Source organism: Hylobates moloch, unplaced genomic scaffold (genome assembly GCF_009828535.3).
Source record: "Hylobates moloch isolate HMO894 unplaced genomic scaffold, HMol_V3 SCAFFOLD_2, whole genome shotgun sequence".
Taxonomy (NCBI): Eukaryota; Metazoa; Chordata; class Mammalia; order Primates; family Hylobatidae; genus Hylobates; species Hylobates moloch.
The window spans coordinates 65,275,666-65,347,754 of NW_026652277.1; the positions used below are offsets into that span (position 1 = coordinate 65,275,666).

Here is a 72,089-nt window from a genome sequence, read left to right on the forward strand (position 1 = left end):
TAACTGGCTTATGATGATACCACATATTAAGTATTCACAGTTCTTTTCTATATATACATTGGAAGTGTATGTTTCTAGGGAATCTTTAAGCAAATGGCACGTGGCTGAAAAAAATCAGAAAAGCTTTTAAAAATTCCATACTTAATATCATCAACTATGAAAATTATCTTACAGTTAAAATATACCTAAGGGAATATAGTAATTTTAAAATTATTATCCACAGTAGACTAATAATAGGAGAATAAATTATGTAAATAGATAAGTTCTTCTTATAAAGCTTATCAATATGGTGCTCTATGGATTTATACAATTTTATACAGGGAACACTGTGTTGCATAGTTTACACAGTCATTATATTTTTCTGATCTTTCTGAATCCTGAGGCAGATTTAGCATTGTATGAAGATACAATTATTTTTCACACTGAAACCACAGAGGAATATTGAAGTTTCTAGATGGCATTATTTTTAATTGCACTACTTTAAGGTGGTAGGACACACCCTAGATACAAGTTAAATAAAATAAGTATTTGAATTATTTGTACTTTGAACTCTTCACAGGAAAAGTGTTCTACAAATTCAAGTTGTTACTTGGGGGTCAAGGAAAACATATAATTCTCAAACAAACAAACAAAAATTTTAAATCCTAGTTTTTAAGATAGCTCCTAATATCCAAGACAGGATATAGGACATGAGATACTGGCATTTGACTATTCAAATTTATATAGGATTACAGTACTTTGGTAAGTACAAAGAAATACTTTTAAAAATACAGGTATATAAATTAATGAAACTGGCATCTAAAAGATTTAATACAAGGAAAAAAGTATTGTATAGCGGTACCAATTCTCAATACAAATTATTAAGCATAGTTTATATAATTCCAAAAGTTATTAACATTATTGCTCGATACCACAGTTGTATGGAACAAGTTCTTGACACACCTTAAAACTTGTATAATTTCTGGTTTATAAAAACAAAAATTTACACATAGGTCATTCACAAATCTAAAAGTTTAAAAATGCATAGAGATATGCACAACAAAAAGGAGAAAAAATTATATGTATTTGTGTATATGTATATTTAAAAGAAACAAGCTCATCTGATTTAACATGTATGTCACACTCTCAATCAAAACAAGTATACATAACTGTACTGAAAGTGAACTAGTGGATAAAAATAGTACTAAATGCATCCTCCATTTCTTATTAACAATCTTTTCTAAATATCAATGGGATATTAAACATCAGCTTACTTTTAGTTCTAGAACTTTTGCTTTCTTTCAAAAACTTTTCAGAAACATATATCCATTCTATAATTGTGATAGATTGGAAGAAATATTTTCCTTAGAAATTTTGTAAAGGAATACTTCCACTCTTTTGTATGTAAGATTTGATAAACAATAAAAATAACCCAAGTAAGGCCATTATTATCATCTTGATCAAAAATATACACAGATCGTGATGCTACTATATTTTATGATCCTGAGTTCTAGTAACCACTAGATACATGCATACCATTCACTGATTTGTCTATTCTAATAAAAATTTAATCCTGTCTTACTACCTTTGAAGACAGAAATACTTTTAAAACTTTTTGATAGGTCTTCATAATGTTACAGATTATCTGCCATAAACAGAGCATTAGGAATTGTATGAGAAAGGGTATGTTAGGTTCCAAAAGATTATTAAAGAAAACTTACTATTTTAAAATAATGACAGTATCAAATTTTAAAAGAAAGAAAAAATGATAGAAAAAGTGTGATTGCTGGAATAGGTAAGTTGAGCCTTACAAAGGTGTTTTTCTCTGTGAAGGAATTTATAAATAAAGGACTGTGTGTACCTTGGTGACAAAATAAAAAAGGCTGGCCACTTTTTATGCTAAGTTCAAATGTATTTTTTTGATAATACAAAAAAGTAATTCTTGAAAATCAGAATACATAACAGAAAAGAGCACAATAACTTAAGTATTAAACATCTGTATGAAATAACTGTTGCAAAGATTGACAAAAATGCACACTTAGAACATGCGGTTATTTTAAAAAACAAACAAACAAACAAAAAAAACACCACACGACTCTGTAGAACCAATGTTATGTCACCACCAGGAGAGCACCAAGCAAGGCACCATTGGAAAGACAACATACTTGGAAAGTCTCTATAAATAAAGTAAATGCTAATCTGGTCGAAAAATCGGTGTCTTTGGTAAAAATTCTATGAGGATGACCTGTAAAAGGAGAAGAAAAAGTTTTTAAAAGATTTAAACAAAATTTTTTCTTAAAACTTCAATTATATGCTATCACAATTTTTTTGAAAATCCATTCACATTTTAAAACTGCAACTTTGCATTACTCAAACAGATCTTTATCTGATAATGCAGAGTTCCATCACTGATAATTTTTCTTTTTATTTCTGGACCTTTACCAAATACACGAAATACCTTGGCTGTATGAAAAGGAAGACAAATAAGCAAGTAAAATCACCAAAGTCTGAGAAGGGTGATATAGATGGTGCCCCTGATACACTGGAGGAGCAAACATGCATACATGCACGCTCCCCTGCACTCATGAGAAAAGGGGCTAGTATTTATTTACAACTAACTATATACCAGGTGTTCCATACTACATTGGGTCTCTTTAAACCCAACAACTTTTCTATGAGGCAAGTATTATAATCCTTATTTCACAGATGAGGAAACTGATGATCCAGAGAAGTTGTATCACAATTGATTGTGGAGTCACTGTTTGAATAAAAGACTGTCTTAACTCCAAAGCCTTGCCCTTTCTACCACCCTATGTGACTGCAGCTCACCCAACATTTTTCTTCAGACTTTCTCCTTTTTAATCAACCCAATTACATGAGTCTTCTCTAAGTTCTAGAGTTGCTCTCATTTTACTCTACCAGAATATGTAATCTTTAGATAAAAGGTCCTTTATCTCTCAATTTTTTAAAAAGTCCATTTCTTCTTAGGTTAGCAAAATTAAAGGCTAAAATTTGTTCCAAAAGGCCTTTTAATAGGAAACTAAAGGAAAACCAACAAAAACAAAATATGGTAACACAGAATTACACAAAGTGACCAGAGCTAATTTTTCCAAATTTGAATTTTAAATTACAATCAACTCTTTCTTTTGCTCCTAATTTGTATTAAATAGATGGTGACTTAAAAATTATTTGATTTTAAAAGTTTCTAAGTCTGGTGAACTCATCATTCTTTTTCAGAAACTGTGTCTTGCTTGATATGACCTCCAGATTTCAATACTTCTACAAATTAGCTGTCTGGGCCAGGAATCTTTATTTTCACTCTTCAGTTCTCCTGGCTTTTGATCTGCCTCAATAAAGGTGATACACTTCTATACCTGGCTCAGAAATATTCCTGTCCTACTCTAGGTATCCTGCACTAAGCCTTAGCTGTCACATTTGCCACTCTCCTGACCTGTGATTTGCCTACAAAATATTCACTAGCTCCCTTTTAAAATATTTTCTCCTAACTAGCTTCATTTGAGCTAGATTTTCCTGTTTCTCAGGTTTCTTATCTATAAAATAAAGGCATCGAACTAGATAACGAGATTCTTTGCAGCTTTAAAATTTGACAATTAAACGTTTAAACTACTTAGGAGTCAACATTAAATAAATTATTTTGTATTTCAAGTATGTCCTCAATCAGTCTTTATTATTTTAGTCCCCAGGTGTGGGCATCCCCACACTTTACAATATATACTATTGATACATAACATAAAATAAAGGCTATCTTTGCCTACATTTGAACTATTAGTTTTTAAATAATATATTCTACAAATTTTTCCTTCAGAAGCCACACATAGAGACTGGCCACTTGTCTCATTTATTCTAAATCATCCATCTCTATCATATCTGAACAAAGAAAAGTTAGCACCAGGGTGGTGTATGTATATATATATTTTAGTATCTCCAATGTTCAAATTATAATCAAGGATAATTATTTTCTTTTAACAAAATTAAATTTCTATAAGTTAAAGAAAGTTGAGGAAAAGAGGGACACATGGTTAAAAAGGCCTAAATTCATTAGATAAAATGAATTTTATTTGCTAGTTTAACTTTTAAAATTCATTTTTATGAATTTTTTAAGCTACATTATTCTCACTTTCAACTATCACAAATATATATATACTCTAAGAAAATCTAGCAAAACACATTTTTTCTCCCCAGCATTTTTTTTTTTTTTTTTTTTTAAGAGAGGCGGGTATTGCTGTGTTACCCAGACTGTCTCTGTACTCCTGGACGCAAGTGATCCTGCTACCTCAGCCTCCCCAGCTAGACTACCGGCATGCCCACTACACCCAGCTTTTTCCTAGCAATTGAAATATTTATTTTATCTTTACTACTCTTCTGGATATCTTCTATGATGGAGTGAAAATAATATAATGGCTTTAGCAGAAGTGCTTAATTATCTAAAAATTCAAGGAAACTTACTTTACAAACAAAGCATATAGTTCAGAATGTTTTGGAAGGTTACTAAATTATTTTATGAATAAATTATAGTCATATAGTTCTATCTGGAAATCATAGCATTGGGATAACTTTTATGTTTTCCTTTCCAAAGTAAATTTAGAAATGCACGAAAAAATTAATACCTCAGTTTTAAGCTTAGTGTTTGTGTTATAAATGTAGTAGATATGTTTTTCACTAAATTCTTTACATCTCCTATCCATCCCTCTCCCCAAAATATATACATAAACCCTCTTACTAAGATGAAAATACAAAACTAGTATCCTCACCTCAAAACGAGTTACTCAAATGTGTTATGATTATAAAGAAGTATCAAGTGTCTTTCTCATCACCATAAATTAACATGTTTGATATAGTAAAGATAAAATCTACATTATTTTGTTCATTGAATAAAGCTAGTCTAAGACATTTTAAAAATATTTTTTATGTTCAAGGCTAGAAATAGGATTTGACTGTGTGATAATGAAAGAACAGGAAAATGCTAACAGAGAAAAATGATTTTATGATAATTTACAACTAAACACTGTTTTAATCAATATTTTACACATACACACACACACATCGATGATGGCTATATTGTTTTAAAGAACAGACAAAATTCCTCAGAAATGTTATAACAGGTACTTCACAAAGGCTCTGAGTTTTATTTTCAACAATTAACTTTTCCTTAGATCTTTTCTTTTAAAGTAATAACCTGGCCATATTTAAAATAAAATATCCAAGCTCAAAAGAGAATTAAAATTCTTAATTTTCTAGAGTATTCTGAAATTTTCAAAAGGAGAAAAACTGTTCAAGTAAATCATGGAGTCAGTAAATTAAATCCCATGCTGAGTAAGTTCTAAAATTCATTGTATATATATGCCAAATTAGGTATTTTTTAACAAGTAAACACAAGATGATCAACATCTCATCTCCTGCTTACTTTTAATTTTTACAAAGCAGTATTCTAATAACACTTTAAAAGAGATTCTTTAAAGGGCACTGAGGTACGGGCAGTTAAAATCTATAAAGGGTAAAGGTTTCTTAAGCTCCAATGGCTTGGCTGAAAGGTTTTCTTCCATACTTGGAAACTTGATTAGCATTATATAAAAAAGCCATATCTGACTTGCTGCGTAACCAAAGTTGTGGTTATTCTTTATACAGCATCTAAAATTTCACACTCCATCAACACATGTTCAGGCTATTTTATCTTGGCAATTAATTTATTATTTTTCAGAACACAGTGAAGCCTTGTTTTCAAGTCATTCATAACTTTATAAATCAGTCTTGCACATGAAACCATGCATCTGTGAACCGTAGAAAATCCTTGCACTCAGGAGATTAAGCTCCTGACACCTTTGCTGATTAATAATCATGGAAAGAATAAGATCAGAAGCAAAATAAATGATCATTTAATAGAGAAACTCACAAAACAGCCCTTTAACTTACATATTCCATCATGTTATTCGTTTCACATTTCCTTTTGCTCAGTCTCCAATGCAAGCACAGCTAGACAAGTAGGAGAGTAAAAGAAGAAAAATGAGCTCTATTTTATTGCAGCACACAGACTAACCCATTTGTCCACCTTTCATATTTTTAGTTCAACAAAAGCATCTGTTTCCATACTGTGCAATTCAGACCCCAACAGTACGAAGCTGCTCCCTGTGGTACTCACCTTGTGGTATAACCTATTGTTTTCCCATTCTAATAACTTCTCAATCGATCTTCGTGTCTGGAAGACAAATGAGAAAAAAGTTTACTCTTGACTGGTTTTAGAAAACTTTGTTTTGCAGCTGCTTTTTCTGTGAAAAGGGGAGAGGTATAAGACAGTGACTGAGTATAGTGTGGTGTGCATCACCATCGATGTTCTAAGCACTAAATGGTAACCTGAACACAAAGAGTACTCTTTCTTAAAAAAGATATGGCTTTATTTTTATCATATGAATCTTTACTAGCCTCTGATTTAAAACTATCAAGGTTTAAAAAGCTAATGTCATCTGCCAAATAAAATTAAATCCCCACTTCTTTCAAAAATGTTTCCAATACTTAAGTAGTAACGAAAGTTCCTTAACACATATTTTAAAACAAAAGTAAATATTAGTTAACAAAATGCAAATGGCCTTTCAGTAAGTTCCAAAACAAAAAATTGGAAGTTAGTACTAAAAAAATCAATAAGTTATAAAATCAAACTAATTTTCACATCATGCTTAAAATAATGCCCATATTTAAAAGCCAGCTTACTGATTATTCTACCAATAGATTTTTTTGAACAGAGCCAAAATTTTATTTAAACCAACATAAAAGTGTCATCTGAAGTAAAATCAAACTCTTAATTCAATATTACTGTTTCAGGAATCAACTGAGAATTTACTTCAGTTGGTTGTTACAAGATATGCTATGCTGCATGAAATGCTTCTTGCTTGAGAATATGAATAAAAGAGGATAATTCACGGTGCCAGGTGTTAGGATGAGACTGACACAACTGCAGGTGCAAAAATGACAGTGTTGCCACCAGGATCAACTTGCAACTTGGTTCAGCTGCACTTTTCTTGCAAGGGAAAGAAAAAACATCTTACCGCTATTAATGTGGTATAAAGAAGTACTAGTAATCAAATATGAAAATTTGCGTGTCAAGCAAGGATTAGCTAGGTGAAAAACTGTTAGAATCAAGCTGGGTTTGAACAGTTTAATGTTACATAATAAAATTTTAATATGTATTTAAAGTATCTATTTTAAATTGTTACATTACCTTTTAGCATATTAAACATGCTAAAGACACACCAAAGTCACATAGATGCCAATTATAATTCATAACTACCAATGAATTACGACTACTGCCTTACATTTTCCAAGCTTATGTCATAAAAATCAGAAAATCAACTACTTCTCTGGGTAATAATATGCCAGTGACTAATTTATTACATTACTTTTTTTGAAGAGTCTTTTTGGCAAGAATTTTAAAGAAAAAAATGTGCCCTTGTTAACAATGATCAGCAGACCTCACTTGTTTCTTTGTAAAGATAGCCTTTTAGAGGCAGCTCTCCTTTTAAATGAAAATAGGGCAGCAGTTATGGTCACACTTTTTGTTAATTTAGTTGCCAGTCAGCCCCAAATCAAAAGAAAATAAGGCTGCAGAGTGTAATTAACATTCAGTTCGGTCGTTTTGTCCCTTGTCTAGCCCCCAAGCTTTGTTAAAATTGCCATCTGAATGCTGAAGGCTGTAGGGAAATCGATTTGATTCTAATCGCACCATGAAAAGAACATGATCTAACTGCTTTCAGCCCTCCGTAAATCTGTACTAGGTCTTTAGCACAATGCAACTTCCAATTTAAAAAGCACTGAATGTCTCGTCAATGACTTTGTGAAGAAAAAAGAACAAGGAGCAGACATAAAAATTCCAATAGTTGTTTAAGCATTAAAGTTCATTTGCATCACAGCGAACCTGAAAAGGGCTGACCTCTCAAACCGCCTCTCAGGTCTATGAAGTTGTAGCCTTGACAAGCTCACATTGACAGAGCTCATTGACTCTGAAAGGCTACTCTATCAATGGTGAAAAATGGCAATAGGTTCTACTCTGAGCAGGCATCTGCCTGCCCACCCGCTGCTAAACCAATGGCAAAACCGATTCAAAACCTGAATCTACCTTGTAATCTTTCTTTCTAGGGCCTTTTAATAATAGATTAAGATTGCTATACAATTTGAGGTTTTACTTTTACTGATGATTTTGGGGGTGAGTGGATGATGAAAGAACTACAGCGGAACAAGTTTTCCAAGTCCATTGTTTTATATTAATGTATAAAATAGTACCCAAAACCTTAATACTACATTCTGCAAATACTTATTACTTAAAGAAAAAAATGTAGTTACCACCATCATTTCATCAGAAATTTAAATCCATGCTATAATAAGAATAGATCTCATTAGGATAGACACATACATACACACAATTTTAAAACTTAAAAATATTTACTTTAACTTAAATCAACTACTAGTATTTGTATAAAAGGTAATTATAAAGTATAAATCTTAAATTCCAAAATATTTAAGTAGGAATTCTGAATTTCTTATTTGTTTATAATCAGGAGTTTAATGATAGGGCTTGGTATAATAATTGTATCTTACAATATTTAAGAATTCTAAAACAAACAAGCCCTGATATGCCACATTCTGAATAAGCATATAAATATAAAATATTTCTACACACTTCACAGTCTGAAGTAAAAGCTGTGAATTAGTACCATCTAATCTTGCTATAAGACTTCTTTCCTGCTTGACAGGTGAAAAAAAAAAGCACTTGCACGTGCAGCTTAATTAATCATTGCACTTGACATCTCAATGATTTACAGTGAGGAGCAGGTGAGAACATACAAAACCAGAAAGGAACCCTTGATTTGAGTGGAACATTTCTAGCACACTAAGGTGACAAGTATATAGATTCTAGCAGTCATTTAAAAAAAAAAAAAGAAACTGTGCCACAAATTATTTGTTAGTAACAACAAAAGCTCAAATTAAATAGAAAAAAAAAAAAAAGGTTGAGCTACTGAGAATGTTTAATACTATGCAATTATTTTTAGTTAAGAATATCAAAATATATTTTCAAGATTAAATACAATACCAATTTGGCAGATACTAAAAAAAAATGACACTTCAGCATTTATAAAAGCTACTTAAAAGCTTTTAAAAGAAAGCACTTTATAATTGTAGTCATCTAGATAAAAGTTAAAGAGTTTATGTCCACAAGGCTGTCAGGTAGCTATTTCTAATGAAATGTAAGATTCAACAGTGTCGAACTCTACACTTGCTAACTGTGGACAAGCAAATCTAATCATAGAACAACCTGTCCTTGGTTTTTAAATGTGTATTTCAACTCCAAATTCAAAACAAGCTGAAGCAAATTAACACGCATCAGAAAAAAATAATATGTATGGGATCTGTCAACATGAAACAAAGTACCAAAAAACACCATCTTTCAGTATTCCAGGCCAGTTTCTAAAAAATAAGTCATCTTTAATTTTCCTAAGAGAATTTAGTGCTTGTGAAAAGCACCAGATTGATAGTCATGGGAACTAAAAATCTATTTAGCTGAAAGAACAGGGGAAAGGGCAGTGCAGGCTTTAGTGCAAGCTTCCCTACAGTGGGCCTTAATCCTTTTCACTGCTCACACCCTGGGGGTGAGGGGACAGGTTAGCGGTTCTTTACCAATGGAATTCTCGGTCTTTCTGCAAAAGATGATCAACAAGAAATGTAATTTTATCAAGTATTCTTATCTTTAATTAGAAGGACCAAGACCACCAACTCACAACATGCAGGCAAAACAACTTTTTTGTGTGAATGGCGTCATGTTACTAACCTGGTCTGGAAGTAGACAGCTCCAAGCATCTGGATCCCACCCATCTCCCTCAGCTCACTTTAAATAACCCTTTTTCTTGAAAAAAAAACAAAAAAAAAACAAAAAAACACATTTCTTCATTTCCACACATTAGTGGTTATATTTTTCTCATTGGTGAACTAGTTTTAATACAGCCATTCAGCTTTGTGAAAGTAAAAATTAACAGGAGATTAAAAAAATATAATTTCAATTACTAAATAGGTATTAAACAGACTTAAGTTGAGCAACAAGTAGTAGTAACATAAGAATAGAAATTTTGGCTTCTATTTATATTGCCTTTGGTCCCTTTTAGATTTTTGGTAGAATTGTGAAAATAAGGAAAAACATGAAAACAGAAAGAGAACTAAAAGGGCCTCAGTAATTCATAAAATGGCTAATAAGGTAATGATTAATCAGTAATATTAGATAAGACATACCCATATAAGACATACCTTCCAAAGAAGCATCTAAAGTAAGCTTATAACAGCAAAGCACACATATACCTAGACAAACTCAATTACTGCAACAGAAAACTAAGATTTCCTGAAAATTCAAATTTGAATTATTAGGTACTTTTGTAATTTTTCCTAAATACTGTAACTTTCTTAGGAATAAATTATTAATGTTTTTCCCTATAAACAAATTAAATGCCATTAGACATAAATAAGTCTTCCAGGACAGCAAAGAATCATTTAGAAAATCTTTAAGGTATTAATCTCCTACTTTGCCACCACTATTACTTAAGAGTTTCCTAATTCCCAATGACTCATTTATTCACAATCAATTGTTTGAAAACATGGTTTTACAAAGAAGTGGTTTTCTAGACATTACTAATAAAACCAATGGAAATCTCATGAATTTTAGAGTACTAAGAGCCAAAGGAAAAAAATGTTAAGTGTAGAAACTGTAACAAAGTTTATCTTAATATTTCCCAATAAAATAGTATTGCCAGTCTTTAGAACAAAAATATGCTATGATATGCTAATAAAATGTATAGAATATCTCACTAATAGCTATTTATAAAAGTTCATCTATTTAAACCTATAATTAAAATGTATTTGAATTGGATTTATTCATACCATCACAAAATGGGAAAGCAAAATTTCACATGTTCAATTCCCTACTTAAATTTTAAACTCCTAAGTCTATAATGCATTAATTAACCTTTAACTAAAATAATGTTTTGAATGTATTCATAATCTTGTTTTTAACTTATAAATATTTTTCAAATAAGAATGCTATTTATCTTTAGACATCTGTGTAAATTGAATTTGTTAAGTAAAACAATGTTTTTAGCTGTAAGTTATTAGGGAGAAATCATATATAATTTAAAATGAATTATTTTAACATAAGAGAACAAGAGAAATTATATTATTCACTTCTGTTCATTCTGGATTAATATGAAATTTTATATTCCAGTAATGTGCAGAAAATTAAATAATTATATCACAGTATTATGCTACGTGAAAAACCTAGATTCACCAAAAAAATAGACTAGAATATGATTTCTCAAAAGGATTTTTAAACAAATTCCCTTCTTGTACATTAAAGCACCTTTTAAAATTTTAATATGAACATTAACTTTTAAATAATCTAGATATATTAAAACACTCACTGAAGTATCATGTACTGTTTGTTAAAAGTAATATTTTTAGATAGAAATACGCTAAAAAAAATTGCTAAAATTTTGTGAATCAAAAATATCCTCTTAGTACTGAGCAGTGTCTTAATAGGTGCTAATCTTAAACAGAATTTCATCAAGTTTACGATCTAGGCTAGTGAGAGAATATTAACTTGTTTAGGTTATACTGGCTATGAATTATGAAAGATAGGGATTCTCTCTCTTGAGAAAAAAAAAAACATGTACACAAACATGCACAATTTAAAGGGGGTTATCTACTAACTCTGAGTAACCATTCAGAAAATACTAACATTTTAAAAAACTAAAATTAAGTTTTGAGGTCCCCATCTGACCCACCTTCTGCCTGACCTATTTCCACTAAGCAATCTTCCCACTTGGTCTCAAAGGGTTTTTTGGTTTCAATAATCTAGTCAAATAAAAATGCGCTTGGGCCGGGGCAGGGTGCAGGAAGGGTCTCCTTGAATTTGGGCAGCAAATATGTCACTATTATTGTTAAAAAAAAAATTATCCAAAAAATTAAAAAATAAAAATAAATAAATATAGTCTCAACTGACCACAGAATATTAGAAAAACTGTTCATAAGACAAAGGAATTTCACTAAGCAAATAAAATAAAAAGTACGGCTATCAGGAATTTTTAAAAATATATGTAATTACAAAAGGAAGAATCAGTGCTTACTGTCAGGCCTCTGAGCCGAAGCTAAGCTATCACATCCCCTGTGACCTGCACATACACATCCAGATGGCCTGAAGCAACCGAAGATCCACAAAAGAAGTGAAGATAACCTTAACTGATGACACTCCACCATTGTGATTTGTTTCTGCCCCACCTTAACCGATCAATGTGCTTTGTAATCTCCCCCATCCTTAAGAAGGTTCTTTGTAATTCTCCCCATGCTTGAGAATGTTAGATCCACCCCCTGCCCACAGAACACTACTCCTAACTCCATCGCCTATCCCCAAACCTGTAAGAACTAATGATAATCCCACCACTTTTTGCTGACTCTCTTTTTGGACTCAGCCCACATGCACCCAAGTGAAATAAACAGCCACGTTGCTCACACAAAGCTTGTTTGGTGGTCTCTTCACACTGATGCGTGAGACATTTGGTACTGAAGACCCGGGTCAGAGGGACTCCTTCGGGAGACCAGTCCCCTGTCCTCGCCTCACTCTGTAAGGAGATCCACCTACGACCTCAGGTCCTCAGACCAACCAGCCCAAGGAATATCTCACCAATTTCAAATCAGGTAAGCGGTCTTTTCACTCTCTTCTCCAGCCTCTCTCACTACCCTTCAATCTCCCTCTTTCCAATTCCAGTTCTTTTTCCTCTCTAGTACAGACAAAGGAGACACACTTTATCCATGGACCCAAAACTCCGGCGCCAGTCATGGACTCAGGAAGACAGCCTCCCCTTGGTGTTTAATCATTGCAGAGACACCTGCCTGATTATTCACCCACATTTCATTGGTGTCTGATCACTGCAGGGATGCCTGCCTTGGTCATTCACCCACATTCCCTTGGTGGCAAGTCAATTGCGGGGATGCCTGCTTTGGCTGCTCACCCACATTGCAGCCCAGGGCTGCTCCCCACCCCTCTTCTCCGTGTCTCTATCTTTCTCTTTAAACTTACCTTCTTCACTATGGCCAACCTTCCGCCCTCCATTCCCCCTTCTTCTCCCTTAGCCTGTGTTCTCAAGAACTTAAAACCTCTTCAACTCACACCTGACCTAAAACCTAAATGCCTTATTTTCTTCTGCAATACCACTTGACCCCAAGACAAACTTGATAATGGTTCTAAATAGCCAGAAAACGGCACTTTTGATTTCTCCATTTTACAAGATCTAGATAATTTTTGTCGAAAAATGGGCAAATGGTCTGAGGTGCCTGACATCCAGGCATTCTTTTACACATTGGTCCCTCCCTAGTCTCTGCTCCCAATGCGACTCATCCCAAATCTTTCTTTCTCTCTTGTCTGTTCCTTCAGTCTCCACCCCAAGTTCTGAGTGCTTTGAATCCTCCTTTTCTACAGACCCATCTGACCTCTCCTCCCCAGGCTGCTCCTCAACAGGCTGAGCCATGTCCCAATTCTTCCTCAGCCGCTGCCCCCCCACCCTATAATCTTTTTATCACCTCCCCTCACACCCATTCCGGCTTACAGTTTCATTCCGCAACTAGCCCTCCCCCACCTGCCCAACAATTTCCTCTTAAAAAGGTGACTGGACCTGAAGGCATAGTTAAGGTTAATGCTCCTTTTTCTTTATCCCACCTCTCCCAAATCAGTTAGCATTTAGGCTCTTTTTCATCAAATATAAAAACACAGCCCAGTCCATGGCCCATTTGGCAACAACCCTTAGATGTTTTACTACCCTAGACCCACAGGGGCCAGAAGGCTGTCTTGTTCTCAATATACATTTTATTACCCAACCTATTCCCAACATTAAAAAAGGCTCCAGAAATTAGATTCTGGCCCTCACACCCCACAACAGGACTTAATTAACCTCGCCTTCAAGGTGTACAATAATAGAGTAGAGGCAGCCAAGTAGCAATGTATTTCTGAGTTCCAGTTCCTTGCCTCCACTGTGAGACAAACCCCAGCTACATCTCCAGCACACAAGAACTCCAAATGCCTGAACTGCAGCTGCCAGGGGTTCCTCCAGAACCTCTTCCCCAGGAGCTTGCTTCAGGTGCCAGAAATCTGGCCACTGGACCAAGGAATGCCCGCAGCCTGGGATTCCTCCTAAGCTATGTCCCATTTGTACAGGACCCCACTGGATATCAGACTGTCCAACTCGCCCAGCAGCCACTCCCAGAGCCCCTGGAACTCTGGCCCAAGGCTCTCTGACTCCTTCCCAGATCTTCTCGGCTTAGTGGCTGAAGACTGACGCTGCCCGATCGCCTCAGAAGCTTCCTGGACCATCACAGACACTCTGGGTAACTCTTACAAGGGAGGGTAAGTCCGTCTTCTTCTAAATTAACATGGAGGCTACCCACTCCACATTACCTTATTTTCAACGACCTGTTTCCCTTGCCCCCATAACTGTTGTGGGTATTGATGGCCAGGCTTCTAAACCTCTTAAAACTCCCAACTCTGATGCCAGCTTGGACAACATTCTTTTATGCACTCCTTTTTAGTTATCCCCACCTGCCCAGCTCCCTTATTAGATAGAGACATTTTAACTAAATTATCTGCTTCCCTGACTACTCCTAAAGTACAGTCACACCTCACTGCCACCCTTCTTCCCAACCCAAAGCCTCCTTCACGTCTTCCTCTTGTATCCCTCCACCTTAACCCACAGGTACGTGACACCTCTACTCCCTCCCTGGCAACCGATCACACGCCCCTTACCATCCCATTAAAACCTAATCACCCTTACCCCGCTCAATGCCAATATCCCATCCCACAGCACGCTTTAAAAGGATTAAAGCCTGTTATCACTCGCCTGTTACAGCATGGCCTTTTAAAGCCTATAAACTCTCCTTACAATTCCCCCATTTTACCTGTCCAAGAACCTGACAAGTCTTATAGGTTAGTTCAGGATCTGCGCCTTAGCAACCAAATTGTCTTGCCTAGCCACCCTGTGGTGCCAAACCCATATATTCGATCCTCAATACCTCCCTCCACAACCCATTATTCTGTCCTAGCAAACCTAGCTGACCCCATAGATCCTAATTCCTTTCACCACTCCTCTTTCCGTTCCTTAAAAACAGCCCTAGAAGCTGCCCCCTAACTCATCCCAACCCTTTTCATTACACACAGCCCTAGAAGCTAGCTCTCCCTAACTCATCCCAACCCTTTTCATTACACACAGCCAAAGTACTGGGCTCTGCGGTCAAAATTCTTACACAAGAGCCGGGACCACGCCCTGCAGCCTTTCTGTCCAAACAACTTGACCTTACTGTTTTAGGCTGGCCATCATGTCTCTGTGCAGAGGCTGCCGCCGCCCTAATACTTTTAGAGGCCCTAAAAATCACAAACTATGTTCAACTCACTCTCTACGGTTCTCATAACTTCCAAAATCTATTTTCTTCCTCCCATCTGACGCATATACTTTCTGCTCCCCAGCTCCTTCAGCTATACTCACTCTTTGAGTCCCCCACAATTACCATTGTTTCTAGCCTGGACTTCAATCCAGCCTCCCACATTATTCTGGATACCACACCTGACACCTGACCCCCATGACTGTATCCTCTCTGATCCACTTGACATTCACTCCATTTCCCCATATTTCCTTCTTTCCTGTTCCTCATCCTGATCAAACTTGGTTTATTGATGGCAGTTCCACCAGGCCTAATCGCCACTCACCAACAAAGGCAGGCTATGATATAGTATCTTCCACATCTATCATTGAGGCTACCGCTCTGCCCCCTCCACTACCTCTCAGCAAGCCGAACTCACTGCCTTAACTCAAGCCCGCACTCTTGCAAAAGGACTACGCATCAATATTTATACTGACTCTAAATATGCCTTCCATATCCTGCACCACCATGCCGTTATATGGGCTGAAAGAGGCTTCCTCACTATGCAAGGGTCCTCCATCATTAATTCCTCTTTAATAAAAACTCTTCTCAAGGCTGCTTTACTTCCAAAGGAAGCTGGAGTCATTCACTGAAAGGGCCATCAAAAGGTGTCAGATCCCATAGTTCAGGGCAACGCTTACGCTGATAAGGTAGCTAAAAAAGCAGCTAGCGTTCCAACTTCTGTCTCTCATGGCCAGTTTTTCTCCTTCTCATTGGTTACTCCCACCTACTCTGCCACTGAAACTTCCACCTATCAATCTCTTCCCACACAAGGCAAATGGTTCTTGGACCAAGGAAAATATCTCCTTCTAGCCTCACAGGCCCATTCTATTCTGTCGTCATTTCATAACCTCTTCCATGTAGGTTACAAGCCACTAGCCCATCTCTTAAAACCTCTCATTTCCTTTCCATCGTGAAAATCTATCCCCAATCCGCCACTCTTGCCTCCCTCTTGGAGTGGATAGATGATCTTTGCTGACAGGACACACTCCAATACTTTCACCCTGATGAAGTCCTATTCTTTACTTTTATACTCACTGTTATTCTTGTTCCCGTTCTTATGCCACCCACTACCGCTCCCCAGCTATCTCCATCACACTATCAATCTCACTCACTCTCTCCTAGCCATTTCTAATCCTTCTTTAACAAACAATTGCTGGCTTTGCATTTCTCTTTCCTCCAAAATCACTGAGGCCCTGACTTACTCACTGCTAAAAAAAAGGGGACTCTGTATATTTTTAAATGAAGAGTGTTGTTTTTCTCTAAATCAATCTGGCCTGGTATATGACAACATAATAAAACTCAAGGATAGAGCCCAAAAACTCGCCAACCAAGCAAGTAATTATGCTGAACCCCCTCAGGCACTCTTTAGTTGGATGTCCTGGGTCCTCCCGATTCTCAGTCCTTTAATACCTGTTTTTCTCCTTCTTTTATTCAGACCTTCTATCTTCTGTTTAGTTTCTCAATTCAGGCCATCACCAATCATTCTATATGACAAATGTTTCTTCTAACAACCCCACAATATCACCCCTTACCACAAGATCTTCCTTCAACTTAATCTCTCCCACTCTAGGTTCCCACGTTGCCCCTAATCCCGCTCAAAGCAGCCCTGAGAAACATCGTCCATTATGTCTCCATACCACCTGCCCCCCAAAATTTTTGCTGCCCCAACACTTCAACACTATTTTACGTTATTTTTCTTATTAATACAAGAAGACAGGAATGTCAGGCCTCTGAGCCTAAGCTAAGCCATCACATCCCCTGTGACCTGCACATACACATCCAGATGGCCTGAAGCAACTGAAGATCCACAAAAGAAGTGAAGATAACCTTAACTGATGACACTCCACCACTGTGATTTGTTTCTGCCTCACCTTAACTGATCAATGTACTCTGTAATCTCCCCTACCCTTAAGAATGTTCTTTGTAATTCTCCCCACCCTTGAGAATGTACTTTGTGAGATCCACCCCTGCCCACAAAACATTGCGCCTAACTCCACTGCCTATCCCAAAATCTGTAAGAACTAATGATAATCCACCACCCTTTGCTGACGCTCTTTTCTGACTCAGCCAGCCTGCACCCAGGTGAAATAAACAGCCTTGTTGCTCACACAAAGCCTGTTTGGTGGTCTCTTTGCACGGACTCATGAGACACTTAGGACCAACAGGTAGAAAAAGGGTAAAGGCCAGGCACAATAGCTCACGCCTGTGATCCCAGCACTTTGGGATACCGAGAAGGGCGGATCACTTGAGCCTAGGAGTTCAAGACCAGCCTGAGCAACATGGCGAAAACCCATCTCTACAAAAATTACAAAAATCAGCCAGGTGTGATGGTGCACACATGTGGTCCCAGCTACTTGGGAAGCTGAGGTGAGAGGATCACTCGAGCCTGGGAGGTCAAGGCTGCAGTAAACGTGTCACTGCACTCCACCCTGGGCAACAGAATAAGACCCTGTCTCAAAAAAAAAAAAAAAAAAAAGGAATTGTTTTAAAAAAACAAGCAGAAAGGGGTAAAAGAAAATCACCTGCTGATGGATGATAACAGACAGCTGGAGAAACAAGAAGCGATAAGGAACCAGCATTTGTGGATCCTCACTTTGGGTCTGACCCCACGTTAAGTGTCTTGCTTTTATTACCTTAATCTGCACAACAAGCCTATATGGTGGCTTAGACTACTTTCTTTTTACATATGAAAACTAAAGCTTACAGAGGTGAAGAAACATAAATCTATACTAGGAAATGATGGAGCTCGGATCTGAAACCAGGATTAAATGGCCTTCAATTTCCTGTTCTTCTCATCATGCTACAGAACTATGATAATACTATCACAAAAAAACAATTTTTGTAGGCTGGGCACCTTGGCTTATACCTGTAATCACAACACTTTGGGAAGTGGAGGTGGATGGATCACTTGAGGTCAGGAGTTTGAGACCAGCCTGGCCAACATGGTGAAACCCCATCTCTACTAAAAATACAAAAATTAGCCAGGTGTGGTGGTGTGCACCTGTAGCCCCAGCTACTTGGGAGACTGAGGTAGGAAAACTGCTTGAACCCGGGAGGTGGAGGTTGCAGTGAGCCAAGAGTGTACCACTGCACTCCAGCCTGGGTGACAGAATGAGACACTGTCTCAAAAAAAAAAAAAGAATTTTTGTCAAGAACTTTTCTTTTTTACAGATATGTTATGGATATTTTACAGATACTATTCTGAGACAAATAAAGGAATGGCCCTAGTATACATCTACTAAACAAAGCTGGCAAATAGAGATAATTCTTTATACACCTCCTCCTCTGCCCTTCACCTTTTTATTTCCTAGTACACCAAATTCTGACAGTTTTTGTCTTTTAAGTATCATTTTAATCTGTTTACTTCTCTTTCTTGTCTACTTTTATGCCTTTCTCTTCTTGACTAATGCAGTCACTTCACTGAATCCACCCTTCTTCCCTTCACTTCAAAATCTTAATGGTTTCATTTCAATTATATTTTACATACATTTGTTGTCAAGGCCATTCATGACTTTGTAAAGAAAAATTTGTGTAAATCAGAACTTTTTTATAGATATTATCCTGAGACAAATAACATATCTATGGCATGCAAGTTATCTAAGCCACTAACAAGGCTATCGGCCTTGAATAATCAACTTACTCTAAAACTATGATTAATGTGTTCAAGAAAAGAAAGTAGAAAGCTGGATGAAAAAATGAAGAATTTCAAAAGAGAACTGGAATCTATTTTAAAAAACAGCAGATGGACACCCTAGAATTGAAAAATACAGTATCTCATATTAAAAACTCAGGTCACAGAAGAAGATAGGTGCGAATCTTTCTATAAACCACCACACCAATACTATGTTCTAAATATTTACAGAGAAATGAATGTCAGCCAGCTGTTGACAAAACACATTTTCTAAGGATTCTAGCATCGTTAGAGTGCTACCTCTGCATTTTTAAGGCTCAAAGTTTACATTTTTATGAGTATCCTCTTTCATGATGAAAACTTAGTAACACGGTTTAATTTTAATTAAAAACAAATTGTCACTAGTGTTCATAATAATGGCAGTAATTTACATAAGAATCTGTTCAAGTTTCAAGGCCAAAGCATTCTTTAAAATGGAATGGTAGTAAATGTATTCGTCTAGTTATGAGAAATCTTTTATGTAGGATCCCTTTTGTAAAGGGACTGAAATAAGATTGCAAAAAGGTCCAACCTATTTCATTATTCTGTATCTTATAATAGGGAAGACAGTGAAGAAGGGGCAAGAAACCACAAATTAAATGCCTAGGGCTAGATAAAGAAAACCCAGTTCTTTCATTCAGAGTTCTTGTCCCATCTTCACTGCATTAACTCATTACATGTCATTCTCAATCTCTCTAAAAATAAATACACAAGTTTCAAGAAAGGATCTAATACTAGAAGAAAAATAACTTTACCAGAAGTCATGTAAACTTATTTGCTAGGGAGTAGGAACCTAATAAATAACTTTTCGAAGACAGGATGTTGATTTTCATTTGTTTTTATAAAAGCAAAACAGAAGCAAAAGCAATATATCAACTCTTGGTTGTCCAACTATAACTTTGTATAAAATCTGCTTAAAATGTATATTTTTCTCCTATACCCATTTTACCTGCTTTACAGCTTCTTTCCTTTACTGTTTGTGTCTTCAAGAAATACAAACTTATTTAAATATTAAGAAAAAATACTTGCAAAGATAAATCTGCTAAAAAACTAAAGTACTTCAAAAGTTAATATAATAATGCTTGGATATTGTTACCATTTATCAATCAACTGGACAAATTAGGTAAATTATAACCCCTAGGCCTGAATTTCCTAACTCATCAAATCTTTTAAATTCCTTCCAAAGCTCTAAAACCTATCTCTCTGCTGCTAGGTATAAAGTCAAATTTTAATAATAAAAAATAGCTTGATTTTTGTAGCTCTTTAAAATAGTGGGAAAAGCATGAGATTTTGAGCTGTAAGATTGGAATTCTAGTTTGGCTTAACTTTATAAACTGGGAGATCTCAAATAGGTTACTTGACTTCTGAGCCTCAGTTTTCTCATCCTTAAAATAATCTGAATATCTGCTTTTGTAATTTTGTAAGAATACAGTACATGTAAATTGATTAACTCCATCCCTGGTAAACAGTGAGTAAGGACTCAACTTTCTGATGTTACCATGAAATTTTCCACATAGGGTGTTATGAAGATTAAAAGAGAATGTATGTAATGTGCCTTGCTAATAGCCGGTATACAGTAATTATCTTTCTCTTCATTTGTTCGTTGCAGTCTATTATTTCATTGCATATCAACACATATTTTCCATTTTATAGCAACATCTTTCAAGTTAAACATCAGGAATTTAGCCATTTGGAATAACTGGTATTATAAACTAAGTGTTTCTATCTTAAATTACATTTAAGTAGGTGCAAAAGTCAAACATCGACTGGGTGCAGTGGCTCACACCTGTAATCCCAGCACTTTGGGGGGCCGAGGCAGGCAGATCATGAGGTCAGGAGATGAAGAGCATCCTGGCCAACATGGTGAAACCCTGTTTTTACTAAAATACAAAAAATTAGCCGGGCGTGGTGGTGCGCATCTATAGCCCCAGCTACTCTGGAGGCTGAGGCAGGACAATCACTCGAACCGGGGAGGTGGAGATTGCAGTGAGCCAACATCGCGCCACTGCACTCCAGCCTGGTGACAGAGCGAGACTCCATCTCAAAGAAAAAAAAACAGAAGTCAAACATCAAATATGATGTGAAAGTTTTTATTAAGTGTAACAATAAGATGTTTCTGATTTAAATATAAACCATAACTCAAGTTTCTCTAAATTTACTCGACAGAAATTTCTCTAAGTTGTGTTTTATATTGCTAAGTCTATCACTGTACATTAGAACAGTAAAAACATCCCCTGCACAAGAAAGATCAGGTTCCTGAAAAACCTCTGTAATAAAATCATATGAAAGTCAAGAAATATAGGGTAATGAAGATTAAGACCATTATTGACCACATGAATATTTGTTATATTTACCAAAATAAGGCAAATTGGATAGCATCTTAAAAAAATTGCATTGATTTTCCACGTCTTCAATCAATAATAATAGCAGTTATAAGACTACATTTCATTCATCATTCCTTGTTCACTAGAAATTACTCGGGATTCTCACTTCACTAGAATTTCAATATAATTTCAAATTTGTTCTGCCTTGTTTCAGTATCTGTAATATGTTGTATGTTAGAGGTATTTTTCTTTATCTGATTCTTCATCCAAATGTTCCTTTCTCATTTTATGACTCAGAGTTACTGACTATAAATGGTCAATCCCAAACACAGAGTAAATCAGTTCTGAAAGTTTTGGATAACTTTTAATACATCGGTATAATTGAATAAGGATATTTTATATTCCTCCCATATACTGATATTCTTAGCTTTCTGCTTATGATTCCCCCAGGTTCACTTTCCTTTGAATTTCTTTAAGTCTTACAAAGTTGCATTCTAACTTAAAAACAAAACTTTACTATTCACTTCTCCCATTTAGATTCTCAACACTACTATACCCCTAACCAGAGTAAGTCACAATTACTAGATAACTAAACTTGAACTTGAGAGCAAAGATATTCAGAAGAAACATAAGTAAACTAGCATCTCAACTAAAAAAAAATACAGTGACCTGGATTACCATTTATTTGTATGCCTGCAAAATACTTTACATGAGAGAAATACAGGCATCTTAGCCAAAGTTTCAAAAACTAAATAGCAATTATCTTTTAAAAAATTCAGAAAAGAAAAAATCTAAGAAACCTATATTAAAGTATTTATTACAATGATGGCCAGGTGCGGTGGCTCATGCCTGTAATCCTAGCACTTTGGGAGGCCAAGGCTGGAGGACTGTTTGAACCCAGGAGTTAAAGACCAGCTGGGGTAACACAGAGAGACCTCATTTCTACAAAAATGTTTTGTTTTAAATTGGCCAGGCATGGTGGTGTGTGCCTGCAGTCCCGGCTACTTGGGAGGGTGAGGTGGGAGGATCACTTGAGCCCAGGAGGTCGAGGCTGCAGTGAGCCATGATCATGCCACTGCACTCCACTCTGGGCAAGAGACTCCCTATCTCAAAAGAAAAAAAAAATATATATATACACACACACACACACACACACACAAAATATATAAATGTATAAATCTATAAAATATATATATATACACACATATATATGTTTACATTTACTAAAATGCCAATTTTTTTTTTTTTTTTTTTGAGACGAAGTTTTGCTCTTGTTGCCCAGGGTGGAGTGCAATGGCACAATCTCGGCTCACTGTAACCTCTGCCTCCCAGGTTCAAGTGATTCTCCTGCCTCAGCCTCCCAAAGTGCTGGGATGACAGGCGTGAGCCACCGCACCTGGCCTAAAATGCTAATTCTTAGGCTTTAAAATAAAAATTAACGTTGAGAATTTTTTTTTTTTTTTTTTGAGACGGAGTCTCACTCTGTCGCCTAGGCTGGAGTGCAGTGGTGCAATCTTGGCTCACTGCAACCTCTGCCTCCGCCTCCAGGGTTAAAGCAATTCTCCTGCCTCAGCCTCTTGTGTAGCTGGGATTACAGGTGCATGCCACCACCACGCCTGGATTCTTTTTAAAGCATGGAAATAGAAACAGTTTATAGACCTACAAAGCTCAATTTTCAGAGGAGTACACATTTTTGGAACCGGAAAACATCTGAAAAATCAGCTGGCCTGTCCTTTCCTCAGATTAAAAGGAAAGGAAAAAAAAAAAACCTAATGCTGAGAGAGGTTTTAAGCGACTCTCTCAAGGTCACCCAGCTTCAAACATTGGTTTACTATCCTTTATACTGTATCACACTGCTCCTACAGCAGTAGGAGCTCCTATTACTTATTCTAAAAGGCAAGATGCTTCTATTTATCAGGGAATCTTCTTCTGATTAGTAAGTACCATATCTTATGAAACATTATGATCTTACTAATGCCAGGATTTTAAAGGCCAGATGAATACATTCATTCAACAAATATTTATTGAACACCAAGTAGATGCTAGGCACTGTGAGAGCACTGAGGATACAGTAGTTAAGAAGACAAACACTGAGAATAATAATACTAAAATAATAACAACAATAACTACATTGAACTAAGCACCTACTGTGGGCAAAATAATATATTAAGTAGCCTACATGTACTTGCTTTTTTTTTTTTTTTTTTTGTGAGACAGAGTCTCACTATGTCGCCTCAGGCTGGAGTACAGTGGTGCCATCTCGGCTCACTGCAACCTCCACCTTCTGGGTTCAAGCGATTCTGCTGTCTCAGCCTTCTGAGTAGCTGCGATTACAGGCACACGTCACCATGCCCAGCTAATTTTTGTATTTTTAGTAGAGACGGGGTTTCACCATATTGGCCAGGCTGGTCTTGAACGCCTGGTCTCAAGCAATCCACTTGCCTCGGCCTCTCAAAGTACTGGGATTACAGGAGTGAGCCACAGTGCCCGGCCCACTTGCTCTAATTCTTAAAACAACACTACAAAGAAGGGTTTAGAGTGAGTGGTTTGATAAGTGTCACAGTCCAATCCAGCTAGTTCTAGCACCAAAATACAAGTTCCAGCCACCACATGTTACAGGCCACTTCCCTATTCCTAAATGAATGATTTCCTGATATAATTTTAAATATAAATAAAAGCACAAAGGAAATGAAAATATGCAATATTTTTAATAAATCCATATAGAGACCACTTTTAGAAAGTGGCATAATTCTGGTTAGCATATCTAAAAGAGTAAAGCATTTTTATAAAGGAGATAAGACAACCAACAAAGTTAAGAAGTTGGTGTATAAACAGCCTAAAACTTAGGGTTCTTTACTCAGATATGATGAAGGCTGAAAGCATATATAAACAAAGTCTATAAAGTCATTAAAGTTGCGATAGGAAATAAATGTACAAAATCTTAGAAGACTGAAGACTGAAACTAACAGTTGCTTAGGATGGAAGACAAACCAAAACAAAAACATAATATGACACAGTATATAGTAAAATTATGAAACATTTCTTCAGAAAGTGAGCAGGCTGAAGGCACATACAATATGTGATATCCATTTAGTTGAATATAAATTTTCTAAGCTATAATACTATTAATTCAGGTACAGCCAAGAAGCAAAGTATAATAAAAATAAGCTTTACAAAGAAAATGTCATAAAATTTAATAAAGCTGAAGCATTTTATTCACTTGTAAGTTTCTCAGGTTCTTACAAGGAAACCTACTAAAAGATCAAAGTTTCCTGTTTTACTGACTTCCAAGCGTTGATTACTCTTTGAAACTATCTTGAATTTATTTTCCTGCTTTTTTCTATCGTTTAAGTCCACAAGAGAAACCATTTAACCTAGGCATCTGAAACAGTACCAAGCCCACAGTGCTGCTTCAGGAATATTCACTGAATCAATCAACAAATGAAATGCACACTAGCAGCATAAAGAAATGGTAGCCAAACCTAGCAATTTCATAAGACGAATATGCTTATCTTCCTAGATTATCAACTTTACTCAATGTTAAGTCATTTTAAACAGTCTATTAAAACAAATATATACCATGTAATAGAATGTAAAATTCAAATGAATGTTTAAGATATGAGATTTCAAATATATTTTGTGACTGCTGGTGGCTATTTCATATTTCCAGACCCTAAGGACACATTTTTATTGTCTTCTGTTATCAGAGCTACTTCATGAAAAACAAGAAAAGTACCTACAAGCTTACACTATCTCTGTATCCACGTAGCCAGCTCTCTAAATAGACTATATGCTCTTTGAGGAGAACATTCGTGTAACCCTTCCTTACTCCCTCCCTCCCCCCCTCCCTCCCTTCCTTGAGGAAAACATTTGTATAACCCTCCCACCCTTCCTCCCTCCCTCCCTCCCTTCCTTCCCTCCCTCCCTCCCCATCCTCCCTTCCCTCCCTTCCCTCCCTTTCTTCGTTTCTTCTTTTCTTTGTTTCATTGATTGATTGATTGATTGATTGATTGATTGATTGAGACAGAGTCTCACTCTGCCACCCAGGCTGGAGTGCAGTGGCACGATCTCGGCTCACCGCAACCTCTGCCTCCTGGGTTCAAGCGATTCTACTGCCTCAGCCTCCTGAGTAGCTGGGATTACAAGCACGCACCACCACATCCAGCTGATTTTTGTATTTTTAGTAGAGACGGGGTTTCACCATGTTGGCCAGGCTGGTCTCGAACTCCTGACCTCGTGATCCACCCACCTCAGCCTCCCAAAGTGCCATGATTATAGGCATGAGCCACTGCGCCCAGCCTTAGTATAGACTTATACTATCCCTGGCACCTAACATAGTACATATATGTCAAGAACACCTCTATAAAAAGAGGATGTTTAGACTTCCATTTTCAGCCAAGATGTCGCAATGGACACCAGATTTACCTTCTAACTTGAAACAACCAAAAAAAGACAAAATATCTGAAATAGTTTTCAGGACATGGAAAAGGAAAGACAGTGATCCCTGAGAAACCAGAAACAATTTGGACAAGCCCTAAAATTTCCCAAACTCCCTGACTTAAAGCTTCCAGGCCACAGAAAGCAGGAGAAACCAGGCAAAGCCTAGGGACTCCCTAAGTTAAAAAGATAGAAGTGAAAGAATAGGAAGACCAGGGGAGCTAGAAGTCACAGAGCGAGTACCAGAGGAGAGTGCTGAACAGAGAATGAACTCCAGAGATCTGCAGATAGTCCTTACTGAATATCAAGGTGAGTAATGACCAAGTAAAGAAACTATCAGAGGCAGATAAGATCCTGTGTAAGGCAAAGCATGGTGGCTCATGCCTATAATCTCAGCACTTTGGGAGGCTGAGGTGGGAAGATTGCTTGAGCCTAGGAGTTCGAGACCAGCCTGGGCAACATGGTAAGACGCCATCTCTACAAAAAATAAAAATAAAAAATAAAAAAAAATCCAGCATAGTGCCTCTTTCCACCAGCCAGACTAGAAAATGTTTTAATTCAGAGTACCCAGGAGGGTCTTACTTCACAAGGACACTATTCTGGATCCTCAAGAAGTGAAAAACAGAATTACCATATCTCTAGGTATATACACAAAAGAACTGAAAACAAGTACTCAAACAAATACATGCACATCCATTTTAATAGCAACAACTGCTAGTGGAAACAGCCTAAATGCCCATCAGTTGATGAATAAATAAATTGAGATATACATACAAAGGAATATTATTAACCCATAAAAAATGAAGTACTGATACATGCTACAATGTAGATAAACTTGCAAAAAATTATGCTAAGTGAAAGAAGCTAGACACAAAAGGTCATATATCGTATGATCCATTTATATGAAATATCCAGAATCAATAAATCCATAGAGATAGAACACAGACTGGTGGCTGCCTGGGGCTACAGGGAAGGAGTAATGGGAAGAAATTGCTTGATGGGTAAGGGTGTGATTCCGTTGTGGAGTCATGAAAATGTTTTGAAACTAGATAGAGGTGGGAGTTGCACAATACTGTGAATATACTAAACATCACTGAATTGCTCACTTTTAAATGGCTATGTTACATGAATTTTACCTTACTAATTATTATTTTCAAAAATAAGAAGGCAGGCCGGGCACAGTGGCTCACACCTGTAATCCCAGCACTTTGGGAGGCTGAGGCAGGCACATTACAAGGTCAGGAGTTCGAGACCAGCCTGATCAACATGATGAAACCCCATCTCTACTAAAAAAAAAAAAAAATACAAAAATTAGCCAGGCATGGTGGTTCATGCCTGTAATCCCAGCTACTCAGGAGGCTGAGACAGGAGAATCACTTGAACCCAGGAGGTGGAGGTTGCAGTGGGCCAAAATTGAGCCACTTTACTCCAGCCTAGGTGACAGAGTGAGACTCTGTCTAAAAAAAAAAAAAAAAAAGAAGGCAAAAAATAAGGCCGGGTGTGGTGGCTCCCGCCTGTAATCCCAGCACTTTGGGAGAACAGGGCAAGTGGATCACTTGAGGTCAGGAGTTCGAGATCAGCCTGACCAACGTGGCGTAACCCCATCTCTACTAAAAATACAAAAATTAGCCGGGCATGGTAGTGCATACCTGTAGTCCCAGCAGCTGAGGAGGCTGAGGCAAAAGCATCACCAGAACCCAGGAGGTGGAAGTTGCAGTGAGCTGAGACTGTGCCACTGCACTCCAGCCTGGGAGACAGAGTAAGACTCTGTCTCAAAAAAAAAGAGAAAGAAAGAAAAGAAGTGAAAAAAAGAAAATAAGGCAAAAAATGAGAAAAAAATGTAAATTTAAAATCTGATTTTAAAAAAAACAGCAAAATGAAAGACGAACCTAGCCATAATGATGATCACAAGAAATGTAAATGGATCAAAATCCCTAATTAAAAGGCAGAGATTGTCAGATTGAATAAAAAAGCAAAACCCATCACTGCCTATAAGAAACAAACTTTAAATAAAAGGAACAAATAAGCTAAAAAAGTAAAAGGATGGAAAAAGATATACCATGCTAACATCAATCAAAAGAAATGGAATGACTATGAATATTAGACAAAGTAAATTTCAGAGAAAAATACAGGTCAATTTTACAATGATAAAGAGGTCAATCACAAACATCCTGAAAATTTATATACCTAATTATAGAGTGCCAAAATACATACAGCATAAGCTGCATGAATAAATACACAAACCCACAATTATAGACAATCCACAGAAATGCATTTAAGGAACTGAGAAACTGCCAAAAGTGGAAGTACTATTATTTTATGATCTCACACTACCGTAGAATAGATTCTGTTCTGCTACATCCTTGTCAACATTTAGTATAGTCTTTTATAAAGAGTTTGGGTATGTGTCCTCTCTAAATCTCATGTTGAAATGTAATCCCCAGTGTTGGAGGTGGGGCCTGGTGGAAGGTGATAGGATCATGGGGGCAGATACTTCACGGGTTGGTGCTGAGTTCTCTCAAGATCTGGTTTTTTAAAAGTGTGTGGCACCTCTCCCAACCCCCTTGCTCCTGCCCCACCATATGACATGCCTGCTCCTTTTCATCTTCTACCATGATTATGAGCTCTTTGAGTCCTCCCCAGAAGCTGAGCAGATGCCAGTGCCGCCATGCTTCTTGTACAGCCTGTAGAACCACGAGCCAATTAAACCTCTTCATTATAAATTATCCAGTCTCAAGTATTTCCTTATAGCAATGCAAGAACAGACTAACATAGTCTTTTTAATTTCAGTCCTTCTAATAAGTATGTAATGTTATCATTATGGTTTTAATCTGCATTGTTCCTAATGGTTAGTGATGTTGAGCACCTCAAAAAATGCTAATTTTTCATTTACATATCTTTTTTGGTGAGGTGTCTGTTCTAAATTTTTGCTCAATGTTTTTTGAATTCTTGTCTTATTGTTCAGTTCTGAGAATTCTTTATATATTCTGGATAAAAGTATCTGCTTTGCAAAGATTTCTCCCAGTCAGTAGTTTGTCTTTAAATCCTCCAATAGTTTTCAAAAACAGAAATTTTTAACTTTTATGGAGACCAATTTGTCTGGTGTTCTTTTAGGGATTGTGCTGCTAATGTTATACCTAGTAATTCTTCCTAAGCCCAAGTCACAAGGATTTTTCTCCTATGCTTTCTTCTAGAGTTTTACAGGTTTAGGTTTTACATTTTGAGTTAAACTTTCTATTAATATACGGTTTAATGTACAGATTGAAGGATTTTTTAAAAATATATAGCTATTTAATTTTACCAATTACATCTCTTTAAAAGACTGTTCTTTCTTTACTGAATTGCCTTTCTACCTTTGGTGGAAATCAGTTCATAAAGGGGTCTATTTTTTGGCTCTGTCTCTTCTGTTTATCTGTTTATCTTGATGTGAGTAGCACACTCCTTTGAGTATTGTAGCTTTATAATTACGTCTTGAAATTAGGTAGTGTTGGTTCTTCAACTTTGTATTCCCTTTTCAGAGTTGTTTTGCTTTTGTAGGTTGTCTGTATTCCACATGAATTTTAGAATCAGCCTGTCAATTTCTACAAAAAAAAAAAAAAAAAGTCCTGCAGGGAATTTAGTTTGGATTGCACTAAATCTATGGATCAGTTTGGATAAATTGGCCACTTAAAAGTATTTCCTCGCCAGATGCAGTGGCTCATGCCTGTAATCCCAACACTTTGGGAGGCTGAGGTGGACAGACCACCTCAGGTCGGGAGTTCAAGACCAGCCTAACCAACATCGAGAAACCCTATCTCTACTAAAAATGCAAAATTAGCCAGGCGTGGTGGTGCATACCTGTAATCCCAGCTACTCGGGAGGCTAAGGCAGGAGAATCGCTTGAACCTGGGAGGCAGAGGTTGTGGTGAGCTGAGATCACGCCAATCCAGTTCAGCCTGGGCAACAAGAGCAAAACTCCATCTCAAAAAAAAAAAAAAAGGTATTTCCTCTTCTGACAGATGAACCAGTATTTTCCCCCATTTACTTAAGTCTTTTAAGTTTTTTTCTGAGTGGTATTTTGTAGATTTTAGTGTATGTGTCTTCTATATGTTTTTTTCAGCTTTCTCTATAAGTACTTAGTATTTTTATGCTATTTAAAAATTGTATTTTTTCATTTTAATTTTTTATTTTTTGTTGATAGGGTATAGCTTTGCTAAACTCACCTGTTAGTTTCAGGAGTTTCTTTAAAGATCCTATTGAATTTTCTTCATAGACAAACATGTCATCTGCCCATCAAGACAGTATTATTACTATACTTGTTGCTTTTTCTTGCCTTACTGCCCTGGCTAGAATCTCCAGAATAACACTGATTAGTAGTAGTTAGAATATACTCTTGGTTTGTTCTTGATCTTAGAAGAAATGCATTCAGACTTTCATTATTAAGTGCCATGTTAATTGTAGGGTTTTTGTAGATATCCTTTATCAGCTTGAGGAAATTTATTCTCTTAGGTTGTGAGAGTATTAATCAAGTATAGATGCTGGATTTTGTCAAATGCCTTTTCTGCCACTTTAGAGATTGTTGTGTGGTTTTTCTTTTTAGTTTAGAAATATGTTGAGTTACATTCAGTGCATTTTTGGATGTTAAACCAACCTTACTTACCTTCCTGGGAAGGACAATGTACTTGGCCATGTGTGTTTTTCTTTTCATGTTTTTGTTGGACTTGATAGGCTAAATGTCTGTTTAGAAGTTTTATATCTATGTTCATGAGGAACATTTTTCTGTAGACTTTTCTTTTATAATATCTCTGTCTGGTTTTGGCCTCAGGGTAATGATGGCCTCATAAAGTGAGCTGGGAAGGGTTCTTTTCTCTTGATTTTCTAGAAGAGTTTGTGTAGAATAGACATTATTTCTTCCTTAAATTTTGTAAGACTATACCAGTAAAGGCATCTGGGCCTGGAATTTTCTTTGTTGGAAGTGTTTAAACTACAAATTCAATTTACTTAATTGATATGGGACTTTTCAAGTCATCTATTTTATCTTGGTTAAGCCTTATAGTTTTTGTTTTTCAAGGAATTTGTCCACTTTAAGGTGTTGAATAACAGGCATACAGTTTATAGTATTCATTAGTCATTCTTTTACTATCTTTAAAACCTCTTAGTCTCATCACCTGTTTCATTCCTGAAATTTAATTTATGTCTTCTTTCTCTTTTCCCCACTCTGGCTAGAGATTTATTAATTTTATTGATCTTCTCAAAGGTTTGATTATTTCTATTGATTTTATGCTTTATATTTCATAGGTTTCAGTTTGACCATTAATTTTTTTCCCCCTCCTTACTTTGGATTTAATTTGCTCTTGTTTTTCTAATTTCTTAAGGTGAAAACAGAGGTCATGGATTTGAGGCTTTCTAGTGTAGACTTTCAGTGGTATAAATTTCCTTCCTTGAATACTGCTTTAGTAGTATCACACAAATTTTGACATTTTGTGTTTTAATCTTCATTTAATTCATTCTGCTTTTAAATTTCCCTTTTGATTTCTTTGACCAATGAGTTATTTAGAAGCATTTTATTTAGCTTTCAAATATTTGGGGATTTTCTAGTGATTCTTCATTTACTGATTTTTTTTTAAATTTTTTTTTATTTTTAATTTTATTTTTTTTTATTATTATACTTTAGGTTTTAGGGTACATGTGCACAATGTGCAGGTTTGTTACATATGTATCCATGTGCCATGTTGATTTCCTGCACCCATTAACTCATCATTTAGCATTAGGTATATTTCCTAATGCTGTCCCTCCCCCCTCCCCCCACCCCACAACAGTCCCCGGAGTGTGATGTTCCCCTTCCTGTGTCCATGAGTTCTCATTGTTCAATTCCCACCTATGAGTGAGAACATGCGGTGTTTGGTTTTTTGTCCTTGCGATAGTTTACTGATTCTTTTCAAGTACATACAGATCACTGAGATAGTTATTATTCAAAGTAATTAAACAAGTCTCAGTAAATTTAAAGGGATTCAAAACATACAAAGTAGGTTATCTGACCACAATAAAATTACATTAAAAATCAGTAAATGATGTTTTCCAGTTTCATCCATGGAAAACATCATTTACTGATTTTTAATGTAATTTTATTGTGGTCAGATAACCTACTTTGTATGTTTTGAATCCCTTTAAATTTACTGAGACTTGTTTAATTACTTTGAATAAGAACTATCTCAGTGATCTGTATGTACTTGAAAAGAATGTGTATTTGCCTATTGTTGGTTAGAGTGTTTTATAAATGTCAATTAGGTTAAGTTGGCTGATATTTGTAGGGATTTTCTGTCTACTAGTTCTATCAGTTATCAAGACAGTGGTACTAAAATCTCGTTAGGCTGTTCTTGCATTGCTATAAAGAAATACCTGAGACTAGGTAATTTATAATGAAGAGGTTTAATTGGCTCACGGTTCTACAGGCTGTACAAGAAGCATGGCACTGGCACCTGTTCAGCTTCTGGGGAGGACTCGGAGCTTATAATAATGGTGGAAGATGAAAGGCAGCAGGCATCTCATATGGCAGAGCAAGAGCAAGGGGGTTGGGAGAGGTGCCACACACTTTTAAAAAACCAGATCTTGAGAGAACTCAGCACCAAGCTGTGAAGTTATCTGCCCCCATGATCCAATCACTTTCCACCAGGCCCCACCTCCAACACTGGGGATTACATTTCAACATGAGATTTAGAGGGGACACATACCCAAACTCTTTAAAAGACTCTACTAAATGTTGACAAGGATGTAGCAGAACAGAATCAATCCTACAGTACCGTGAGATCATAAAATAATAGTACCTCCACTTTTGGCAGTTTCTCAGTTCCTTAAATGCATTTCCATGGATTGTCCCACCACCACAAAAAAAAAAAAAAAGAAAGGAAGCTAAACATACACATGACATATGACCAAGGCATTCTACTCAGGAATTTTTACTCAAGTAAAAAAAAATTTAAAAAAGTGTATGTCCCCAAAAAGACCTGAACAAGAATATTCACAGCAACTTTATTTATACAGACCAAAATGTCCATCAACAGGTAAACAGATAAACAAATGTGGCATATCCATATAATAAACATTATTCAGCAATAAAAGGGAATGAACTACTGATGCAACAACATTGTTGAATCTCAAAATCATAGTAAGTAAAAGACAAAAAGGGGCTGGCCAAGCATGGAGGCTCACACCTGTAATCCCAGCACTTTGGGAGGCTGAGGTGGGTGGACTGCTTGAGCTCAGGAGTTTGAGAGATGAAACCCTGTCTCTACCAAAAATACAAAAATTAGCCAGGCATGGTGACGCGCACCTGTGGCCCAAGCTACTTGGGAGGCCGAGGTGGGAGAATGAGTGGAGCCTGGGAAGTCTGGGAAGGCTGTAGTGAGCCATGATCATGCCACTGAACTCCAGCCTCAGTGACAGAATGAGACCCTATCTCAAAAATAAATAAATAAAAAATAAAACAAGAAGACAAAAAAGAATGCATATTGTATGATTTCATTTAGATAAAACTCTAGAAAATGCAAACTAATCTATAGTGCCCAAAAGCAGATCAGCACTAGCACAGGGAAGTTTTTGGAAATGATGAATATGTTCACTATCTCGATGCACACAAGTGTATCAAAACTCATCAAATAATATACTTTAAATATGTGTAGTTTATTGTATGTCACTTACACTTCAATAAAGCTAGTAAAATATAAATAAAAGTTTTGAACATGCCATTACCAAAATACACTGTATTCAAGGCCGTAAAATAAAACACATTTAAAAGAACTGAAATCACACCAAGTATATGCTTTCACAGTAATAAAATTAAACTAGAAATCAGTAACAGAAAAGTTTCTGGTAAATCTCCAAATATTTGGAGGTTAAACAAACTTCTTGATAATCCATGAGTCAGACAGAAAATCACAAATACTTTGAACCAAATGAAAACAAAAATACTATATAAAAATGTGTAGGATATAGTCAAAACAGTGCTTTAGAGGGAAAGAGCATTAAATGCTTATATAAGAAAAAAAGAAAAGACAAATAAATGACTTCTACCTTAAGAAACTAAAAAACAAAAGTAGATTATATCTAAAGCAAGGAGAAGAAATAATAAAAACAAAAAATCAATGGAAGTCAAAACAGAAAAACAACACAGAAAATCAAGAATAAAGCAAGGAGTTTGCTCTCATCACTCCTATTCAGCATTTTATTAGAACTCCTACACTGTGAAAAAGAGAAGGAAAAGAAAAAGTACACAGATTGGGAATAAAACTGTCATTATTTTCTGACAACATAGTTATCTCTGTAGAAAATCCCAAGGAATCTACAAAAAAGTTCCTGGAATTTAATAAGTCAATTTGGCAAGGTTGGAGGACATGATGTTAATATACAAAAATCAACTGTATTTTATGTACTAGCAGTGAACAACTGGAAATCAAAATTTAAAAAACAATACCATTTACAATAGCACCAAACCCAAAGAAATACTTATGTATAAAGCTAATAAAACATGAGCATAATCTATATGCTATGCAAAAAACTACAAAGCTCTAACAAAAAAAAAAGTCAAAGACCTAAATACATGGAAACTATGTCATGTTCTTGGTTTAGAAGACTTAATATTGTTAAGATGTCAATTCTCTCCAATTCATCTGTAAATTGAATGTAATTCCAATCAAATACCAGTGTTTCTTATAGATATTTGACAAGCTAATTCTAAAATTTATAAAGAAAGGTAAAGAAATTAGAACAGCCAAAACAATCTTGAAAAATAAGAAAAAAATTGAAAGGCTCAATCTACCTGATTTCAAGACTTACTATAAAGCTACAGCAGGCTGGGCACAGTGGCTCACATCTGTAATTCCAGCATTTTGGGAGGCCGAGATGAGAGAATTGCTTGAGCCCCGGAGTTCGAGACCAACCTGGGCAACACAGCAAGACTCTGCCTCCTTTTTAATTAAAAAAGAAAAAAAAGCTAAACTAGACATTGTGATATTTAATCAAGATAGACATATAGATCAATAGAACAGAATAGAGTATGGAAAGAGACCTACACAGGTATTGTTGACTGATTTTTGACAATGTACAATGACAACTCAAGGGAAAAAGGATAGTCTTTTCAACAAATGGTACTGGAAAACCTAGAAAGTGATATGCAAAAAAAAAAAAAATTTCACCCATACCTCACACTCATATAAAAACCTGAGTCAAAATGGGTCACAAACCTAAAAGTAAAGTAAAGAGATCATAGGAGAAAATTTTCATGACCTTGGTTTAGGCAAATTCTTAGATATAGCACTAAAAGTACAATCTATTTTTTTTTAAAGCAATGAATTCATCAAAAGCAAAAACTTTTGTTCTGCTGAAGACATTGCTGGAGAATGAAAAGACAGCTACAGACTGCAAATACACATTTGTACATATCTGCCAGGGAATTATTTTCAGAATTATATGAAGAACTTTCAAAACTCAACAAGAAATAATAACTTTTAAATAGGCAAAATATTTCAATGAGCACTTTAACAAAGAGGTACAAATGGCAAATAAGCACATGAAAAGGTGCTCAATATCATTACTCATGAGGGTAATGCAAATTAAAACCACAATGAGATGCTATTATATATCTTTTAGAATGACTATAATTTCTATAACTAACCATATTAAGTCCTGCAAGGATGCTAAGCAATTGGATCTCTCATGCATTGCTGGCTGGAATACGAAATGGTCCACCCACTTTGGAAAACAGTTTGGAAATTTTTTATAAAATTAAACATTCACTTACCATATAACCCGGCAATCCCCTTCCTAAAAATGAAAACTTGTGTTCACACAAAAACATGCATGTGAATGTTCATGGCAAGCTTTATTCAAAAACTGGAAACAACTCAGTGTCTTCAACTGATAAATGGATAAACAAACTGTGATACATCCATACAATGGAATACTACTCAACAATAAAAAAGAATAAACTATTAAAACATAAAAGAAAATAGATGAATCTCAAATGCACTAAGCTACATGAAAGAAGCCAGACTCAAAAAGTTATATATACTATTTTATTCCATTTATATAATATTCTAGAAAAGACAATATTGTAGGGATAGACAACAGATCACTGGTTGCCAGGGTTTAAGAGAGGACGAGGGTTCAACTACAGAGGGACAGCACAAGTAAGTTTTTTATGGAAAACTGTTATGTATCTTGATTCTGGTGGTGGTTACAAAACTATGCGTTTATCAAAAATCACAGAACTGTATACAAAAATTTTACTGTATATTAAAAAACAATTTTCAAAAATAGGCAAAGGTAGTTAAGAAAAAAGGCAATTTGGAAGGTCTAAAAAATAATCAAAATAACAGAACAGGCTGGGCGCAGTGGCTCATGCCTGTAATCCCAGCACTTTGGGAGGCAAGCAGATCACCAGAGGTCAGGAGCTCGAGATCAGCCTGGCCAAAATGGTGAAACCCCATCTCTACTAAAAATATAAAAATTAGCTGGGCACGGTGGCTCATGCCTGAATCTCAGCACTTTGGGAGGCTGAGGCGGGCAGATCACCTGAGGTCAGGAGTTCAAGACAAGCCTGGCAAACATGGTGAAACCCCGTCTCTACTAAAAATACAAAAATTAGCCGGGCATGGTGTCTTGCACTCCAGCCTGGATGACAAGTGTAAAACTCTGTCTCAATAATAGTAATAATAATAATAATAATAATAATAGAACAGAATAAAAACAAGGTCTTGGGAATAATAGGTCATAAAAAGAAGGCACTAAGTTGGGGATAGATTTTTTTTTTTTGAGACAGAACCTCCAACTCCCTGGTTCAAGCGATTCTTCGGCCTCAACCTCCCGAATAGCTGGGATTACAGGCACGTGCCACCATGCCTAGCTAATTTTTATATTTTTAGTAGAGATGGGGTTTCACCATGTTGGCCAGGATGGTCTCGATCTCCTGACCTTGTGAGGGGATGGATTTTAAAGGCAAGACAGAACTGCAGTTTTCCAAATCAGTGAATAATGTCAAGAAAGTAAAAACACTGAGCTGCATATCAAGTATGGCTTTGGTCCTGATTCATCTTAGAGTCTGAGACCATTCTAACCATATAAGAGGATTTCACATCACAAGAAAGAAAGCAGAAGTTCACAGGCTGGCAATTTTTTATACTCATGCCTCTCGATCGAGGGTTCTTAACATACAGTACCTAGACAGAATTCTGGGAATCTGTGAAAGTGAGTGAAATGAAAATACATCTTTTTAAACACTAACTGAAATGTATTACATTTCCTTAGGTTATGAATATATGCAACTAACTGCAATAGACTAAACAGGACCTGCACCTTCATCACTTAAAGAAATCACAGATTCTTCCTATCATTACCATGGATTTGTTGCTCTTATTTTGTATGCATTAATAAACATATTTATAAATCACACTGAAGTTTTCTAGTATTTTGATAACTATATTTTATATAATTGGTTTCCTTTGTAATCCATGTATTTTACCTTATACATTTAGAATACATTAAATATTTTTAAATATATATAAAGCATCTAAGAAAGCATTCATAGGCTTCCCTAAACCATCAGAAGGATTTATGGCAAATAAAACATTAAAAATCCCTGCTCTAGAGCGGAACATCACACACCGCGGCCTGTTGGGGAGTTGGGGGCTAGGGGAGGGATAGCATTAGGAGAAATACCTAATGTAGATGATGGGCTGATGCGTGCAGCAAACCACCATGGCACGTGTATACCTATGTAACAAACCTGCATGTTCTGCACATGTACCCCAGAACTTAAAGTATAATTAAAAAAAAAAAAAAAAGGAAAAAAAATCCAAATTACTTTGCCCCCATCTTACAAAGCACCTCTTTCTCCAGGGCCTGTAATATCCTTCACACATGCATGAAGTGTCACTCTTACCATGGTTATGTAACAGTTTACACCCAAGGACAGATATGTATGGCTTCTTTAAAAAGCAAGTCATGTTTGTTTATGCTCCCTGGATAGTAGTCCATATAAAATTAAATGCATCAAATAAAATTCCATCTAGTCATATAAAATACAAAGAGAGAACTTACACTAAACACTACAATGCTAAATGAAATGTACTTTCAGAAACTACAGATGAAACTAGTTTAAAAAAGTCAATCTTACATCTCACATAAGAAGGAATTTAATGAAGGCATTTCAAAAAGGATCCCAAGTTGATAAGAATGCAAAGTTTAACTCATTTACCTTTGCTTTCTAAATACACCGTACACACACTGCAATATCCTGTTACTCATTTAAAGGTTAAAAAAAAGGGTATCAAAACAAAACCAACACAAACAAATAAGCCAGATCTCAAAGGTATCTACAGTATTAATACTCCTAGGATTTTCTGGGTTACATGATGACAATTACCAACCAAGTGAGACATAGCAGGCATTGAAACAATGGAATCGCCCACATAGCAGAAGGGAGTGAGGGGATCCAAACTACAAGAGCAACAAAATCAACTGTGGATCCAGAGACAAACAAATGTTCTGTAGTGTAAAGGTAATCTGGTGAAAATGATGAAAAAAAAAAAAGGACCATTTTTAGAAAAAAGGAATATTAGAAATATTGAAGTAAATATCACAAAAGTCATTCTATTACAAAGGCATTAACTCCTTCCTAACAATAGAATGTACCAGTTTAAAAATTTCTAGTAGGAATATATCTTTTATTTTATAACAGAAATCAAGGGACAAAGAGAATTTGCTCATCCATACTTCCTACTCTTATTGGTTGTCAAAACGTAGCCACATAAAACTGTTCATTCATTTTCAACTTAACAAAATATCATTTTTGGCTGGGTGCAGTGGCTCATGCCAGTAATCCCAGCACTTAGAGAGGCCAAGGAGGGCAGACTGCTCCAGCCCAGAAGTTCCAGACCAGCCTGGGCATAGAAATCCTGTCTTAGCCGGGCGCGGTGGCTCACACCTGTAATCCCAGCACTTTGGGAGGCCAAGGCGGGCGGATCACGAGGTCAGGAGATCAAGACCATCCTGGCTAACACAGTGAAGCCCTGTCTCTCTAAAAACGCAAAAAATTAGCCGGGTGTGGTGGTGGGTGCCTATAGTCCCAGCTACTCAGGAGGCTTGAGACAGGAGAATGGCGTGAACCCAGGAGGTGGAGCTTGCAGTGAGCAGAGATCCTGCCACTGCACTCCAGCCTGGGCAACAGAGTAAGACTCTGTCTCAAAAAAGAAAAGAAAAGAAAAGAAAAGAAAAGAAAAGAAAAGAAAAGAAAAGAAAAAGAGCTGATCACTCAGCAGAAACTCTACAAGCCAGAAGAGAGTGGGGGCCAATATTCAACATTCTTAAAGAAAAGAATTTTCAACCCAGAATTTCATATCCAGCCAAACTAAGCTTCATAAGTGAAGGAGAAATAAAATCCTTTACAGACAAGCAAATGCTGAGAGATTTTGTCACCACCAGGCCTGCCCTAAAAGAGCTCCTGAAAGAAGCACTAAACATGGAAAGGAACGACCGGTACCAGCCACTGCAAAAACATGCCAAATTGTAAAGACCATCAAGGCTAGGAAGAAACTGCATCAACTAATGAGCAAAATAACCAGCTAACATCATAATGACAGGATCAAATTCACACATAACAATAATGATCTTAAATGTAAACGGGCTAAATGCTCCAATTAACAGGCACAGACTGGCAAATTGGATGAAGAGTCAAGACCCATCAGTGTGCTCTATTCAGGAAACCCATCTCAAGTGCAGAGACACACATAGGCTCAAAATAAAGGGATGGAGGAAGATCTGCCAAGCAAATGGAAAACAAAAAAAGGCAGGGGTTGCAATCCTAGTCTCTGATAAAACAGACTTTACACCAACAAAGATCAAAAGAGACAAAGAAGGCCATTACATAATGGTAAAGGGATCAATTCAACAAGAAGAACTAACTATCCTAAATATATATGCACCCAATACAGAAGCATCCAGATTCATAAAGCAAGTCCTTAGTGACCTACAAAGAGACTTAGACTCCCACACAATAATAATGGGAGACTTTAACACCCCACTGTCAACATTAGACAGAGCAACGAGACAGAAAGTTAACAAGGATATCCAGGAATTGAACTCAGCTCTGCACCAAGTGGACCTAATAGACATCTACAGAACTCTCCACCCCAAATCAACAGAATATACATTCTTCTCAGCACCAAACCACACCTATTCCAAAATTGACCACATAGTTGGAAGTAAAGCACTCCTCAGCAAATGTAAAAGAACAGAAATTATAACAAACTGTCTCTCAGACCACAGTGCAATCAAACTAGAACTCAGGATTAAGAAACTCACTCAAAACCGCTCAACTACATGGAAACTGAACAACCTGCTCCTGAATGACTACTGGGTACATAATGAAATCAAGAAATAAAGATGTTCTTTGAAACCAACGAGAACAAAGACACAACATACCAGAATCTCTGGAACACATTCAAAGAAGTGCATAGAGGGAAATTTATAGCACTAAATGCCCACAAGAGAAAGCAGGAAAGATCTAAAATTGACACCCTAACATCACAATTAAAAGAACTAGAGAAGCAAGAACAAACACATTCAAAAGCTAGCACAAGGCAAGAAATAACTAAGATCAGAGCAGAACTGAAGGAAATAGAGACACAAAAAACCCTTCAAAAAATCACTGAATCCAGGAGCTGGTTTTTGGAAAAGATCAACAAAATTGATAGACTGCTGGCAAGACTAATAAAGAAGAAAAGAGAAAAGAATCAAACAGATGCAATAAAAAATGACAAACGGGATATCACCACCGATCCTACAGAAATACAAACTACCATCAGAGAATACTACAAACACCTCTACGCAAATAAACTACAAAATCTAGAAGAAATGGAGAAATTCCTCGACACATACACTCTCCCAAGACTAAACCAGGAAGAAGTTGAATCTCTGAATAGACCAATAACAGGTTCTGAAATTGAGGCAAAAATTAATAGCTTACCAACCAAAAAAACTCCAGGACCAGATGGATTCACAGCCGAATTCTACCAGAGATACAAGGAGGAGCTGGTACGATTCCTTCTGAAACTATTCCAATCAATAGAAAAAGAGGGAATCCTCCCTAACTCATTTTATGAGGCCAGCATCATCCTGATACCAAAGCCTGGCAGACACACAACAAAAAAAGAGGATTTTAGACCAATATCCTTGATGAACATTGATGCAAAAATCCTCAATAAAATACTGGCAAACCGAATCCAGCAACACATCAAAAAGCTTATACACCATGATCAAGTGGGCTTCATCCCTGGGATGCAAGGCTGGTTCAACACACACAAATCAATAAACGTAATCCAGCATATAAACAGAACCAAGGACAAAAACCACATGATTATCTCAATAGATGCAGAAAAGGCCTTTGACAAAATTCAACAACCCTTCATGCTAAAATATCTCAATAAATTAGGTATTGATGGGAGTTTTCTCAAAATAATAAGAGCTACCTATGACAAACCTACAGCCAATATCATACTGAATGGACAAAAACTGGAAGCATTCCCTTTGAAAACTGGCACAAGACAGGGATGCCCTCTCTCACCACTCCTATTCAACATAATGTTGGAAGTTCTGGCCAGGGCAATCAGGCAGGAGAAGGAAATAAAGGGCATTCAATTAGGAAAAGAGGAAGTCAATGTCCCTGTTTGCAGATGACATGATTGTATCTCTAGAAAACCCCATTGTCTCAGCCCAAAATCTCCTTTAGCTGATAAGCAACTTCAGCAAAGTCTCAGGATACAAAATAAATGTATACACCAATAACAGACAAACAGAGAGCCAAACTATGAGTGAACTCTCATTCACAATTGCTTCAAAGAGAATAAAATACCTAGGAATCCAACTTACAAGGGATGTGAAGGACCTCTTCAAGGAGAACTACAAACCACTGCTCAGTGAAATAAAAGAGGACACAAACAAATGGAAGAACATTCCATGCTCATGGGTTGGAAGAACCAATATCGTGAAAATGGCCATAGTGCCCAAGGTAATTTATAGATTCAGTGCCATCCCCATCAAACTACCAATCACTTTCTTCACAGAATTGGAAAAAACTACTTTAAAGTTCATATGGAACCAAAAAGAGCCCTCATTGCCAAGTCAATCCTAAGCCAAAAGAACAAAGCTGGAGGCATCACGCTACCCAACTTCAAACTATACTACAAGGCTACAGTAACCAAAACAGCATGGTACTGGTACCAAAACAGACATAGAGACCAATGGAACAGAACAGAGCCCTCAGAAATAATGCCACATATCTACAACTATCTGATCTTCGACAAACCTGACAAAAACAAGAAATGGGGAAAGGATTCCCTATTTAATAAATTGTGCTGGGAAAACTGGCTAGCCATATGTAGAAAGCTGAAACTGGATCCCTTCCTTACACCTTATACAAAAATTAATTCAAGATGGATTAAAGACTTACATGTTAGACCTAAAACCATAAAAACCCTAGAAGAAAACCTAGAAATACCATTCAGGACATAGGCATGGGCAAGGACTTCATGTCTAAAACATCAAAAGCAATGACAACAAAAGCCAAAATTGACAAATGGGATCTAATTAAATGAAAGAGTTTCTGCAGAGCAAAAGAAACTACCATCAGAGTGAACAGGCAACCTACAGAATGGGAGAAAATGTTTGCAATCTACTCATCTGACAAAGGGCTAATATCCAGAATCTACAATGAACTCAAACAAATTTACAAGAAAAAAACAAACAACCCCATCAAAAAGTGGGCGAAGGACATGAACAGACAGTTCTCAAAAGAAGACATTTATGCAGCCAAAAAACACATGAAAAAATGCTCATCATCACTGGCCATCAGAGAAATGCAAATCAAAACCACAATGAGATACCATCTCACACCAGTTAGAATGGCAATCATTAAAAAGTCAGGAAACAACAGCCGTTGGAGAGGATGTGGAGAAATAGGAACACTTTTACACTGTTGGTGGGACTGTAAACCAGTTCAACCATTGTGGAAGTCAGTGTGGCGATTCCTCAGGGCTCTAGAACTAGAAATACCACTTGACCCAGCCATCCCATTACTGGGTATATACCCAAAGGATTATAAAATATGCTGCTATAAAGACACACGCACACGTATGTTTATTGCGGCACTATTCACAATAGCAAAGACTTGGAACCAACCCAAATGTCCAACAATGATAGATTGGATTAAGAAAATGTGGCACATATACAGCATGGAATGCTATGCAGCCACAAAAAAGGATGAGTTCATGTCCTTTGTAGGGACATGAATGAAGCTGGAAACCATCATTCTCAGCAAACTATCGCAAAGACAAAAAACCAAACACCGTGTGTTCTCACTCATAGGTGGGAATTGAACAATGAGAACACACGGACACAGGAAGGGGAACATCACACACCGGGGCCTGTTGTGGGGTGCGGGGAGGGTGGAGGGATAGCATTAGGAGATATACCTAATGCTAAATGATGAGTTAATGAATGCAGCACACCAACATGGCACATGTATACATATGTAACAAACCTGCACGTTGTGCACATGTACCCTAAAACTTAAAGTATAATAAAAAAAAAGAAACCGTGTCTCTATTTTTTTAAGTATGTTTTTTTAAAAAAAAATTTTATTTTAAAAAAATTTTTAAAAAATATCATTTTATACATATAAATACAATTTTTAAACATTTTAACAAAAATATAATACATTTAATCTATAATAATTTGTCATATCTCTACCAACATCTTAAAATTTTGTTTGTTTGTTTTTTGAGACAGAGTTTCACTATTGTTGCCCAGGCTGGAGTGCAATGGTGTGATCTCAGCTCACTGCAACCTTCACCTCCCAGGTTCAAGCGATTCTCTTGCCTCAGCCTCCTGACTAACTGGGATTACAGGCACCTGCCACCATGCCTGGCTAATTTTTTGTATTTTTAGTAGAGACAGGGTTTTACCATGTTGGCCAGACCGGTCTTGAACTTCTGACCTCAAGTGATCTGCACCTTGGCCTCCCAAAGTGTTAAAATTGCAGGCATGAGCCACTGTGCCTGGCCAGGATTTTTTAGTATAAGCAGTCAAAATAATGAGTCTTGAAAATTACTTTTTCTGATTACAGAATCACTTTGTGTTCACTACAGGAAACTTGTAAAATATAAAAAGAAGAAAAGAATGTCCCATAATCTTACCAACTAGAAACAACCATTGTAACCATTTTATTTCTTGTATGGGTACTATCTTACAGTTAGTAAGAATACTATTAATTAATACTTATTAACCACTTCCTTTGAGCTATCCAGCTAAGAGTTTTCCAAACATTTTCATTTTACCTTTACAATAATCCTATTCAAGTAGTAAGTGAACATTTTACAGTTGTGTCAAGTAGGGTTTAAAGAGGTTAGGAAATGTGCCTAAGGTCACAGAGATAAGTGGTAGAGCTGAAGCCGGCATCCTTGATCACTATACTATACCACACCACCATCAATGTACAGATAGAGACAATGCCATACACTACTCTTTGCTCCTAAAATTATAAACACAATTTTTAGATGGCTATTTAATAACAGCACTTGGATATATAGTAACTTTACTGACTCACTCCTCTCCTGGATCAGATTATTTTCATATTGTATTCAGTATAGTGTGATTCATTCAATATAAAAAATAAAAATTCCATAAATGCAAGACTTGCTTGTCCACTTCTAAATTTAAATTCAAATATATAATTCAACTTACTCTTTTACTGAGGCAAATAACTGGCCACATACTGCAACCTAATGTGCAGCAGCAACAAAGGCAGCCACAAAGTAGCCAACGTACATTAACAGGAAGGTTCTTCTTAAGACAACTGTTAACTCTGTTGATGCTGGCTTTAAATTCTTCAGGAGCTACCTAAAGAAAAATTTTAAGAAATAATAACAATGCAATATTAATGTCAAAAAACATAACTGATGAGCATACTTTTTTCTAATTTTCTCAGAAAAAAACTTTCATTTTGAGGCATACAAATAGTACATAAATGAGACACTCACTTTTCCAGTTAACGAAGAAGGGAATTCTGATTCAAATTTGTTGCTCAGTCCAAATCTGTTTTTAAAAATAAGAAGAATATGTTATTACATGTTATTGTTGCCAAAAATGTAGACCATTTAATTTAAAGGTCAAGTCAATAGAAAGCATTTTCACATACAGAGGAAGTTTGAGACATAAAACGGAAGTTTGAGATAAAATAACTGTAATAAGCAATTTATGAAATGTAACAAGCAATTATTTTAGCAGTTAAATGGAAACTTTTGCATAATGATAAGGGGCTGAATGTTAATTAACCAGCAGTATGTAAACAAAAATAAAAATGGTTCATTTAATTTGAGCTACCTACCACCTTTATATCTTAAAAAGTAACTACAAAGCATATTATTTTAATGGGTGGGATAGCGATTTTTTCCAGCTTTTAATGTTATTGGCGGAAACAAACAATAGCTGTGAATTTTAGCAGGTGTTCTACACAAGCAATAAGATGAGAAGGAAAAATGCAGGAAAAAGAGTGGGGAGGGGAAGAATAAGGAAAAAGGGAGAGAAAAAATAAAAAAAGTAGGAATGGACAAAGTGCTACCAAGAACTGTCTTAGGTTCCATTCAACACCTATTTGTCAGTGCATTAAATGGTATGATAGAAAATGTAGACGTGTACTATACCGATATCTATTCCTATTACCTAAAAGACCTTTTCTTGAATCATGGTTAAAATATTCCATGGCTTTAGAATTGATAAAAGATTTAAACTATTTTCAAAGAATGGTAAATATAACAAGAAGATAAAAGACATAATAAAAACAACCTATTTTGCTTTTATCTATTAGAAGTCTACCAGTACTTGGAGAAAAGAGAATTCATTCAAATCACAACTACTGAGCACATTCCATGCAACACTTCAGTACAGGCTTTTATGGCTTTTACAGCTTCCTTTGTTTCCTTAAGAAACCACACACGAGACCAATTTTACTATAATTTGAGATAATTTTGAAAGTTCATGTAATACAATGTAAAGTTTTGAAGGGGGGACTCCAACTTTACACCTAAATCTAAATAGAATCTTCAAACAGGCTTGTTTTACTCATATCCCACATACATCCATTTCACTATCTCTATATTCCTCCAGTCTATAGTCATAACTCAGTGCAAACCACTCCAATCTGTTATCCTGCTTTCTCATGATCATCAAATTCAAGTTTATCTTTCCTGATAGACCTTTTCCATTCCAAACTCCTTTAACATTTTCCTCTGAAACCCTCAATCTGTTGATCTGCAGGTATCAGGATACCTCCTTATATCTTATCTTAAAAAACAAAACAAACCTTAAATACATACAGTCATGTGCCATCTAACAATGTTTCAGTCAGGACATACTGGAAGGTGGTCCCACAAGATTTTAATACTGTATTTTTACTGTACCTTTTCTATTTTAGATACACAAAAACTTACCACTGTGTTATAACTGCCTACAATACACAGTACAGTAACATACTGTACAGGTTTGTAGCCTAAGGGCTATGGGATATACCATATAGCCTAGATGTGTAGTAGGCTACACCATTTAAGTTTGTATACACACTCTGTGATGTTTGCACAATGATGAAATTGCCTACCGACCCATTTATCAGAATAGTCCCCATGGTTAAGCACCACACACTTGTATATATCTTCACTTTAACCACAAACCCTGTTGGAATGCCACTCTTTCCTTAGAAATCCTCAACTACAGTTCACTCCTGACCTTATCTATTCTAAAGAACTTTACCTCCTGCACCTCCATCTAATTCAGCAACCTACTCACTGTGATACATTCTGCATACTGTCATCACTTGGGACTGTATCACCTCTGAAATTCTGAACTGTAAAATTCTTCTCTTACCACTGCCATCAATCATTTCATTTCTCCCATCCTTACTAAGTTTGTTTTTTGGCCTCTGGTTGTAATTTATTGCTTGCCACCCCTCCATAGCTCCCTGCGACTCCATTTTCTTCCTTATTTGCCAGAACTACATAGTCAATCATTTTGAACATACTCCAACAAACACCTTTAATCATCTCTACAGTGTCCCTTGCCAACACAGGTTCAATTAAATTGTTTACTTTCTTCACACTGCCTGGAGCTACTGGAGAAAAATCACACTTATAAATGTATCACCATTAATAAATATATACATATAACATACATATCTTATTTCTAACCTCAGTGAGTATTATTATAACAATCTTTATCATCCCCAATAAGTTCCCTTTTCCATGCTCCGTAGTTGTTGTGCCTGTCTTTAGGTACTCCACTTTACCCTCACAACTAACATTTTTTTGCAAATAACCACAGTTGTCAACTCTGAGAGAAAAAAATGTCATTGAATATAAACTGCTTTACCTTCCCTCCCTTTTATTTTTGGATTTACTTATATATCTTCAGTATTTTTACCATCTCTCAATGGAGGAAAGCTTCCAAAAACTAACCATTTACTTCTGGGTGCATCTCCTCCAGTCTCCTCTGCAATTCACTGCATTTCTACCTCACTTCAGGCTCCTTAAACATAGCCGACACACCTGAATTAGTCTATCCATCAGAGGATGTGAATCCCTATTTCTTCTTCTCTCTCAATGTCTGATGGCATCTATTTCTTTCCTTCCTCAATTAATGTTTTGAAAGACTCCTTTACATTAACTATCTTTACATTATTCATTATTCAAACTACCACAATCCAGGCTTTCCTACACACTTCTTTACTAATAAGACTGTTCTCATCAGAGTAGTTGAAAACAACTCTTTTCAGCAAGTCTTCTTTCATATAGCATGCTTTCTCCTGGCAAAGAGCTTGAATGTCAGAATTTCTTATTTGGCACAGGCCACAGCAAATATCTCCTTTGCTATGTTTTTCATCCCTGCCAAAACCTTCTTTTTTTTTTTAATCCAAATCTAGACCAACCAAAATAATAGTATCAGGTAGAATTTTAGCAAGACCATCTTATTTTATTAAATGGATAAGAAAAGCCACACTTCTTGTTTGATAATATAACTGTAAAATATCACCTCTAATGATTTACTTTTGACATAAACCACTTAATTTTGACAATACCTTAGTTCTGGCTTCTTTTTTAAGTTCAGCAGGAGGCAGAGATTGTTAGAATGAAAATGGCATATATGTTTTGTTTTCAATTGACAGCATTATAAATGTACCTACAAGTTTACATAAGTTTTTGTATATGGTAAAAATAATTTCCTTTATTCTAAGATAAAGTACAATTGGCTCAGCACAGTATTAGAAAGGCCAAGTTTCATCCCATAAAATAATAATTTGATGTACTTGAAAGAAGAGCAATGATTCCTGCATTGAGTAGGAAGCTGAACCCCCTTCAGACTCTAATAACCAAACATTCTACTAATCCAAAAGCTAGAAGTAGCACTTGGATAATTTTTAAAAATATGATTTAAAGTAGGTGGCATCTTAATTCAGTTATCTACAAGACTAATTAAATTTAAAAAAATATTTTATGTTGGCAAGAAGGTCAAGATGGAAAAATATCACACACTGTCAATGGAACTACAAATTGTTACAACCATTTCAGATTAATTTGGCACTGAAAGTATTTATACCTTTGTCATAGTGTTTTCTCTTTAGAAATGTAATATTACCTTAAAAATAATTTGAAATGTGGATTAAATTTATGCATAAACAAGTTCATTGAATCTTTATTCACAAATATAAATATGTATCTATTTATAGCATTTTAGGAATGGTTAAGAAAATTATCTTATCTCAATATAACAGAATATTAAACAACCATTAAAAATGAAATTTGCAAACTAAAAACATGGAAATACCATTGAACATAAACTTATTTACCTTCCCTCCCTTTCATTTTTAGATTTACTTATGTATCTTTAGTATTTTTACCATCTTTCTCAAAGGAGGAAAATGTTGAAGAAGAAAATTCAATATACCGTGATATTAACTGAAAAGAACAAAACTCTTGCAAGTTGATAGAATTTTCGGAAGTGCCATCTGGTAGTATGTAAAAGGGGGTCTTAAAAAATATTTCTACCCTGGCTGTGTGCGGTGGCTTACACTTGTGATCCCAGCACTTTGGGAGGCCGAGGCGGGTGGATCACCTAAGGTCAGGAGTTCAAGACCAACCTGGCCAACATGGTGAAACCCCGTCACTACTAAAAATGCAAAAATAGCTGGATGTGGTGGTGGGCACCTATAATCTCAGCTACTCAGGAGGCTGAGGTAGGAGAATTGCTGGAACCCAGAGGCGGAGGTTGAGGTGAGCCGAGATTGCGTCACTGCACTCCAGCCCAGGCCGACAACAGTGAGACTCAGTCTCCAAAAAAAAAAAAAAAAAAAATTCCTACCCTTTGATCCAGTAATTCTACTTCCAGAAATGCATCAGGAGAAAATAGCTGCAGTGGCACAGATATGTTAATGAATAATCAAGTATTCTGTAGTGTTATTTTAGGGAGGGAGTATTAAAGACATTTTGTGTCATTTGTTGTTTTTTTAAATAAGAGCTATTTTTCAGTAATGTATAGTTGTTGCTAACTAAATAACTGACGAGTATTTTATTTTATTTTTTTGAGACAAGAGTCTCCCTTTGTTGCTCAGGCTGGAGTGCAGTGGCGTGATCTCATCTCATTGTAACCTCTGCCTCCCAGGTTCAAGCGATTCTCATGCCTCAGCTTCCCAAGTAACTGGGATTACAGGCACTCACCACCATGCTGGGCTAATTTTTGCGTTTTTAGTAGAGACGTGGTTTCACCATGTTGGCCAGGCTGGTTGCGAACACCTGACAAGTGATCCGCACGCCTTGGCCTCACAAAGTATTGGGATTACAGGCGTGAGCCACTACACCCGGAAGACAAATATTTTATAATGTACAATATCATCCTAATTTTGTTTTCTTATTTGAATATTTTATTTGGTAGTAACTAGGTATTTTAAGATAAGTAAACAAGGAAATTCAGGTTCACTAATCAATAGTTTTCTTGAACGCATTTCAATGTTTTCCATAGTGCAAGTACATATAATCCTCTGTCCTTCTTACTTCAGTTTTAACTTCTTCTGTGTTCCTTGTATCTCCTCATATTAACAATGTCTCTTGGCATTCACTACTGAACTATCATTTTAAATTAAGACATGTTTTGAACTCATAACGAATTTTGCTTTTTAAATGCAGAAATGCAAGAATCCACTGCTTCAACTTGTTTTGCCCTTAATCAAAAATATATGTTCAATGTTTCTTCTCTTCTGAGTTACAGTGGTATTTTTAACAATGAAATTTTTAAAACAGAAATATCTTATAATTAAATTAATTATAATACAACAATCTAAAAAGATGCTACACAGCTCAAAACCATGTATACTAAAGAGAGTAGTCTGTTACTCCGCATGCCTAACTAGGAACTCCCTATACTTTGGCTAATTAGATCACAAGTGGGCATCTGCTTTAAGAACAGCTAATCCCTGGGCTGGGTAGCAGCACATGGAATGGCAAGGCCACAGTCCTGCCTAACTTAGATAACATTAACTAATTCAATCAGCTCTCTCTTGAGGTATCTGAACATAAGACAAATAGATGGTAACACGCAGCGCTGACAGAGAGAGGGCTTAAATTGAAGTCAAGATGTAGTAAAGCCATCGATAATTAGAAGTCAAAATAAACTGAAGCCAATAGTAAGCAGAAACTGAGATCAGCAGACAAGTAATGATGGGCCAGATCGGGGAGGGTCTTGTAGAACATTAAAAGGACTCTGAAGGAGATGGGGAACCTTTGAGGGGCCTGATACAGAGAAAAGACTTGAACTGACTTATGTCTTAAAAGGATCACTATAGCAGATGTTACCAAAATGATTGTATAAGAGGAGAGGCAAAGGTGGAAAGGTGGAGACAGGGAAGAAAAAAATATATATATATATTTTTTGTAATTTAGATAGATTCTTGCTATGTTGCCCAGGGTAATCTCAAACTCCTGGGATCAAGTGATCTTTCTGCCTCAGCCTCCCATGTAGCTGGGATTATAGGTACATGCCACCATGCCTGACTTAAGAAATACATTAAGTGTAAGGCAGAAGGGAGACTGGCAATTCACTCCAGCCATGTAGGTGGCAAAATAGGGCCAGATTTTGAAGACAGAGCCAAGATGTCAAGACAGAATGGATGCAGTGAAAGAGAAAGAGGAAAATCAAGAATACATCAAAAAGTTTTTGATCTAAACAAACAGGGTCCTCGATCTGCCATCAACTGAGAATGGAAGGCTGCCGTTGAAGCTGATTTGGGGTGTAGATTATGAATTCCATTTTGGATATTCTGGATTCTGAGACATTCAACCCGTACAAATCTATAGATACAGAGAATTTTTTATGTTCCTACAGATATGACAAGACCTATGAGCATATGAACTAGAAATTTCAAACTGAACACACTGGTTATGCAGATGGCACATGAAGCGAGTGCTTATTTCCTAATGTTGAACTTTGAGCTCAATGAACTCAAATTTTTAGCTCGTTTTGGAGATAAAGTCATAACTATGGAAAAAAATTAACAGGCTTTGATGCATATAAATCATGCTTTATCTGGTTGATTCAACATATGTCTGAATATCAATGTAGCTCAAGGAGGATGGGATCTAACTGAAAGTATACTCTATTTATCCAAAAGATACAGAAACCCTGGAGTTGGAGATGTATATTTGGGTTTCAGAATAATTCTAAAAATTTTAACTCATAACCACATTCTGAACAATATTTGAGTTCATCTGGTTTTATGAAAGTTTAATCTCATTCAGGAAACTAGTGAAATCAAAGACTTAATTCTCTAAAGCATGTGTTAAATTTACTCTATCATAAATCTCATTATTACACATAGTCTTATAATAATCTAGCATTAGCATTTTATCAATTTTTAATTATTAAGGTTATAATTTCCACTATTAACAGATTAAATATGTTGTTAAGCAGTGAAAGTTATGTAAGTGTACACCAATGCACAGTATAACTAACTTCTGGCAATATAGGGATGCAGCTGATCTAACTTAACAACTTTTAAATTTTCTGTACTAAAGAAAAAAGGTTTTTGTATATCTGATTTATACATATTTTAGAATATTCTTCATACTTCTATAAATCTTAAGAGCAAAATAATGATGCTAAATTATGTTCATTTAAGCAAAATATATGGTTGAATTGGTTTACAATATAGACTAACAAAAATATTCATTTCAAGTAACATTTATAATTGAGTAGTTTAGAAAAGACCAAGAAAGGAGACTGGGTACATAGGAACTCCACCACTGAACTAACCAAGGCCCACGTTATGACTACAATGCAAGATCAAAGAGAATAAAACAAGAAGCTCTTGCAGGAAGCTCACTATATATAGTACATTCACTTTTTACCAATCAAAATAACAAAGTTAGGTTACCTTCAAGTCCAACCAACTCTATCCTAAGTAGATAGTGGGACAGAAAAAATGCTTCAGAACAAAAAAATTATTCTTCAGGGACACTGTGAGAACATTTCAGCTCCTATGGATGCAACTGGGTTTTAAATGTAAGATTCAAAAAACACAATTTTTTCCTCAAATCTAATGAATCATGTACTGAGGGCTGTCACATACCACACACTTTATAGCTAAAGGATATCACGTTTACGAGGGTTCCCACTTCAAAATCTATGATCTTGTGGGAAAGACTCTCTACTTTTGGCATGTGCTATTCTCTCGGCAAACTAGCTGCCCCAGCAGCAGAACAGAAAGTGCAGGTATGCCATCAAAATCATTCCCAGTGAACAGTAAGGGTAGCCAGTTATTTAACCTCAGCCTACACAAAGCTAAAATTAAAAAATAGACCAAAACACACATAACAACTGAGGAATTAGACAGCAAAAGTGGCCATTGCTATGTATTTCCATACCTCATAGGAAAAGCTGTGAAATTTGATGGTTTATACCCAGAACTGTAATAACTCCTTTAATCTAGAGATCAACACCCTAGCTGGGGCCACTACCATATCTTATGGAGGCTGCTTCAATAACCTTCTAAATTTCATCCTAATCCCTTTACAATCCTTTCTGGCCCCTACTGAACTCTCCAACCTCATTTTAAGACATTATCCCCTTTGTTCACTATATTCTAGCCATAATATAGAGGCATCCTTTCAGTTCCTCAGGCAAGTCAAGCTTGTTTTGGCTTGGAGTCTTGGCACCTGCTGTTCTCCAGATCCAGGGGCTCTTGACAGGACTCTTATCCTTCCTAAATGTTAGCTTCCTCAGAGAGGTTCTTCCTAATCACATTATTTTCAATCACAGGATCTCATCCATTTCCTTCACTGCAATTTTATCAGATAAAATTTGTCTATTAGCTGTAAACTCCATGAGGGCAGAAACTATGTGTGTTTCATTTTGGGTTTCATTATATACCCAGAGCCTTGTGCAATACCTGGCAGAAAAATGGGCATTTAACAAATACTCATTAAATTACTTATCAGGAAACCTCAATAAGACAGCTGATAATCAAAGATTAAGCAAAAAATACTCTGAGAAAACAAAATAAATATTGTAAAACCCAAGTACTAAAACCCAAGCATTGAAACCCAAGCATCTACATTCAACAATCAGAATGAACTTCTCTTACTTTATATGCAGTTCTAGTAAGGCTGGTTGGTTGTTTTGCTTCCAAGTACAGCTGACCAATTACAAAGACAGAAGAAAGCAAACCAAAAAGAACAGCCCACATATGAAATTTAAATGAAAGTGCCATTTAGAGAAGGTTCTCAAACTCCAACATACCTCAGGTCCACTAAGGCATCACTGTGTATCAATCTGATAGACGCTTTTGATTAAATGATTCCTCTAGTCAATTAGATAATTCTGATCTATGCTCAGAATATTGTTTTAAAGCAGAAAAGCATACATCACATTTTAGACTGACTTCCCACAAAATGGTAAAGAGTAACCAAAAAATGTGCATGCAGGGTTAAACATCAAAATATGTCATAAGTAATAATTTGTTGAATGCCTATTAATTAGATAAATTCTGACTCTCACATGTAACCTCTAAGGTGGATATTATCCTCTTTCGCAGATGAAAAAACTGAAGTTTGGAAAGGTTAATTTGCTTATGGTTACTGTTAGGAAGTGACTGAGAATTGAAACCAATTTGCCTGATATCAAAGACCACACTTTTTCCACAGTACCATCTATTACTTTCCAAATATGTCTGATAGAATCACATAACACTCTCACCAAAACTAAAAATCCCTAGACTCTTCCCTTCCAGACCCAATATTCTGATTGGGTCAAAAGTCACATATACACACACACACACACACACACACACACACACACACACACACACACACACACAATCTCACACAGAAGACACTAGAAGGATACTTAAGAGCATCTGTTGCTACATGTTATATTTAAAGCTTAATTTTATTAAGAATAAAATCTAAACAGCTTTATAGCAGATTAGAAACCTAAGCCAGACATAGCTATTAGAGATTTGAAAGATTTCTTTCTGAGTATACAGTTGGCCTAATATCCTGGACCTTTAACCTGCTGACAATATAAACTCCAGCTGGAATTCTGCTTTAGAGTAATACTATTATTTAAATTATTTAGAACAGTATTTGATTATTTAGTATCATAATAATTACATATAATTTACTTTTCACCATTTAATCCCTATTTTCCACTTAGCTAGTCATATAAAATTTTAAGTACTTATCAATTTCATATCCCTTGGTAGGCAAAAATCCAACACTGAACTCTTTGGACCAAATGTCATATAAATTCTCAAATTCAAATACAGTAAAAACTTTGAAACCTCAGTTAATTATCATATTTCTCATTTCTTCAAGAAAATCTATGCATTAAGAAGTTTTAGTAGTTGGTACAAATAAAATGCATAGAATTTTTTCTTCATATTACCAAAGATATGTATTATATCAAATTATCAAATTATAATCAAATTAATTTCCTCTCAAACTATATGGAATAAGAAAAATCTCTGGGAAGCCACCCATGGTGGTTTATACATACAATCCCAGCATTTGGGGGAGCTGAGGCAGGAGGAACACTTGAAGCCAGGAGTTCAAAACCAGCCTGGGCAACACAGTGAAGCCCCATCTCTACAAAAAAAAAAAAAATTAAAAAAAAAATTAGCTAAGCATAGCAGCGTGTGCCTGTGGTTCTAGCTACTTGGGAGATTGAGAAAGGAGGATCACTAGAGCCAGGAGGTCAAGGCCACAGTAGGCTGTGATCAGGCCACTGCCCACCAGCTTGGGTGACAGGGCAAGATTCTGTCTATAAAAAAAGAAAACAAAAATCTATGGAGAAAAAAAAAAAAGAGTTATAAAAAAAAAACTACCTTAATTTGATAATTTCCTCACAATTACCAGATTTCATTTTTTAAAACAGAGGAGCCATTTTCAATGTGGTAAGTATTCTATAATAGAATATTGTTTGCCTTTGTTAGGAGGTGCAGAAAGAGAAGAAAACAGTGATTCATTTGGCAATTCTAACAAAATCCAAAGACGTATACAATTACTTCATTCATTTAGGAAATATTATAGGAACTATAATATTCTGGACACTATATTAAATAGTAAAGAAAGATCAATAAACATGACCTCTGCCCTCAAGAACTTACAGCCTGTGGAGATATATCAATGAAGCCTTCAAAAATTTCAAAACAGAAAGCTTAATCTTTAGAAATAAATAGAATATGTCTTAAATATTATGCTGGGTGGGAGAAAGAAGTAGGAATTATAAAGTTTAACAAAATTGTTTTATTGAAATGATTCTGTAATTTGGCAACTCACATTCAGGTCTCTTACTGCTAACCACAGCATCTAGTAGCAGTCCTGAAATACTGACACATTTCAAGACAATTTTTTACTAACTCTACCATTTGAAAGATCAATAAACACTAAGGTGTACTTGTGATGTCTCTTATTCAAAAATCATATTCCATCCCAATGTAGTTCCCAAACATTTTCAAGTCACATTTCTAAATCTTTAATCTTCCATAACATATCTGGAATGAAAACAAGCAAAAAGTGGTTTCCGACAGCCATTGATAAAAACTAGTGTTGAAGGATAAGGAATTATTTGTGGAGATGGTGAGATTACACCTCAGAAGAGAGTACATGAAGACATGGTAAAATTACAAGAGAATAACATCCGAAACAAATCTCAGCAAAATAATTTGGCTCTAGGACAGGGCTTGAGTTAGAAGTCAAAGATTATACATACTCTAGGAAAGCCCCAAGTTTGATTCTGATACAAGAAGGGTAGAAAGTGGAGATGGGAGCAAATAATGTCTGTTATAATGATAGATTACCTAGGAAATATTGGCCTAAAACTACTTATAAATTCTAACTTTTAGACTGACACATCCTTTAGAGTTATCACTGTGACAAATGAAACTCTTCAATAATGATCAACATATTTTGCAAATATATTTTGAAGCTTAAGGAACTCCATAATTTTAAAATATTAACCAATCTGGTCAAGACTACCTAATAGTCTTTTTACAGTATTACTGTTTATTTTAGAAACTATTTTTCCTCATCGTCAATTATATAAGAAGTCACCACGAAAGCAAAAAGGAAATCTACTTTTAATTGAATGGTGAGTGTAAGCCTTTTAGGTTACATGTACCTAAATATTACGCAATAATAGGAATTTATCATTTATTTTCCTTCCTTCCAATACCACTTTCCTCAAAATACGCTTCTGCACAAGATTTCCCCATATTGCTACCTAGAAATCTAACAATGAAGGGAAATACACTTAAACAGAAGAATGTCAGAAAAGAATACTGACCATGAGAGAGGTATAAAAAATAAGTCTGATTTGGGGGTCAAGAGGAAAACATTTGTATTTAAAAAAAAGGAAAACATTTGTATTAAAAGCCACTTTAAAGCAGACTTTAGGCAAATTAAACGTTGCATCCTATGTCACAAAATCTGATTATGCCTAGAGACTAACCTAGAGAATGAAGGCAACTTACTTTCTCACATCACCACAATGACATGCCAATCACATCACGTGAGAATACAAGTTTCTAAAATAAACAGTAATATTGTAATATATTAAAGTAGAAAAAAAGAGCAGAAATAGTCAACTGTAAAGGGCTACTCAAAAGTTACATCTGTGAAAAACATATGGATTGATCTATATCCTTCTAGACTGATCTAGACTACAGATGATTCAGTTTACATGGTCAATTATTTTCAAATTGGTAAGGGAAGACTGCTCTGATCAGCACCTAGTAAAAAAAAAAAAAAAAAAAGGTGGGGGAGGGGGTGTTAAATTTAGCCAGTCTCACTACAACTGTTCTAATAGCTCTTCCCATTTATATTTAAAGCAAGAAAAATTGAATGTGCTCAACAGTTATAGTAACACATATGCACCAATTCTAAAAACCTTTAGAGGTGCTAACTGGGCTACCCACTGGCATGGTGTGCTAGTGTGCCTGGGAATTATGCATGACAGAGCCATGTTTAAAAAAAAAAGTTTTGTATTACTACCTCTGTCTCCACAAAACAGGCTTAAGTTTTCAATGCAGAAAGATCCTTATTATCATCAAAATACTTCAAACCAGTAATTTAAGCACGTACACATTGCTTAGATATGGAAAAATAAGACTAAGGTGAATCACTGTTATGTTTGACAATGGCAGTTCTAATTTTTCAGTACTTTGTTTTACACCTGTTTCTCAAAGTGGAAAACTATATCTGAGGAGGAGAATAATAAAAACTAGTATCTATTGAACATAGTACCACACACTGCAATAAATTCTTTTCATGTACTATCTCATTCAATCCTTAATAATCTTAAAAGGTATCGACTGTAACTATCCCCATCTCAACTAAAGGTCACGAATAAACAATTTATCCAGGAAGTAGCTGAGATAGATTTTAACCCAGAGCCTAGAACCAAGATAAATGGGAGAAGAAGGAAGTTGCTGAGGAAAATCAGAGATTTAACTCACAATATAGAAAGGCATACTGTTTATTGATGATAGATAGTCCCTCCCTATAACCTGGAATAGTTTTCAATCTTGGCTACACATTAGAATCACCTGTGAGATTTTATTTATTTATTTATTTATTATTTTAACTATCCATGCCTAGGACCCTCGCTTAGTATTTGGCCTTCAACCGGCCCGGGGTGGAGCAAAAACAAGGGTCTTTTTTGAAAGACACCCAGGATTCTAATGGACGGCTAAGTTTGAAAACCATTAATAATTATTTTCTACCCTATTAACCTCTCACGTAGCCAACTACAATCAAGTTTACTGATTACCTAGGTTCTGAGCACTTTGCCCACTATTGCATTTTCCACTTGCCCAACAAAGTGCTTAGCTTTTCTTCTCCTTAACAGAGGAAACATTACAACTACAGTGGCGCCTTTTTAAATGACAAAATTCTCTAGCTTTTCTTTGACATGAGGAATGTAGAAGGAGGGATAGATGGCATGACAAAGTTTGGAAATCACTTCTTTAAGTATCCACATACTCCTTAGGCTTAAAACAATGCAAAAAGGTCCTAAAAGTCAAAATAAAATCAAATGGCAGGTTATGAATTCTGTGATATATGTTAAAAGTTTAATATCCATGATATTTGGTTATATTTCTTAAGCTGGTGACAACACTAAGAAAGTATTATTGTGGTGAATTAAATTCCACTGTCTTGTCACGGTGCTGTGATGGCAATTATGCAGTGTTTTTACCCTGTTAAGTCACCTTAATATAAACTAACAGGTGCTAAAAAATCAAAGCATTACATAAGCATACTCAAACAACAATATGGCTGGTCATATGAGAAATGCAATTATTTTGCTGACAAACTTATATGAGAAGTCTTACTGTTTCCCTAAGTTATTCACAGCACATCCCACTCACTCTTCACCAAAATATAATGAAGACTATTCCAGACATTCTCAGACTTGCTGGCTCTTTTATTTTACTGAAAAGGTGAAGAAGTACACAGATACCTGACAAGTATGGAAGTTTGATCTATGATTTGAACAAGAGATCTAAAATGAGAGAGTATCAATATATCAAGTGGTCCAAAACTGTGGACTTCATAGAGAAACATTACAAAACTTCCTGCTTCCGGACAGCTCATTATTTGGTTCAAGTCTTCACATTCCTTTATTTGTCATGGTCTTTCCGAAAGCTTTCATTCCTTATTAACACCAGACTTTTAATGCTACTAGTGGGACTTTCCAAATTAAGAAGCCCCAAGTTCGTGCCCCAAGGAGGAGCTTCAGGACTACAATTTTCCCTCAGTAACCTGAGCAGAGTGTATGTCCCTCATGCAGTTTTGTTGTTGTTGTAAACATATTTCTCTCTGTATATCTTAAATTTGTGTTCAACTATATATTTTTATCACGTACAATTGCAAGAACTTGCATTAGTTTTGCGGAAATTTGTGGAAAAACTGGGAGACCTGTGGGTATGTGTGAAATAGACGAAACGGAGCTTCGCTGCCAATTGTCACTGGGGTCTCACACGGCCCAGATCTGGCCTCTGAGCCATGTCACTGGGTGCAAAGGCACAGACAACCACAGGATAACTGGGCGAGAAAACAAGGAGGCTCCCCGTCAATACACGTACTTCTACCTTGAAGGGGAAAGGTGGCCCGCAGGGCAGACCCTAATGAAAACCCGTGCCTTCTGGGATCGTCACATCGCCCGGGCCTGTAGGGCCTGCTAAAGGGGTGTGTGGAGGAGGAAGGACAGCGTCCGTCCCCACTTCGGAGACGCAAACAAATGAAAATAAGCCAAGTTCTCACTTCCTGGTCGCCTACTCTTTCCGAAGGCCCCCGACACCAGACGGACACAGGGGAAACGGGGCTCCCGTGGAGTAACGGGGCCCACCCCAGCCCGCACCTCCCGCCCTCGCCCTCCTCCGGGCCTTACACGGTGACGTGACCGGAGCCGCGGACGACCACCGGGTCCGGCGAGTACTTGAGCAGCTGCTCCTCCAGGGCCCGCTCCTCGTCCTCCTCTTCCTCATAGATTTCGTCGAAATCCGCCATCCTGAGCCTCCGAGCTCCCCTGCCCAAAGGGCCTGACTCCTGGGGTTGGCGCCGGGGTACCGGCGGGCGAGACGGCGGAGGCTGAGGGGAGTCGCCGCTGCCGCCGGCTCCGAGGCCGCGGAGTTCGCTGTCGGCTGTCTAGGCTCCGGCTACAGAGGAGATGGGGTCTGGACCGTTGCCGCCACCGCCGCCGCCATTACCATCAGCAATAACAACAACACAATGTCAACATCCGCCCAGAGGCCGACACCTCCACAAGCACAGCCGCCGCTGCCGCCGCCGCAGCAGCAGCAACTCAGGCAACCACAGCAACAGCCCGAGCCACCCGCAGGGGAGCAGCCGGCTACGGCATCGCGAGACTTCCCGGGCCAACGGGCGAGCGGGCGCGTGCGTGGGCGCGTGGGCGCGCGGACCGGCTGGCGGGCGGGCGGGCGCGCGCACGTGCGGCCTCGCGCGCTCCCAGGCCGCCGTCTTTCCTCTGCTTCCACCAGCCGACGGCGACTGGGGCGAGCGCTCCCGCCGGCGCGGCCCCGCCCGCCGGCTTCTGGGTGGCGTACCCTGGGGGCGGCGGCTCCGCTGACTGGAGGCCGCGACCTGCGACTCCGACAACGCAGCTGGGAGTGTCCAGTGGGACAGGCAGTTCCCCAAAGTCATCTCTAACCAAAACAAACAACTGAAAAGAAAAGCCCTGGCTGGAATAGACACATTTTTGTGCGTGTCATTGCCAGTTTATCTAATAATCGCATCTCGCTTTTCCTCAGGTTTTGCGTCTTAGGATGAGTACCAGAGTCTCTTTTTTCTCAATTTGAGGAGTCCAGCAGAGACACTGCAAACATTTGTGCCCACCACAGGATTTTCCAAGACATCTCCAAATTCAAACATCTTGTCCCTTGATCCACTTAAGTATAATCCAATATATGAGGCCAACGATGCTGGTATTTTTTTTTTTTCTTACAAGAAATCTCACCGTAGTCATGCTATGAAAAAAAACTGATAAATTACCTGGATTCCATATTAGAAGATGCAGTTTCTTGCCCCAACTCCCTCACCAAACATAACCTGGTTTTTGTTGTTGTTTCCTTAAAATCTTAGGGAATTCCTCTCCTTTTCTTACCAGTTCCTACCACAAAAAAGACCTGAAAGAAAGGGAGGAGGAGAAGAAAAGGAGGCAGGAAGGAAGAAAGGATAGAAAGAAGGACGAGAAGAATGAAAGAAGAATGGGAGAGAAAAAAAGGAAGAAGGGGAAGAAGGAAGGAAAAGGTTTAATGGAGTCTACTTAGCTGCCTCGTAACAGTTGAAGGGTCACTTTGGGTCCTTGGTTTCATTAAGCATATAAACAGTACAGGGGAAGGAGTGGGCTTCTTAGAAGAGAATCCTGGACAGTGAGGATACACCATGGGAGAAGAAAGGATAGTTCTACTGAGCCCAGCGCTGGTCAGGCTCTTCTCCAAGTGCAGTGTTCATGTCACAGTAGTCGGCTTTAGATGGGTCACTGTTGACGTGAAGAAAGTGCAAAGGAGGTCAGTGAGGACAGCGAGAAATGCCAACCTCCTTTTGAAAACAACTGAAGGAAATGAGTGTGGTTAGCCAAGAAAAGATGAAGGAAAAATAAAGCAGTTGTATCAGACTTATTGTATCCCTCCCCTGGAGGATATTTGTTCATTCAACAAATATCTACTGAACTCTAGCTATGTGGCAGGCACTGTGGGCGTGTGTGAATGAGGCACAGGCCCTGCCTTCTGGTAGCTTATCTATTGTTAAGGCAAGCAATTGTCATCTCTGCCAGGGGCTCATGGAGGAGGACACAGGGAGTGTCAGTGGGGCACACAGGAGGCACCTTGGTCTGGTGTTTAACAATGTGTGTTCTGGAACCTGACTAGCTGGCCTTGAATCTCAGCTCTGCCACTTACTGTGTGACCCTAGACAAGTCACTTAACCTCCCTGTTCAGTACCTGCCCCACTGGGATGCTCAGCAGATTCAAGGGCTTAAGATCTGTGAAGTGCCTAGAAGAGGCACTATACGGGGTGATAATAGGTGATGCTTAAGGCTCCCCAGCTTATCAACCCTATGAGGGTTACCACAGTATTATGTAATATTTTACTGCTTATAAAGCACGTAGATAATATATCATTTAACATTCCCCCAAGAACCTGTGAGGTAAGCAAAGAGGGTGTATTTATTTTCAGATATGCTATGTTTCAGAGATGCTATGATATGCTATATTTCAGAGATGCTATGTGGCTTTCTAAAGGCCATGTGACAATTTAAGATTTAATGGTCTAATTTAGTGTACTGGTGGGCCAAGCTTTCCTGAATGTCTTTTTTTTTTTTTATAAGACAGCGTCTCACTCTCTCACCCAGGCTGGTGTGCAGTGGCACCATCATAGCTCACTGCAGCCTTGAACTCCTCAGCTCAAGTGATCCTCCCTCCTTAGCCTCTGAATTTCCTTCTTGGCAGGAACCAGGAGACTAGTGGCTGCACTCAGTCAAAGGAACGGCTGCAAATGGGAAGATAAGAAAGAGAATAAGAGGAAATAAGGTCATATGTCCTGGCACAGCCCACACCTGGCTGTGGCTGAGAATTCACCTTTATGTAGAAACAGTGGCCAAGATAAGGGGCTAGTGCCCCAAAGTATCTAAATCATCACATAGCTGACAACTTCCCAAAGACAGAGGAAGCCACACAGAGCTCCTTAGAACTCTAGCACCTTCCACAGTTCCTGCTTCAGAAAAGGAGCTTAATAAATATTATCTGAATTGAGATATAGTGTTACTAGTGCTCTTTCCAGAACACTATGACTTAGTTAGGCTTCAGAGGACTGTGAGAACCTCACCCTTATCTTCACACCGGCTCGATGTGGGAGAAATGTTCTTATTCTAAGATCTATTCAACAGAGAGATCTTTGTAACTCCCACTGCCTGGGTATACGGTGGAGGGAGGGAATTGCCTTTTCTTTTTCTTTTTTCCTTTCTGTGTGTGTGTGTGTGTGTGTGTGTGTGTGTGTGTGTGTGTGTGTGTTGTGTGTGTGTGTGTGTGTGTGTGTGTGTGTGTGTGTGTGTGTGTGTTTCTTTTTCCTGCTCTGAAAAACCTGTCAGAGCCAGCAAAAGGGTGTGGGACCTAGGAACAAGGCCAAAGGGGTGAGCGAGCATGAGTCAAACATTTTTCTGATGAGAGTTGACATCATAATTCCAATCACCCACCTCCGCCCCGCCAACCTTCCAAGATCCAGTTTCCTGTAAAACTCCTCCCCCAATTTCTTCCTGGAGATAAGCCGCTTTTCCAGGATCCTCTCCCTCTGTGTCCAGGTACTCCCCTGCACGCTGCTAAGTGCCCATCCCTCCATAGCCTCTTCTTCATTGGGTTTCTCTTTACATTCTTGCCTCACATATTTTCATATTTACCTTCAGACCAAATGGCTCAAAACCAAACTGGATAATGTCTCCAGGCCTCAGGAGTCAGCAAGACTTGTTTTTAAGGCAAATATTCCTTAGTTAATTCCTTAGATTTGAAAACTTCCCAGTTCTATTTCTACCTAGCAGAGTGGCCATTGGCAGCTTCACCTTTCTAAGCTTCCTTTTCTTCATCTTCAAATGGAAACTATGTCATGGGTTTCTGGAGGATCAAATGAGATCATGCATGTACTATGGACTGAATTGTATCCCCCACCCCCAAATTCATATGTTGAAGCCCTAACCCTCAATGTAATGGTATTTGGAAATGGAGCCTTTGGAGGTAATTAGGCTGAGATGAGGTGAAGAGGCTGGGGCCCTCATGATGGAATTTGTGCCCTTATAAGAAGAAATACTAGATAGTTTGTGATCTCTCTGTGCCATGGAGACACAGCAAGAAGACAGTCATCTGCAAGCCAGGAAAAGAACTCTCACCAGGAACCAAATCATCAGGAACTGTGAGCTAAATTTCTGTTGTTTAAGCCACCCAGACTGCAATGTACTGAATGTTTACATGCCCACAAATTTGTATCTTGATATCATAGCACTCAAGGTGATGGTATTAGGAAATATTAGGGCCTTTGAGAGGTGATTAATTTATGAAGGCTGAGCCCTCATGACTGGGATTAGTGCCCTCATAAAAGAGGCCCTAGAGAGCTGGTTTGCCCCTTCCACTATCTTAGAACACAGCAAGAAGACAACCATCTATACAAGGACGAAGCCCCTCACCAGACACCAAATCTACCAGCCGTTTGATCTTGGACTTCCAAGTTTCCAAAACTATGAGAAATAAATGTTTGTTTATAAGTCACTTAGTTTATGATATTTGATTATAGCAGCCCAAAAGGACTAAGACACAGTCTATGGTATTTTGTATGGCAACCTATTTGTGTGAAACAAAATATACTCAATGTGCTTTTTCCTATTCTCCCACTTAACAACAACAACCAACACAGAAGACTCTCTGTGACCAGATGCGTTGGGGGGTTTTCCCCACCAACAAGCAAGCAATCAGTTCTGCAGTGGGCACCAGCTGTATGTCCTAATTCAATTCCAACACTCTCTACCTGGAGATAGCATCAAATCCCACAGGTTGAGGGCTCAGTCCGCAAGACTGCACCCTCCACTTCAAACACCAGTCACAAGTCCTGGTCTCCAGAACTTCTGACTGACCAGCTGTAAATTGAGATTCCCACAACACCCTCCTCAGGTTCAACTAATTTGTTAGAGCGGCTCACAGAACTCAGGGAAACAGGTTTACCAGTTTATTAAGAAGGATATTTCATTTCATTTCATTTATTTATTTAGACAGAGGTACAGTCACCATTCACTGCAGTCCAATAGTTATTTATTTATTATTTATTTATTGAGACAGAGGTACAATCACTACTCACTGCAGCCTCAACCTCCCTGGGCTCAAGCAATGCTCCCACTTCAGCTTCCCAAGTCGCTGGGAATGCAGGCATGCACCACCACATCCAGCTAATTTTTATATTTTTTGTAGAGATGGGGTTTCACCATGTTGCCCAGGCTAGTCTCCAACTCCTGGGCTCAAGTAATCTACCCACCTTGGCCTCCCAAAAGTGCTGAGATTATAGGCATGAGCCACCACACCCAGCCAAGAAGGATCTTTTAAGGGTTACAAATAAACAGCCAGATGAAGAGACACAGAGGGTGAGGTCTGGAAGGGTCCTGGGTGCAGGAGCTTCTGTCCCCACGGAGTCGGGGTGCTCTGCTTTCCCAGCACATGGATGAGTTCTTGTTCACCTCCCTGTAATCCTCCATGTGTTCAGCTGTCTGGCAGCTCTCAGAACCCTGTTCCTTCGGGGTTTTATGGAGGCTTCATTACGTAGGCATGATTGATTAAACCACCGGCTATTGACTTAATCTTCAGCCCCTTCTGGTGACCAGCTCTCATCCTGAAGCTACCTAGGAGCTGCCAGCTTACAGTCAACTCACTAGAATACAGAAAGACATTGCTTTGGAGTTTCTAAGCATTTTAGGTGTTGTATGCCAGGAAACAGGGTCAAAAACCAAATATGTATTTCCCAATATCACACAGCCCAAGCTGACTTGAGAAAGCATATAAACCCTCGTTTGTTCACTCATTCATTCATTCAACAAATTTGCATTGAATGCGTCTAATGTGTCACACAGTGTGCCAGGAACTAGGGATTTAGCAGTAAACCAAACACAGCCCCTGCCTTTGTGAGCATAAACTCCACTGGGGAGGACTGACAGATAATTATAAAAATAAATAACTATTAGAATTGTGATCAGTTCTGTGGAGAAGCACGGGGGTCCATGGGAGCAGTAAACCCACCTAACTCACTCCAAGAAATCAGAATTTATTCTGTGGGAAAATGACATGTAAGCTGATGAGCTAAGCAAAGGTATGGAGATAGGGAAGTAGAGAGAAGAGAGGAGAAAGCTCCAGACAGTGGGAATAGCATGTTTAAAGACGTTGAAGGAGAAAAGAGCACAGCTCAAATGAGGTACAAAACAAAGCCAGTGTGGGTGGATCATAGTGAGGAAGGCAGAGCCAGACTGGAGTTGAGGTCAAAGAGGCTGGTGGAACCTTGATGGCCTTTGTAAGAAATCTTAAATGCATGCCAAAAGTAAAGGAGCCGAGGGCGTGAAGCCAGGCAGTGACATTATCAGACGTGCATTTTTATTATTTATTTATTTATTTATTTATGTATTTTGAGACGGAGTTTACTCTTGTCGCCCAGGCTGGAGTGCAATGGCACAATCTCGGCTCACTACAACCTCCACCTCCCGGATTCAAGTGATTCTCCTGCCTCAGCCTCCTGAGTAGCTGGATTACAGGCACGCACCAGCACACCCGGCTGATTTTTGTATATTTAGTAGAGACGGGGTTTCACCATGTTGGCCAGGCTGGTCTTGAACTCCTGACCTCAGGTGATCTGCCCAACTCGGCCTCCCAAAGTGCTGAGATTATGGGCGTGAGCCACCAGGCCTGGCCAGATGTGTATTTTTAAACCCCTAAGTGGGAGAACAGTAGTCCAACCTAGCCCGCATGCACCACTTCCCAGCCTTTTCTTCTGTAAATGGCACACATTCTGTAACAACACTCTCAGGATTTTCAGTAAATCATATCCCCTCCATCCTCAGTACATGTGATTAGGTTAAGCTGACCATATCTCCAATTCCAAGAGTGGGCATCTGACCTAAAATTTGCAGGTTGTGCCCCAACCTTAGAGTTTTTGGTGCCCACGGTGTAAGTAATAGAAAATAGCACTACTGCTCCAATGCTTTAGGATTAATGTATGTGCAATACAACTATGCAAAAGGCCTTTAGGGAGCAACAGAGATCCTCTTCGGCTTCCATACAACTGTGGCCACTAAGGGAAAGGGAAGGAAGATGATCTAAACTAGGCTGGCAGCTTCCTGAGAGCAGAACCAATCATGCTTGGAGAAAAAGCTAAATGCATATATAGATTGAGCATCCCTAACCTGAAAATCCAAAACTTGAAATGTTCCAATGAGCTTTTCCTTTGAGTGTCATGTCGGCACTCAAAAAGTTTCAGGTTTTGAAGCATTTTGGATTTTGGACTTTTAGATTAGGGATACACAACCTGTATAGCACATATAGTATTCCAAGCACTGTTCTAAGCACTTTGTACAAATCAACCCACTTAGCCTTATAAGCCTTATAAACATCCCTATAACATAGGTACCATTTTCATCCCTGTTTTAGACATTATAAAACTGAAGTACAAGGAAGTTAGGTAACTTGGCCAAGGCCACGCAACTAGGAAGTGGTAGAGCCAGAACTTGAACTAAAATAGGATCTTTCCTCATCCCATAATCTTACCACTATGCTACACTGGTCTTAAACACCACTAGAGAAATATTTGGGTTCCTTACATCAGTCTTCCTAACACCTACAACAGTGCCTGCCATATAATTAGTGCTTAATAAATATTAAATGGGGTCAGGCACAGTGGCTCACGCCTGTAATCCCAGCACTTTGGGAGGCTGAGGCAGGCAGATCACAAGGTCAGGAGTTCGAGACCAGCCTGGCCAGCATGGTGAAACCCCATCTGTACTAAAAATAAATACTACATGGATGGCTACATGTATAAAATCATATTTTCCAGATCATTTCACACTATGTGTACACATTTGGTTCAAAGTTGGTCCCTAAAATGTTGTTATAATAAATCTATGAAATCCATGTGGTTTCTCTTAGATTCCCCTGAAGTAACATCTAAATCTAAATAATAATGATACCTATAAAGTATCTAATTTAGGCTGGGTGCAGTGGCTCACATCTGTAATCCCAGCACTTTGAGAGGCCAAGGCAGGCGAATCACGAGGTCAGGAGATCTAGACCATCCTGGCCATCATGGTGAAACTCCATCTCCACTAAAAATACAAAAATTATCTGGGCGTCATGGCGCGTGCCTGTAGTCCCAGCTACTCGTGAGGCTGAGGCAGGAGAATTGCTTGAACCCGGGGGGCGGAGCTTGCAGTGAGCCGAGATCGCGCCACTGCACTCCAGCCTGGTGACAGAGCGAGATTCCATCTCAAAAAAAAAAAAAAAAGTATCTTGGCCAGGCTCGGTGGTTCACGCCTGTAATCCCAGCACTTTGCGAGGCCGAGGCGGGCGGATCACAAGGTCAGAAGATTGAGACCATCCTGGCTAACACAGTGAAATTCCGTCTCTACTAAAAATACAAAAAATTAGCCAGGCGTGGTGCTGAGTGCCTATAGTCCCAGCTATTCGGGAGGCTGAGGCAGGAGAATGGCGTGAACCCGGGAGGCGGAGCTTGCAGTGAGCCGAGATGGCGCCACTGCACTCCAGCCTGGGCGACAGAGCGAGACTCCGTCTCAAAAAAAAAAAAGTATCTTTTAAACCAACACCATAAATATAAAATACAAGTTGTACTTAGCTCTCTTCACTACCATCTTTTAAGTTCACGACGATCTGGAGATTACTACTAGAATCATAGGTTCATAAAACCAGAATGAACCCAAAAGTCATCTGGCCCACACTGGCCTTCAAAACCATGTACCAGTCTGCATCACACAGTACTTCCTCCTTTAGCTGAACAACTACAATAATTGTATTAAATATCTATAGCATATTGAACATATACAAAAATATTATGTTCTTCCATGCAAAAGACTAGATTCTTTAATGTCTAGAACTATGACTTAGTTATTCTTGTAATCTAAGCCCTTGACTATCGCCTGGAATCCAAGAGTCGTTCAATACATCTTCATCTGTTGGTTCTGATTCCTGTCTCTGAGGACACACAAAACAAGTCTACTTCTTCTATATGATGGTCCTTCAAATATGTTAAGATGTGCGCGGCTGGGCGTGGTGGCTCACGCCAGTAATCCCAGCACTTTGGAGGCCGAGGCGGATGGATCACAAAGTCAGGAGATCAAGACCATCCTGGCTAACACGATGAAACCCCGTGTCTACTAAAACTACAAAAAATCAGCCGGGCATGGTGGCGGGTGCCTGTAGTCCTACTTGGGAGGCTGAGACAGGAGAATAGCGTGAACCCAGGAGGCCGAGCTTGCAGTGAGCTGAGATCGTGCCACTGTACTCCAGCCTGGGCCACAGAGCGAGACTCCGTCTCAAAAAAAAAAAAAAAAAGATGTTCGCATCCCAAATCTTTTTTGTTTGTGAACTAAACATGCCCATTTACTTCAACCATATTTCCTCCTGGAAGGGAGTTTCTACTCTCTGCCTCTTTGCAGAGGCAGTCTCTCACTCCCATCAGCCTTGGTTTGGTCAACAGCCTTCTTAACATTTGGGGCTCTGACTAGATGGTGTAACTTAAGTAGTGTGATAGCCAGCCTTCAGGATGGTCCCTGAGAGACTCATCAACTTGTGTGCAAGCCATTCTATAGTTCCCTCCCACACTGAATAGAGGTGACCTGTGTGACCAACAGGATTTGTGAAAGTGACAGTATATGACTTCCAAAGCTAAGTTATAAAAGACATGACACATTTTATCTTATTCCCTGAAATAACTCATTCTGGAGGAAGCCACTCACCATGTCATGAGGACACTCAAACAGGCCTATGGAGAGACTCACATGAACAGGAACTGAGGCTTTCTGCCACTCATGGGAGTGAGCCACCCTAAAATTGGATCCTCCAGCCCCAGCCAAGCAGCCCCAACTAACATCTTGACTGCAACCCCAGACCACCCAGCCATTCACCAATTCCTAACCTCCAGAAACTGTCAGAAATGACAAATGTTTATTGTTGTTTTAAGCTACCAAGTTTTGAGGCAATTGGTTATGTAGCAATAGATGACTAATACAGCAAGGCTAGAAGAAAGAGGGACTTAGCCCTTTCTTCCTGACCCTGGATATCATAAGAAACAGTAGAAAGACAAAGAAAAATAAATCAAACTATTAATTTTTAAAGTCGTAGGTTTTAGGCCGGGCGCAGTGGCTCATGTCTGTAATCCCAGCACTTTGGCAGGCCGAGACAGGCGGATCACAAGGTTAAGAGATCAAGACCATCCTGGCCAACATGGTGAAACCCTGTCTCTACTAAAAAATATTCAAAAATTAGCCAGGCGTGGTGGTGCGCACCTGTAGTCCCAGCTACTCAGGAGGCTGAGGCAGGAGAATCGCTTGAACCTGGGAGGCGGAGGTTGCAGTGAGCCAAGATCACACCATTGCACTCCAGCCTGGGCAACAAGAGGAAACTCCATCTCAAAAAAAAAAAAAAAAAATCATAGGTTTTTTTCTCTTCTGTGTCTGTGTGTAAAATTTCTTAAGGGATATTTTTAATTAAGTTGTTTTATGTCTCTGTTAAGTGCCATACTTATGTAAGCATAGACACTTAAAACATGGCTTTTAAGACACTGGTTTTCACTTTTAAGATCTGAGAGGCACAAACACTTTTTTTTGGCCCCTGAATGCATGCTGAGAAAATCTACTCTTTATCCTTTGGAACTCTCACTTGAAGCCAATGGCCTTCTTACACACCAGTGTTAAGGTTTTCTGTAGTTCTTTGCACATAGTACAGGGAAAAGTTGGATTTAATAGTTATAATCATGTTGGCCTTCTCACTTAATTGAGATTAGGAAGTACCGAGCTTCATCTGGGAACTCAAAAGAGAAATTATTTCTATGTTCTTCCACTGCCACCTCGACCTACCCGCCCCCCCCCCCCCCGCCGCCACACACACACACAGGCCTTACTGTGGTGTTTCTTTCCTATTTTTAATTTTTTCTTATATTTATATGATTTTTTTTCTGAATATGTCTACTTTTTTAATTCATATTTTTCAAATTTCTTTCTTTTCTACTTTATTGGCTAGTATATCTCAACCTCTTCTTAACCTGAGTGACTCTTATGTGGAACTAAAATGTTTTAAAAAATTCTCAGCTGGGCACAGTGGCTCATGCCTATAATCCCAACATTTTGTGAGGCCAAGGCAAGAGAATTGTTTGAGCCCAGGGGTTCGAGACCAGCCTGGGCAACATGGTGAGACCCTGTCTCTACAAAAATAAATTTTTAAATTAACCAGGTATGGTGGCATGCAACTGTAGTCCCAGCTACTCAGGAGGCTGAGGCAGGAGGATCACTTGAGCCAGGGAGATCAAGGCTGCAGTGAGCTGTGATTGTGCCACTGCACTCACCTGGGCAACAGAGTGAGACCCAGTCTCCAAAAATATATAAAAATAAAATAAAATAAATTCTCTCAAGTCAGTTAACTTTATTTAAGGTGTCAGTATCCAGGGTATAACCTTGCTCTCAGTGACATTAAGCACATAAAGAGATACCTGAATTCGAGCTTTGAGGATCATCTGCTGACTCTGCACTTGATATATTTAAAGATATCAATGTGTCCTTTGAAGCTGTAATGGACTACGAGGTAATCTGAAGGTCCAGAAAACTAAATACACGTTAGTTACTGGAAGAATAACTTAGTCTTGGAGAAACAAAATAGTTTTAAGTGAACGTCTTCAGAAATCTTGCTATTATCTTTTTATGCTATAGTTAATCACACCATTTGGAGGACATTTGGATATGAATATGTATGTAAAGGAATGCAATATCTTTATTCAGAAAAATAAGGGGGAAAATCAGGCAAAGAAAAAAGTAGAAATAATATTTATTTATTTTTATTGTTATTTTGAGACTGAGTCTCGCTCTATCACCCATGCTGGAATGCAGTGGTTCCATCTCAGCTCACCGCAACCTCTGCCTCCTGGTTTCAAGCAATTCTCGTGCCTCAGCCTCCTGAGTAGCTGAGATTACAGGTACCTGCCACCATGCCCGGCTAATTTTTGTATTCTTAGCAGAGATGAGGTTTCACCATTTTGGCCAGGCTGGCCTTGAACTCCTGACCTCAAGCCTGCCTCGGCCTCCCAAAGTGCTGGGATTACAGATGTGAGCCACTGTGCTGGCCATATTTATATCAGTACTTACATACTGCTTAATATTTTATAAAACATGTTCATTTGCAATGTCACATCTGACCCTCACCATACCCCAGTGTTGTAAACAGATATTCATCCCATTCTATAAATTTCAGAGAAAAGTTAAATGACTTACTCAGACTGGGCATGGTGGCTCACTCC

At 37.7% G+C, this 72,089-nt stretch overlaps 1 protein-coding gene across 2 annotated transcripts; it reads right to left on the reverse strand.

Moving 5' to 3' along the window:
• Window positions 1-1,960: 1,960 nt before the first annotated feature.
• On the reverse strand, window positions 1,961-60,436 carry CHIC2 (cysteine rich hydrophobic domain 2). 2 transcript variants are annotated; one of them, XM_032151252.2, is made up of 6 exons: window positions 59,932-60,436; window positions 44,988-45,042; window positions 44,776-44,847; window positions 6,137-6,193; window positions 5,911-5,970; window positions 1,961-2,224 (listed from the first exon to the last, which is right to left on the reverse strand). In XM_032151252.2, the coding sequence occupies exons 1-6, from the start codon at window positions 60,048-60,050 to the stop codon at window positions 2,174-2,176; spliced, it is 414 nt and encodes a 137-aa protein (XP_032007143.1). In that variant the 5' UTR covers window positions 60,051-60,436; the 3' UTR covers window positions 1,961-2,173. The 2 variants fall into 2 exon arrangements, with proteins under 2 accessions (XP_032007143.1, XP_032007138.1); XM_032151247.2 differs by having other exon boundaries at window positions 44,692-44,847; window positions 59,932-60,411.
• Window positions 60,437-72,089: the final 11,653 nt, after the last annotated feature.

Bases quoted from the DNA above. Each gene is read 5' to 3' on its own strand.
- CHIC2 (XM_032151247.2), bottom strand. From the start codon at position 60,050: ATGGCGGATTTCGACGAAATCTATGAGGAAGAGGAGGACGAGGAGCGG. The intron at 45,043-59,931 runs GTAAGGCCCGGA...TTTTAAAAACAG, and splicing joins GGCTCCGGTCACGTCACCGT to ATTTGGACTGAGCAACAAAT. The intron at 6,194-44,691 runs GTAAGTTGAATT...TTTGTCTTCCAG, and splicing joins TTATTTGCCTCAGTAAAAGA to ACACGAAGATCGATTGAGAA.